The sequence below is a fragment of the Hyaena hyaena genome, unplaced genomic scaffold, assembly GCF_003009895.1.
Source record: "Hyaena hyaena isolate Hyena2069 unplaced genomic scaffold, ASM300989v1 scaffold_96, whole genome shotgun sequence".
In the NCBI taxonomy this organism is placed as follows: domain Eukaryota; kingdom Metazoa; phylum Chordata; class Mammalia; order Carnivora; family Hyaenidae; genus Hyaena; species Hyaena hyaena.
In genome coordinates, this window is record NW_024080729.1 from 3067503 (window position 1) to 3139322 (window position 71820).

Consider the following 71820-nt stretch of genomic DNA (forward strand, 5'->3'; position numbering starts at 1 on the left):
AAGCAGAAGGTGTGTGGGGCTGGGGGAGGTGTTGTCCTGAGTCCAATGCAGTACAATTCTTCCTTCCAGAGAAAGACCCTGCAGATTGGCCACTGGGCTCTCTGGTAACGGGGTTCAGCTCTACTGAGCCTCACACCCCTTCACGCTGGCCTGCAGCCCCTTACTCTGTTGAAACAGCAAGTCTCAGACATGACAGCATGCATCTGAATAGCAGGTGCACCTCAGATTCCTGAGCCCCTCCTCCCCCAGGACCTCGTTTGCCCACTGACGCCTCCAAGATGGAGACCCAGCCACATCTCCGCACTCCGTCCCACACCCTTTACACTCCATGTCTCTCCCCCAAATCACTCACCCCTCCTCAAGCACGTTCAAGCTTTTCCGCCTTCATTCTCCACACTTCTGATTTCAAGGATGTCGTTCCTCAAGAGAGGGCTCCTCCCTTTGCCTAAATGATGCCTGTCTTGATGGACCCAGCACAAATATCTCCTCCTCCAGGAAGGCCCTCTGATTTGGGGTTCATTCCCCTAACCCCAGGTAGTTGTAGACTCAGAATTTGCATCTAAAATAGCACTACTGTGGCTTCCTTGAATTAGAAGTCTCCTCGATTACAAGGAGAGATGAATCGCAAGGGCTTGAATGTGGGGTGCTTTGTAAACATGGGTCCCGCTCTGCCCTGAGCCCCAGAGACACGTTACTGTCCCCGTTTTATGAAGAAGTGAGCTTCAGGAACACAGGGGTTTGCTCAGGGTATCACAGGTGGGGGTGCCAGGCCCCCTCCCCCCCACCTTTGAGACTCTATACTCTCTGTTTCTTTTCCTCTCTGTCAGAGCCAGGCAAAGTCCAGCCCCTCGGGGAATACTAATTCTGAGACAGGGGTGGTCATAAGAAGAAGATGCTGGGGCAGGGACCATCCCAGAGAAATCGGTGTGGAGGTGGGGGTGGCAGTGTAGACCCAATAGAATGGTTCTGGGTTGATGGAGAGGGGAGGGCGGGGGAGGGGGGACAGTGAACATCATCATCTGAGGAAAAAGACAGTGTGATGACACAAAACAGGGCATATACGGCTCCCACCTTGGGGAACTCAGGGGATTAAGGGAATTTGCTGGAAATAGACAGGCACAAGGCACAGTGCCAGAGGTGAGCAAAAATGGCCTTCCATTTTCATCTAAATATTTCAGGACATTCTGGGTAAGAAACAGACTCTTCCATCGTTGCCGAATTATCTGGGAGATACTGGAGCCAACTCCATATCTATCAATGAGGAATTGGTCAAATCAGTCAGATTTTCATCCGATGGGTCACGCTCCAGCCCAAGAAAGGAGGAAGAAGTTCTCATTGCTCTGATATGGAACAATCACCAAAATATATTTTAAATAAAAAATGCAATGTGCATAATCAGGAAAATAAATTCTTTTTTAGTTTATTTATTTATCTTGAGAGAGAGAGAAAGAGAGAGGGGGAGGAGGAGGGGCAGAGAAAGGAGAGAGAATCCCAAGCAGGCTCCGTGCTGTCAGCGCAGAGCCCCACATGGGCGTCGATCTCACCAACCGTGAGATCATGACCTGAGCCAAAATTGAGAGTTGGATGCTTAACCAACTGAGCCACCTGGGCGCCCCAGGGAAATAAAATTTTAGAGCATGGTGAGTCATGATTTTACACATATCAGTCTGGAAATTTTTTTTAATTGTTAATTCCAAGTGCTGGCAAGGAAGTGGGGCAAAGGGAATTCTGAAGCATGCTGGCAAGAGCGTGAATTGATACAACCACTCTGGGAAACAGCTTGGCAGTATCTACTGAAGTTGACAACGTGCATTCCCTAGGATCCTGCAAATGCCCAAGAAAGATCTGTACCCATGTCCCCAACAACCTCCCCAAACATGCACCAGAAAAGAAACAATAAAGAACATTCACACCAGTACTGTTCATAGAAGCAAAAAATTGGAAGCGACCCACATGTCTTCAATAGTACAATGAAAAATTAATGGTGTTATCTGAATACAAGGGAATTCCACACTGAGTGAAAATGAACCGGCTTGCAGGCTGACTCAGTCGGTTAAGCGTCCGACTTCGGCTCAGGTCAAGATCTCATGGTTCATGGGTTTGAGCCCCACATCAGGCTCTGTGCTGACAACTTGGAGCCTGGAGCCTGCTTCAGGTTCTGTGTCTCCCCCTCTCTCTGCCCCTCCTCCACTCGTGCTGTGTTTCTCTCTCTCTCTCTCTCAAAAAATGAATAAACATTTAAAAAAATGTTAAAAAGATAAAGAAAATGAACAGCAGCCATGTGTATCAGCATAGCTGAATCTCAGGATCACAGGCATGGGTGGTATGAAAGCAAGTTGTGTAAGGCTGCATGCAATATACTTCCTTCTCTTCAAAATCAGAAAGGTGTGACACTACACAATACTTGTCGCCAGCTGGGGAGCCTGGGTGGCTTGGTCGGTTAAGTGTCCGACTCTTGATTTCAGCTTAGGTCATCAGGCTCCAAGTCAGGCTCCATGCTGAGCACGGAGCCTGCTTAAGATTCTCTCCGTCTCTCCCTTTCCCCTGCTCACTCTCTCTCTCTCAAGAAAAAACATTAAATGAATAAATAAATAAATGTATTGTGTGCTGATTTAAACTTACAGCAGGAATATAAAGAAAACAAAAGGGCATGATAAGTATGACATTCAGAATAGTATTTGGGGAGAAAGAAGCAGGGAGTGGGAAGGGCCACAGAGTTTTTAGAAATTCTGCTTCTTTGTCTGGGACAAGTGGCAGATACGGGGCGGGGTGGGGGGGGGCGGCGGTGCTAATCGTGTTGTGGATTTTTAAAATTATATATTATTGTATAACTGCTATTTTTGGATCTGCTCAATATTTAATAAAAACAAATTAAAAAAAACCAATAAGGCCCAGACCAGTGGGAACTGTATGCTACCGTTTGTATGACAAAGGGACACAGACGAGCACGTGCACACACCCGGGTATTAACGTGTCTCTGGAAAGGTACATGTGCAACTGGCAAAACTGATGGCCTCTGGCAGGGGAACTGGGAGACTGAGGACCAGAATGAAACCTCCCTGAGTTTTTAAAATTTTGAATCATGTAAACCAACTCAAATTAAAAGTGATAAAATTTGAGGGGCGCCTGGGTGGCTCAGTCAGTTGAGCATCTGGCTCCTGGTTTTGGCTCAGGTCGTGATCTCACGGTTCATGGGTTCGAGTCCCACATGGGATTCTCTCTCTCTCTCTCTCAAAATAAATAAATAAACTTAAAAAAAAATAAAATTTGAAGACAGAGAAATGGGGTAGGGGCTGAGGGAGGGAAAGGGAGGGTGTGAGGGAAGGAGGAGGAGGGAGGGGGCGGGAAGAGGACTGGCCGGATTCTGGGCACCAAAAACTTCCGGGTGTGTCCCGGGTCGCACGTGGAGCCAGAACCCCCTCGGACAGCCCAGGGGAGGCTGTGTCGTCATCCCGCAGCTCACGCCTAGAACCAGATGGCTGTTTTGCCCTTGAGGACAGAGCCGCCTTCCAACAGCTGCCCACGTCACTGCTGCCTCTCCAATCTTTTGTCTCCAAACAGGGCGCCCTCAGGTCTCTTTCCCTGACCCTGCCTTCTTAGCTCAGACATTTCCCACACCGGTGACTTGAGCAGCTCCTTTGAAGCCGCTTCAGGGTCTCTTCTGCGCCTTCATCCTCGATGACTCTGAAATGTGTGTCTGTGTCACCAAGGACAGTTAACAGCAAATAGGCTCTCTTCATCCCCTTTCTGATCCTCCCCTCAAGGACCTCATCAAAACCGGCTGGCACATCCTTCATCCCCACTGCGACACCAAGAAGTCGGAGGAAACCAGGGTCACGGGCGTGTCCCCGAGGACCGTGGCCTGAGAGGGTGGGTAAGGCACCCAACAATGGCATTAGGCAGTAGGCAAGGAAGGATTTGGACACAATTCGCAGGAGGTGCCTTCCGCCCTGCTTGAGGCCTGAAGTGCTGGAGGCTTGGGTGTGAGTAAGGGAAGGGGCCCTGAGGCCGGGCTCTCAGTCCCCCCAGCCCAGTAGCCAGGGATAAGGAGGAGAGGGCCAGGGAGGGTTGTGTTACTCTGAACTAAGAGGTGCCTTGTTTCACCAAGAGCCGGTGCAGGCATCTGTGAAGCACTGAGAAATGGGTTCCCTGATGGAAAAGGACCTAGCAAAGTAGTACTGCACAGCAGGGGAGAAGCCTGGCTGTATGGTGGAGCTCAGGGGAAGCTGGTCAACAAACCTGTCCAGGCCAAAGCTGGGGGATGCCGGTGCTCAGTGTTGGCGAGGGTGTGCAGCAGCTGGACACCCCCCCCACCACTGTGGGGGTGCAAAGTGTACAACAATGGAAAAGCGGTAGAAACTCTTAAAGCTTAACACATACACTTCAGGCTAGAGCTAAGTGTGTAACGCTAAACCCCGTGACCTAGCACTCCTGGGGCTATTCTGAAGAGAAACGGGCACCGTGTCTACAAAATGTCATGTACAAGAACGTTCACAGCAGTGTTATTCGTGAGAGGCCCAAACCGGAAACAACCCAATGCTGACCAGCAGGAGGGCAGACAAACACACTACAGTATTTGTACAATGGAATACGATTCAAAGCAAACCATAGCTACGTGCGAAACAGCGGTGGAGTTCAGAGACATAACATTGAATTAAAGAAGCCAGATTCAAGGGGTGCCTGGGTGGCTTAGTCGGTTGAGCGTCTGACTTTGTCTCGGGTCATGATCTCATGGTTCGTGAGTTCGAGCCCCCTCGCTGCCGTCGGCACAGAGCCTGCTTCGGATCTTCTGTCCCCCCCTCTCCCTGCCTCTCCTCCGCTGGCACTCTCTCTTCCAAAAATAAACATTAAAAAAAAGAAAAGCCAGACTCAAAAGAGCACATACTGTATGAGTCCATTATATGAAGTTCAAGTACAGGCAACACTAATCTATGGCCATAGAATTCTGGACAGTAGTTACCCTCTTTGGAGAAGGGGGATGTTGACTGGGAAGGAATATGAGGAACTTTCTAGGGCACTGGAAATGTTCTGGACTTTAATCTGGGTAGTGGTTTCATAGATGGCTAACACATGTAAAAATTCATGGACATTAAATTTAAGGTTTGTATTCCTTAATCGCCATATGTAAATTTATATCTAAAACAATAAAATTCAAGGTCTAAAGCTCCACTGCTCCTGGCCCCTGGCCTGACTTGCCCTGGCTGCTGGTCTTGCCCTCAAAACAGTGTTGTGTGTACCCTGGAGTGACCTTGTATGCCAGGTGCTGGCGGCTGTACCTGAGCAGAGTGAGAACTTCTCCAACTATGGGGCGGGGGAGGGGTCTCCTTATTCGCAGATGTTGGAACGCAGGGCAGAATTCAGTCTAGGACGTACTTCCATGGAAAGGCACACCGGAGAGCAAATTTCTTGGGATAAAGATCTAAAACTCCCATTCAATGTCCACTGCTGGAGACACCGCTATGTTAGCAACACGAAAGGGGGAAAAAAACCCAAAAACCAAAACAGGCAATAGTTGGCCTGGGCTGGTTCACGATATACAAACGAAGAAAAGGCAGGAGAGGAGATCATGTTCCCATCACGCCAAGAACTTCTGCACGGATGTTAGAACACATCCTCTCGGGGAGGCCCATTTCTCAGCTAACCAGTACAAGAAACTGAAATACATGCTCTACTTAGGAAAAAAAACAAAAAACAAAAACACAAGAGACTATAAGGAATTACATTAAAGTGGTTGGAAATGATTCGAATAATCTTTCTCCTTTACACTGAAAAAAAAAATCCCAAACACATTTTATAATCTTCCCTTGCCAGCCTAGATAAAATCCCTTGGGGATCTTTCTAGACTGTGAAGCCAGGGGAGAAGCAGCCCTCCCCCGGGACCCGGTGCATCTTGCGCCCTTGCCTCTCAGAAGCCAACAGTGTTGTATTGCCAGCATCGCCTCTTTGTCCCCCCAAGGAGCCTGTGCAAAGCTGGAAGGAAGAGGAAGGAATTCACACACTGCTGCCCAAGTAAGAGCAGTTAGACTGAAATCAGCCACTTCCAACCAGTCTTACAGGTGCCAGGCAAACGACACAATGTTCTCTGAGAGAACAACACAGCAGCCCTTCTGAAACTTGGGGACAATTAGATTTTTCTACTCCGTGCAGCCGGAGTCCTGGCCCTCTCAAAAATATTAAAATTGTTGAAGCGCCTGGGTGGGTGGGCCAATCGTTTGAGCATCTGACTTCGGCTCAGCTCACGATCTTGTGGTACATGAGTTCGAGCCTCACATCGGGCTGCCTGTTGTCAGCCTGTCGGCACAGAGCCCGCTTTGGGTCCTCTGTCTCCCCATCCCCGCCCCTCCCCTGCTGTGCACTCCCCAAAATAAATACTAAAAAAAAGGAATATTAAAATGGAAAACACACACATGTACACACACCCACAGCTTTTCTTCTTTCATCCCTAGTGCCCTCTGCTACCCTTGAAGGGAAAAGGCAAGCAGAAGGGCACCCCCAAGTGCCAGGGATAGTCAAGGTCCCCACCCTCTATCTCCCTTCAGCACCCCCCCACCCCCCACCGCCCCAGAGCCTGGAAGTTTTATCACTCACCTCTCTCCTCTCGAGTCAAAGCTCACAGCCTAGTAAGACCGGCAGAGTCCGTGTGGGTGGCAAATTCACATTCAAGTGTTAATGACAATTAATACATTAACGGAAGTGGCCAAGCTGACAGGGCTTGGCAAAAGCTTTTAATTATATTTTAGAACTCGTTAGGAAAAGGGAATTTTGTATTCCTACTCAGTTCTTCCACATGCTCCAGTATCATAATATTTTTAAATGTTTTTTTAAATGTTTTATTTATTTTTGAGAGATAGAGACAGCATGAGCAGGCAAGGGTCAGAGAGAGAGGGAGACACAGAATCTGAAGACAGGTCCAGGTTCTGAGCTGTCAGCACAAAGCCGGATGCAGGGCTCGAACCCACAAACTGTGAGATCATGACCTGAGCTGAAGTCGGACGCTTAACCAACTGAGCCACCCAGGCGCCCCTCCAGTATCATATTTTAGACTTGGGTCCATGAATTTTAATCACAGGATTGATCAGAGTCATTGACACTTTTGCTCACCTTGAAGGCTCTGAATACAAGGGCTGGTGGAGAGTAGAAAGTGCTAGTTTCCGGCTTCTTTCTGGTCCAGCACTGCCTTTTCCTGCTCTGCGATGCCAAGTGCATGTGACCTGCCTCTTTCTGTGAAAGGAGTGGGGCGGTGGGCCTAGACGATCCCTAGGGCTTGGCTTCCTCTGTGTGAGGCCCTCCCCAGGGACCAGACCCCTCTGAAGGCGCTCTTTCCATCTTTTCTTCCCCAATCCCAGCCTCCAAATATAAGGGGCTTTCCTCAGGTCTGTCCTTTCCCTCCTTGGCCATTGTCCTAACTGCCCTGGTGGGCTCCAGTGCCCCCCACATTTCTGTCATCTGCTCCTACCTTCCTCTTGAACTGCAGGCCCAGTCCCGTGGGCTTGCTGGGGGGTGGGGGGAGGTTTCTCAGATATCCTGGAGGCAACAGAAGCTCATCAAATCTAAGCTCTCCTCTCCTTCCTCTCCCTCAAAGCCACTGCCGATGCCTCCGGCCATGTGGCCACCTGGTCTTACACTCCTGCTTTTGGACTCTTGATGTCTCATTAGTTGCCAAGTTCTGGCCATGTCCCTTCTCTGATCAAACCCTTCAACGGATGCCGCCACTCATCATGCCTCGCCCTGGCCTCAGGGTCAGCCTCGGAGAGGCTCAGAGAGGTCAAGTACCATGCTCGAGGTCACAGAGCCGGTGAGTGACATGGCTTTTAGCCCCCACACACTGCCTTGCCACCTCAGTGGCTGCCGGTCAGAGGGGGCAGCAGTCAGTTACTGGAGCGGAGCATGCGCCCAGCCTCCCTGAGCCCTGCCTTTGGCTGTGTTGCTTCATCTATTTACGCTTTTCCTTTCCATCCTCCCCCTCCCGCTCTGGTCACTTTCCCTTTATGTACCAAATGGTTTACAGGGTGAGCCTTTTCACTTCTTTCTAAATATTGCCTTTGTAATTCAAACTATAAATTTATTTTTTTATTTTTTTTTAAAATTTTTTTTTCCAGTAATGTTTTATTTATTTCTAGGAGAGAGAGAGAGACAGCGTGAGCAGGGGAGGGTCAGAGAGAGAGGGAGTCACAGACTCTGAAACAGGCTCCAGGCTCTGAGCTGGCAGTCAGCACAGAGCCCGACGCGGGGCTCGAACCCACGAACCGCGAGATCATGACCTGAGCGAAAGTCGGACGCTTAACCGACTAAGCCACCCAGGCGCCCCTCAAACTATAAATTTATAAAGAGGCATTTTCAATCCCATTTTTCAAGGCTTGAATTAATTGCTTTATTCTCCTGAAAGCTTTTGTTATTCAAGCAAACATGAGCTCTCTCCCACACTCCTCCCCGGTGGGGGAGTTTCACATCTGCCTCATTCAGAGTTACCCGTGACGTGTCGCATGAGTCAGGTTGTGAGCGTCCTGTGGACCAGAGGTGTGTATCTTCACACCCGCAACACGTAATTCAAAGACTTTGGAAGTACTCTGTCAATGTTACACCAAACTGAACACTTTTACAGTCTAGTGACTTCAACGACAAGAATTTTGAAGGGGCCTGTGGAGGTGATCAGGAGACCCTTGTCCTTCAGTCACGCCACTGTGACGTAACTAGCAGCCAAACACAGGAGCCAGGCAGGAGCACAGAGGGGACAGGGGAGGAGATGGGGAAAAGCTATCCCGGGCCCAGAGACCAAGTATGTTGTCCCTGGGAACTCTCTCTGCTCTTCAAGATGTCTCTCCCCAGAAATGCTGGAGCCACAGCTGGTGAGAGAGGGGAGCCGGTACAGAACAGACCGGCACAGCCCTGAAATGCTGTGGAGCCCCCAGGGAAGCCCCGGGCCAGACTCTTGTGCCAGGATTCTGCCCTATTTCTGGGCCAGCTGTCCTTGGACAACTCTGCTAATCGTGCTGGTCTGTTTTCTCAACTGCAAAGTGAAGAGCGGGCAGGCGCCAGGATCCCTTCCGGCTCTAAAAGGACGGAGGCCCACGTTACGTCTGCCCATCCCGGGTGCCTGCCTACAGAAGGGGGACAGCAATGATGACAAAGGAGGCGTGGGCACCCTCGGGTCTCAAATCCAGCACAAGGGGCTACTTCTCCAAGTGCATGAGGAACAGATGCTCCCAAAGGCACAGGGCCACGGGACGGCTGAGGCGTGAGAAGGCAGGCGGGACCATCTACAGGACCCGGAGGGTGGTGCTGCCGGGGAGGGAAAAACGTCAGAGCCCACCCTCACACCCCTCCCAGGGGCCCGAGAGAGGGACGGAGCCCTTGCCGGCTGGCGGCCTGCCAGACCACCCCATTCTTAACGGCTCCAGCCTTCTGAGGTGGGGGTGGGCTGTGGGAATTCGGAAGAGAGGCGCGGGCCCCCCACGATGACACCAAGCACAGCACAGCCCCTGCTGCCCATTAGAACATTTATTTCTCAGAGAGAAAATAAGTTTCAGACAGTCATATTATAGTAGGTAAAATTAACTTCTGTATTCTTTACAAGCATAGATTTTTCTGTTTATTACCTCTCTTATACCATCTGTTATAAACAATTCTAGAAAGCAAATAAAGTCACTTTCTACAATAAATAGAGCATCGTGTGCTTCACAGCAGACGCGACTGAGACACATAGGCCCCACGCCACAACAGGATCTGAGCCGCTTCCCGTTCTAAAAGAGCAGTTTTAAAAATGAGACGCAGAGAGACTGAAAGAGTCAAGGAGATTGGAAAAAAAGAGAGAGACTAGAAAGAGAAAGTGTTGGGGGGAAGTGACACAGAGAGAGAGCCCCGAGATCTTACAACACAGGTTGAGACAAAGGTCACAGAGTCCACAGCTGACCGACTACCTGGGGAGAGGGGGACGCATTGGCTCCTTTAAATAAACCACACTGTGTGCATTTAAAATACTCAGCCACACAATGGAGGACTCCAGTAATGGAAACTATAGGCCTGAATAATTTAGAACAGTATTTTACAATTATATACACCATGTCCTTCCCTAGCCATATGCTGTATTGTATTTTTATTACTGTACAAAATCCAAAACCTCATCCTTTATGTTATAGAGAGTTTTGTTGGTTCCCTTTTAAACTCTGGCTCGTGTCCCAAATGTATAAGAAGTTGTGGTGGTTGGTTGGTTGTAGTTTTAAAAAGTCGAGTGTGTAAAAATGGCAGTGATCTCCCCAGTGACTTTGTTTTGTCCAAAACTCCCCTATGAAAAATTTAAAACAATTAAAAAGAACGTCAGGTTAAAAATCAACATGGCGATCAGTGGCCTGCAACCTGGCCCTGCGGCTTTGGTGCTTAAGAGGTGAAAAGAAACATCCAGAGAACAGACTCAAAGCCTCTGAAAGTTGTGTTGGTTTGTCAGTCAGCATTTCCCATTTCACAGTTTTTTTCCTTCCGTTTCTGAGAAGGTGAAGGTGGGGAGGGGGTTGAACAGACAAGAGGGAAGGGGACAGAGGGCATGAAATAAAAGCGTGGTGTCCCCCCGGCATTTGGGAGCGGGAGCAGCAGAGGCTGGGCAGGGCAGAGCGTAGGCAGGGAGGTGCCGGGCCGCAGGCCCACCATCTGAGGTGGTGGAGAGGGCGGCCCACAGAGAGAGGACAGCAGGGGTGAGGAGTGGACCCAGCTTCACTCCACACCCCCCGGCATCCAAGTGGAAAGACGGACACTCGCACCACCAGCCTGGTCTGACAGGAGCCCGCCAAGCCTCGGCCCGCCTCTCAGCAAGCAGGGAGGGGGCAAGCTTTCACAGCCAGGCCTCAAGCCGGGTGTCCGCAGCAGATGGGGAAGGGGGTGTGTGTGTGCTGGTGGAGGGGTCACCCGAGTGGTAGGCTGGCCTCTGTCCTGGGCCCTGAGGAGCCAGGCGGAGAGACCCACCTAGCATAGCAGCTGGCCTCAAAGGGAATGAGACACAAAAAGAAAAAGACCAGTTTGGTGATGGTTTCTGTTTGGCACAAAAGAAAGGCAAGGGACACGGGAAAGGAGAGATGGCACTGGTGCAGAAGATGGGACAGGGAAGAGGTATGAGAATGGGTGATGGAGGGGAGAGAGGGTGAGCTCCAGGAGCTTCCCCGCGGGACCCTCGTGTATCCACAGCACCTCTGGGGTCAATGTCAGAGCCTCGCTTGCCCTGAGGTGTAGTTAGCTGGGAGTGGGGAGGAGTGGGCCAGGCACACCTTTGAGAAAGAGCCTAGGGCCTCTTGCCTTCTGGGCTCAGGTCCATCTCCTCAGCTGGGCGCAAGCCTCACAGCTATTTCTACTTCTAACGGGTTCTTCGGTGGACTAGCCCCCGGGCAAGCTCAGGTGGGAGTTTTTGGCACACAGCAGGCCCACCAGGGGAACCACACAGTTGGTCAAAACTGGGACCTTGCCCGTGGGGAGGACACGGCCCCGGTCCCTGGCCTGCCATGGAAGGGGGGAAGCTGCCAGCCAGATGACCGGTTGGGGCAGGAAGAGGCCTCTGTGCCGCATGGGACAGAGGCAGGGCAGGCAGACGCAGGCCACGCCCCGCCCTTACAGGTAGCTGGAGGTGACAAAGGAGTGGGGCCCCCGGACCCGGCTCAAGTGGATCATTGCACGGTCATAGGCCACTTGCACTGACTTTCGGATGCTGGTCTTGCGGCCTTCCAGCATCTTGAGCTTGTCCACGGTGTCTTCCACACCCAGGGGCAGCACTTTGTCTCTTGGAAGCCACTGCCTAAAACACAAGCACAGTGAGAAGCCCGGGCTATGGTGGGTGGTATGAGGGGACTCCTCTGGGCCCATCTGCCCAGGACAAGCCAAGTTGGGGGAGGGGACAGGGCAAGAGGAGACAGACTGGGACACCGCAGACAGGAGGCCACCAAGGGACCTTTTTTGCAGCCAGGCCCTTCCCTGAGCCCCAGGGCACTCACTCTGCTTTAGAGGACTGTTAGGACCCAGAAGCCAAGAAAGGCCCACATTAGAGCGAGCCCTCACCTTGCTCTGGGGCGACAGGGAGCTATGGCCCGGCAGTGGGGCTGATGCCTGGAACCCATGATTCCTGGTGGGGCCTGCACCTGGTGTGCTGCTCTAAGGATGGCCAGGCAAATCTAACATGTGGATAAACACTAGCCTTTGGAGCCAGATCTCGGCCTGTGTCCCAGGTCTGGCAATGGGGTCTTTGCTTTCTGAGCCTTAGCTTCCTCATCTGCAAAATGGATTGGGAGGGGACTGATGAAGATTTAATGAGGATCGATAAGATTATGGATGTAAATCAATTTGTATCAGGGCACGGAGTAAACAATAAATGATAGCTATTACTTTTACTGGTTAGTCCTACCTCCTCATTCTATAAAAGCAGAAGTGAAAGAGCCCTCCTGTTGCTAAGAGAAACCCTAAAGGGCAAGCAAGCCCTTTGCAGTGGACCCCACACTGCCCCAAACCACCCTCCACCCCACCCCCTACCTGAGGTCTGAGACGTGCACTCCCATAGCCACTGGGAGTGCTGACTGCTGACTGGGTCCCAGCTGAGTCCTGTTCAGGAATCACCCTCTGTCAAAGGAGCTACCTGGCCCAAGGCGACCCCTCCCAGGGGCAGCCAGCATTCAGTGACTTGCTGACCTGGGAGCACACGGCCATGCACAGCCCCAATTCCGAACATCACTAACAGGCCTCCCAGCTCCGGAGCTACCCTTGGGATCAGCTGAGGCCTCCACAGCGAGTGTTCAACATGTTCCTCCGCCCAGCACTGCCCCCTTCATCCCCGCAGCTCTCCCCAGTAAGCCTCCTGATAGAAATCTCCATCTCAGATGGTTTCCCAGGAATCTGATCGGCGACACTCCTCGGTTGCCATTAATATGGCTGGGGCAGGCCAGCTGCTGGTAAATGCCTCACCGCACCTAGCTGGAGGCAAGTTAACTGAGCCCACAGCCCCTCCGCGTACTGCGTGTCAGCCCCCTCAGCCCTCACCCTGGTGCAACCTTCTGGCGGTAGCGCCCACTCACCAGGTGCGCTTGTTGTCAAAGAAGAGGACAAGGAAGAGCTTCTCTCCAGCCTCGGCCTGTTTCTGCTCTCCCAGCTTCAGCACATCCAGCGGGGGGACAGGGATGGGAACACCATTGTGCAGGAGGCCCTCCCGGGGCATCTTGGGATCGATGATCTGGAAGCAGGAAAGAAGATGGCACTCAGCTGGGAGTGGATGGAGTGAGCAGGAAACGCTGCTCCAGGACTACCTGCTGAACCACCCACCAAGTTACCAGGGCCTAGGCCAGGCCCACAACCGAGTGATGAAACGGGCTGACCTCTTCTGTGACCCTCAGGACCCCAAAATGGGAATCTCGACTGTTTTCCCAGTTCATTGGCCAAATCCTCCAGCCCTGCTCCATCAGTTCTTCCAATGAGGAAGCTTGTGCTGTGAACCCCTGGGGTCCGAGTGGACACAGAAAAAACGTGAATTCAGTACAGGAGAGACCAGAATTGAGGGGTATCTGTGATGTCCAGCCCAGACTGACAAAGTCTTCCTTCCTAACATTCCTTACGGGATGGGAATGGAGAGCAGGAGACCATTTTTTCCTGTCACTTTCCCTTTAAAACCTTTGCAATTCACTTCAAAGGCTTGGGGGCTTTCCTAGGCACCATGGCTATAAAGGAGGTTCTGCATCAGCAGCAGGGCCCCCATCTCTTTGGTTCTACGTAACAAGAGCCCATGGTTACCCACTACCTTCCTGCCTGCTTATAATCTTCCTGCTGTGTGGACTAGGTACATTTGTGGGCACTTCCACGTAAGATCAGAAAGAAGCCCTAAGACTGGACTTGAAAGGTTGCTGGAGGGGGAATGAATGGCGTGGCTGGAAGGGACCCACCAGAGGTTACTGCTCAAGGCTACAAACTCCACAGGGCAGAGGCTCAGCGAGAGGCCTGGTGGCGTCAACACAACAGTGATCTCTAGCTCTATGAAGCACTGACAGAGTGACCGAAGCTCCTAGTTATTCACACATCATCCATCATCTCATTTCACCTTCTTGCCCATGCTGAGAAGTCTGCTGACAGCTATCAGCTGACGGAGGAAAGCCCCGAGCACAGGAGGATGTAGCTGGCTGTGGCCACGGTGGCTCAAGCCCCCGCTGCCTACTGCCCTACACAGCCCTCATTTCCAAAGCAGTGAGTTGATAATCTCTGTGGGTTGAGGCCAGAGAGACTTGGAAACTTACTGAGGAAGCAGCTTTCTCCAGAGATGGAACAATCTTAATTTCTATACTCTGTCCCAGGGGGCCTGTTCTCATTATAAACTGTGCTCGTTGTTTACCTTTGGGTGTCTGCCAGCTTCGCTACTTCCCTCCCAAGATAAGCAGCTGAAAGCAGGTGCTCTGGTTAAGAGTTTTAAGGAAGAACCACCCTTACCCTGTCCCCAGCTGTGTAATTTTGTCAAAACTCTATCTCCCAGGCTGTATGTACCCCTAGGTTTGACGCTATGGGTCCTAATGAGAACGACCATACAAGCCCTCCTGAGCTTCCCTGACTATTGAACAAGATAGTGGGGCCACTCTGGTATGTTTCCTCTTGACAGACATGCAGGTTCCTGCCTTGGAACATGGGGCAGATTGTGAAAAATGTCCCCCCCCCAGGGCAGAAGCGAGGTAGGCAAGTTGCCATTTAAGGAGAGCTCTCCTCCCTTTCTGAAGAAAGACAAAGGCAAATATGTCTCAAAATAATAAATAATGGACCATTCACTCAAACGTTATATGGATGTAAAACAATGTGGCTTGTGAAAGACTTTAACACATTATATAATGAATGCATGTGTATAAATACTATTATTACAGCTGTAATACATGAATAAATAGAAGAAACGATACAAAACACTTATAGCTGACTTGCTAGAATGATAGAGTTTGTTGCTTTTCTCTATTTTTTCCAAAACTTCTATAATACACATTTTATGAGAAAAAAAATTTTTAAACAAGAGGCAGAAAAAAAGTTTTTAACTGTATATTCATTATGGACACGAGTCATACTTAACACAGGAGAACAACTGGGAGAGCTTAAACCAAAATAAAAACACAGCTTGCGTTCAGGTGGTGGGTTTTTTCAGGTGGCAGCTGAATTTATTTAATCATGAAAGAAAATGTAAAATTTATGTAATCATGAAAAGAAGGTAATTAAAAAGGAAAGAGACTACTTTTAGATTTTTTTTTTTTTTTTTTTTTGGCACTGTGAGACTTAAAAACACAAAACCAAACCTGTACAGCTTTAATCACTTCCTCAACAGCTCCACTGGGGGTCACACCGACAACCGGGCACACGGCCTTGTGAAGGCAGGCCCAAGACCCAACCTTCTCAGCCACCCGGTCACAGCGCGGATCCCCTGACCTGCCACTGCTGGAGAGAGAGTGAGGTAGGCAACAAGGTTCCAAGATGGCTCCCGCAAGTTGTATAACCTCTTACAGCTGTAGCTCCCTCACCAGTTCAAAAGGGTCAGAGTTCCTGCCCTCCTGACTTTAAGAGGCTGCTAAGAGACTTGAAAGACCTGTGGATGTGAAAGAGCTAGGAGAAGCACAGAACTCCTGTGTGCATGCAAGAGGGTGGTTCACAACCCTGGCTACGGATCATCTGCGAAGCTTTTTAAAACAATTCATACCTCAGTCTGGCGTCAGTCTAATTTGGTAGATCTGAGATGGGGCGGCCTCTGTTATCTGTAGTGTTTAAAAACTCCCCCCATGGTTCTGGCACAGCCTAAAGGGTTAGCATCACTAGCTACCAGTGCCAGATGGACATTACCTCCCCAATACAGAGAGAGCTCTAACAAATACCAACCAAGGTGGTAAAAATAGAATTTTTAGCTACTGCTGGTGGGAATATAAACTGGAACTAACTTTCTAAAGGGCAACTTGGCAATCTGTATCAGAATTTTGCAGAGACCTTGCCCCAAGAAGGCCCGCCTAAGAATTCACTATATAGAAATCATCATGATGTGCAGAGTAAAGCTACAGTGATGTTTATTGCCAGCTATTAATCATAGTGAAAATTTTAAAACGATCAAGTAGAGAATGGTTAAAATAAGGTACATGCATACAACTGAGGACAATGCAGTCATTAAAGTAATGTTGATGAAGAATGTTTAATGGCACAAGACATGCATGTTCATGGTATGCGGTTACGTGAAAGGGAGGTTACACAGATTACGGGCTCGTACTTCTGCATTAAAAAAAAAAAGAATGGATATATACACCAAGAGGTAATCTCTGAATAGATGAGACTATGGGTGATTTTGAACTTAGTGGCTCAGAACACAGGCTTTGACATCACACACTTTGAGCCTTGGGCTCTAATTCCAACCCTGCCATTTAATAGCTAGATGACCACAGGCAACAGAGAGATCCCCATTTTTCTTCCCCCAAAAATGAGAAAAACCATATTTTCCTCAGTATTTCAAGAATTTAGCATGACAAATGTTAAGTAAAACACTTAAGCATTATAAGCAGCTTTAAAAAGGTCTCTACAATGAGCATACTACTTTTACGCATAAGCAAATGAATAAATGCTGTTAAACCCCTATAAGCCCTATTCTCTGTCTTCACACTTTTATCCTATTTTAAGTGCTCCAAGCTGGGGACCTTGATGGTGTGATCCACCCAGGCTGGGCTAAAACCTCCCTCCCCTCTGCAACTAAAAGCACCCTGATTCCCACCATTCTGCTGGCTTGATCCAATCAGATAAGCTCCTGAGGCAAGACAGGGGCCAGAACAGCCCAGGAGAGGGAGGAGGGTGGTGTCTGGGGCAGACTCACCAAGGCGGGGTAGGAGGGATAGCCTCGGCACTTGGCCCACACCAGCTCCAGGGGCTCCAGGTCTCCGCGGTCTTCAAAGGGCATCAGGAGGCTTCTGCCTGGGGGTTGGGGAGGGGAGGAGACAGCACCCAAAGGGGACTTGGAATGATGCCCAGGAGGCCTGCCTGTGGCCTCCATTTGACTGGGGCAACCCAAGAATGAGTCAGCAACACCCCCTCCACCCTTCCCTGCCCTTTCCTCAGTTCTTAGACTAGATCAGGGGTCAGCAAACTTGTTCTGTAAAGGGCCAAACAGTAAATATTTTAGGTTTTGCAGTCGACATGGTGTCTGTTGCAACTACTCAATTCTATCGCTGCAGCATGAAAGTGGCCACAGATACTCTACAGAGGAATAAGTATGGCTGTGTCCCCGTAAAATTTTATTTTTAGATACTGTAATTTGAATTTCATGTAATTTTCATGTGTTACAAAATATCATTCTTTTGATTTTGTTTTCAATCATTTGAAACGTAGAAACCACTCTTAGCTTGCAAGCCCTACAAAAACAGGCTGACACGTTAGTTTGCCGACCCCTGGACTAGAACGCTAGAATGGGGCTCCCTGGACAACTAGGACTGCTTTTATCACCAGGATCCCAGGAAGGACAACAAGAACCCAGTTTGGCAAAGCCACAAACTGCTCTCTGGGCCTCTCTAAGTGCTGGGCCTCATGAGAGAGGCTTCATGGAAAAAGATGCCTGGGACAGACATCCCAGTAAAACCACTTGCTAAATGAGTTCTTTTTCTGACAGGGCCACACCTGGCCATCCAGGCCACCTGGGTGCATGGCACTCGGCAGAGCCATGCAGGTCTGCAGGCCCTTCACGTGCCTGCTTTACTCAGAACCTGACACTGGGTGTCCCGCCTGGAGCAGGCACCACATCCCTCCAGCTTACTTTGTTGTGCCCCCAATGCACTAGCACACATGGATGCTTCACAAATGCTCCTGAGCAGAAAGAGTAACCTCCCCTCCCCACACCTATAAACGGGGAGCCCGGGGTGACCACGCTCAACCAGGGAAAAGGGACCAAATCCTGCACAGTGGAAATTGTGTTCCTAAGGAAATATTACTACCCTCGTTTATAAAACAAAAATAACCAAAAAACAAAAGACCCAAACTACTACTAATAATGAGGTTATTATTTTTTTACCCATTGAGTCAATAGCAGTAACAACCAAAATATAAAATCCAATACTGAAGAGGCAGGCTGTGGGGAAACTGGTGCAATCATACACTGTTGAAGAAATTGCAGACCAGTCTAATCCTTAAGAATATAATTTGGTGGTATGTCTCAAGAGCCATTAAAAAAACAAAACAAAACATATGAATCATCTGCTTCAGTAAATCCCCTCCCTGGGAATTATTCTCAGAAAAATAACTTTAAAAACAAATAAAACAATTTTGAACAAAAATATGCATTTACTACATTATGTATAATATTAAAAGCTGGAAATCACCAAATGTCTAACAATAAAAAAGTTACGTAAATTATAATGCATCGACTGGAAGATACATTGTTCCAATAATACGAGTTAAATAAAGATTGTGTCAACATGAAAAAAGTATGAGATAACACTGAAAAATGTGGAAAACGAAAAAGCGTGTGTTCTGGATTAACATTTTGTTAAAAACGTGCCTGAAATAAACAGAAGGCAACACAGAGAAATGAAGACAACTGTTAAGGTGATGACAGAACAGCAGAAGGTCAAAATTTTTAAGTTTCCCTTGGCATCATTTTGTAAGTACGTGGTTTTTTAAATTAAGAATAAAAGGTCACTACCAGAATCCCAATGTATGTGCCAATCCACTGGCAGTTTTGAGCTAGATGCGGTACAAATTCATGTAGACAGGAGCCCTGCTTTCTGGGCGCTGACAGTCAGACAATAATGAAACACTCAGGCATGCATTCATCAACACACATGTGAGAAAGAAACTGATGCTAAGGGAAAACAAAGCAGCGGGAGAAAGGGAAGTGGGGAGAGAAGCCCTGATGCCTGAGTGTTAGACGGGAGCTTCAAAGACAGGCCATCCAGGGCACACAGCCCCCAGAGCAGAGCTGTGCTCGGAGAACAGCCCACCCTGTACCCACTCCACCTGTTCACCCACTGGCCCTCTCCTTTGGCCCCGCCTTGTCCTGTTCTTGAATCCCTTGGTCCAAAGAGACAAGACCCATGTACTTCCCTGTTTGGATCGGCTGGAATAGAATGCCTCATGAGGACAGGGCTGAAAGCACTGGAGCACATGCAATTACACGGCAACGTGTGAGATTCGGTGACAGAGGCTATCGCTGATTACTCCAGCGAGGGCGGACTGGCAAGACCCATGGAAATGACAAATGCATACTTCCTTCAAGTTTAACAACTTTGCTTCTCTACAGAAGTGTACACTCCCCAGGGCTACAAAATGATCTACGTACAACATTGCTCACTGCAACACTGATTATAACAAATACGTGAAAACAGTCTAAATGTTCATCGGTAATGGGCTGGCACTCCTGGATAATGGCACATTAGGCAGCCAATAAAAAGCACAGAAGTATCTCCAAGATATTATTAATTGAAAAAAGGCATGGTTTAGAGGAACATGTGTATATTAGGCTTCTCTACTTATGCTCTTAAATATACCCACAAAATTTGGCTTATAGGTATATAAATTATAGCTCGAGAGACACAAAAGAAACTGCTAACAGTGGCTATTCTAAGGAGGGGACCCCTGGCTTTTCACTATGTACCCTTTTGTGCCTTTTTGAGTTTTGTTATCATGTATCAATCGCATATATTACTATTCAAATTTAAGATGAACTTAAAACAAAAAAAGAGTATGAATGACCTGCGAAGGAGGGCCATCTCCCTGCCCTGTGCCTGAGAGTTTGGAGGAGTTAAGGGTCTGGTTGCAGCTCATTCACCTGTTCTTTGGAAGGCCTGGACCCCCCAGAGTCACCTGTGCACCACTCCTCACCTGAGCTGCTGTAGTCAGAATCTCCATTTACACCTTCCAGGAAGGGCACACGAGATAGGGCTGGCTTCCCACGGCTGCGTTTGGGGGGCGTCAGACCACTGCATATAGAGCAAGAAGGCAGAGGGGGTGAAATGAACCACTTCAATGACTAACATACCCACTCCTGCTCTCCTGTCTCTGAGACAAACAGAACCGCAAAAACCCTTCAACAAGAATGGTTTCCACTTTCCTCTAACAATTCACACTAACCCACGACACCCTTCTGACCACAAAGTTCCCATGAGGCGTTGAGGACCATTTCATGCATGTGGAGGGACTCTAGAAAGAGATGCCTGCCTCCCTACCCAGGGACTTTGGACTTCACCCAGATGAAAGGCCACTCCAGGCATCTGTCAATCCTTGCAGGGTCTAAGCAGCCTAGCCATAAGGAGGGCCCATCTCACATCTGTCAAGAATTCTTTATCCTGTGGTTTACACTGCTTCTGTAGAAACCAATTTATTTCTGAGGTACAAAAACTTGCTTCTTTCCCAAATTGTCTATAAAGGACACATCTTACTCCTTAATTAGAAGAGATACTCTTTAATTTAAAAAAAAATCCACTTCCCACTTCCACTTCATGTGTGAAGTTTTTCTTAGAGATGGATTTTTTTTTAACGAACAAGCAAACCAAGGTTTTTCCATGTGATTACTGCAAAGAGGTAAAAAAATATATATACAGATATATTTGACAAAGATTGGAAGGTAATAAAGCAAAAATGATGGTAATACCAGAGTAATGGTGTAACTGGAACCCACCCAAACATCTGTAGCTTTAAACAGCTCCCGAAGCACTTCTAATGTACAACCATAGTTGGGAGCCTCTGGGCAAGAATGAAGTGGCTAGGGCTTTTTCCCTTCCAAACTTTAAAAAACATCACCGCTATATAGTTTTTTCCACTAAAAAAAAAAAAAAAAAAAGCGTAAAAGCTGGGGCAACAATCTGCAGACGAGTAGAATGCTTAAGAAACCCCCGGTGGGCTAAGAAGAGGCTGGCAATAGGGCTGGCTGGAGGGTAGTACTCCTGTTCTCCTGGATCATAACTGACTTTATCAGAAGCTTATTCAAAAGAACGTGCACAACCAGAGCACAATGAATCGTAATCCTTCAGTAACTGGCAGGTTGGTACTTTTCTTTCCTACTAGTCAAAATTAGGACCTGTTTTGGTGGGGGTGGGGAGGATTAACATCCAGTTTACATTTGTGATTCAGTTACCACTCATCCTATAAAAATCTGTCACTGGGCTTTAGACACTCTGAGGCCTCTCCACATTCGTTATCCTGCAGCTGGAGAGACATCTTCAAATATGGCAGAAGAGGGCACAACAAAGTAGTTAAAAGAGAAACTCTGGAGCCAGACTACCTGGGTTCAGAACCTAGCTTATTTATTATTTATGTTAATGTTTATGTATTTATTTTGAAAAAGAGAGACATATGCACACAGAGCAAGCAGGGGAGGGGAAGACGGAGAGAGGGAGAGAGAGAATCTCAAGTATACTCTGTGCTTCAGTGCAGAGCCCAAGGTGGGGCTTGATCTCATGAAACGTGAGATCATGACCTGAGCCAAAATCAAGTCAGACGCCTAACCTACTGAGCCGCCCTGGCACCCCTGGAACTTTTCTCTTCTCTCAGGAGTTTCATGATGTTGAGCAAGTTACCTACCCTCTCTGAGGTTGCTTATAATTAATAAGTTAATACACAGAAAACACTCAGTACAGCACATCCCAACTACTCAATAAATGGCAGATGGTAGTTAAGTAACAAATACTATATTAAGGGCAGTAAATTTTAATGCCTCAACTTATTATAAACTACTAATGTTGTACTATCAAACGATGAACTCTGAGATGGATGAGCTTAGTAAAATATGATGCAACACCAAAATTAGGTCCGTGTATTCCTGTTTCATAGAAAATGCACAAGTGACTCAATATGGCCTATATTTCAGTCCTCTTTCCATGTTACAGGGCTAAGCAGACAACCCAACCTATAATTATTCTGTTTACTGGTTTAACACTCATCTCCCCCTTCTAGAAGATAAGCTCCATGAGAACACATACCTTATCAGTACTTAGAAACAATGTCTGGCTTGAAGTAGGTGTTCAATTATTAATAACTAAAAGAGTGACCCACAGAAAGAGGGAGCAGCTCCAATTTCTTCAGAAAGTCATCAGGAAAGGTAAACCCAGGGACAGGTCAGGAGAGGGATGGGATTAGTGACCACAGGTTCCTTCAAGGTTCTTTCTGGGAGTAAAGGATTCTAGTCTAATCAGTAAGTAAAATCTTCCTTTATGTACTTACCACCTGTTGCGGGGGGGGGGGGGGGGGGAGGGGGGGAAGAAAGGAAAAACAAAAATCCTGCAGTTACAGTCCTGAATCTCCTGTTTTAAACCCTGAAATTCCACTGAGATCTACAGAGTTAAAAAGGAAATGCCTTCCAAGGGCATTGTTTCCACACTGAGGAGGGCTCCAGACAAATGGGCGGCACAGACGGGAGTTCTGCAGAAAGGCAAACACACAGCCGGACCCACAGGCTGACCAGAGCCTAGCGTGGATTCCTTCTTATGCTTCATGGCTGGGAAGACTGCCCTTCGTGGCATGAAAAACCCAACACCTTCAGTCAAGGGCTAGGAGGGGACAGTTTGATAACCCTACTCCTTCCCCAGCCCAATGAACTATTCCTTTGAAGGGATTTAGGAATTCTCACCTAGGAGCGGGGTGAAACTATTTCGTAGGATTGCAAAAGCTCTGCCTCCTCTATGCCTAGTAACTGTTTTTTCCCACTCATTCCCTCCTGTATCTCTAGAGACTGAGGAGGAAGAAAGCTAGGGCAATTCTGAGGCTTGATGGGAGGAAAATATCAAAGGAACCATGAAAAGCTGGGCTATGCCACAGCAAGGGGCCTCCCATACCCACCACCCCAGGAGCCCAGGAGCCAGGATAGAGTAAGTACCTAAGAGAACATAGGCTCAACCTACCTTAGAAGCACTTCAAACACAGGCACAGGGTCTTTTGGTACTGCCCTGGGACCTTTCCTCCCTACTCTGAACCGAGGATCCATTCAGTAGCCGGGACTTAGCCTTCAGGACAACTTGTTTCTCCTCTGTGGCACTGAGGGTATGTCTCCAGTTCCAAGAGTCCCGCACCCCCTGGTGTCGTGCAGAGCCCACTTAACACCGAGTAGGGATTCAATAAACTCTTAGACTTGGAAGATACTAACATTTTGGTCTCAGAAATCCTCCCTTCGGGTAAAAGAACAGGAAAAGAAACCCATCCTCTGCCAGCGCAAGGATGGTAGAAGGGCTAGCTAAGGGCCTTTGAATAAAAGGCCATTCCGAACTATCTGCCCATGTCTTACTCCCACACCGCACCTCTACAGGGGCCTTTGCTATGATGCCCCGAAGGCAAAGAGCAAAACTATGTCTGTAATTGGGTTATCAGAGTGGGCCAGGGGGGTGGGTGGGGCAGTGGCTCAAATGTTAACTAACTTTGCTGGGTGGTAGAGATTTGGCTGTCCCTGCCCTCTGGAGCCAAATTCAGCTCCACAAACCCTATAAAGCATCAGCGCCACTCCCCTTCCTAGTCAGATCAGGCCTGCGAGTCAAGGGTCACACGTTTCCTAGGAGCTGCCAGAGTTACAGAGCAGAGGCCTCAGGAAATAGCAGGGGTGGGGGAAGAAAAGCCTTAGATAAGCAGGAGGAGGTCCCATCTGTAGCTGAACGAAGAATGGAGAGGCGGCGGAGCTGCCAACAAAGCTTTGGGAGCAACTGTTCTTACCTGCAAGCTTCAAATGCCAGTCCACCACTGAGACCCAAACTACAGTCTGAGTCAGACCCGCTTTCGGTGTGTTTTCCAAATCCGTTGGTCACGCCTGCCAAGGACACATAGTGTAAGCCTGGGTGCAGAAACCCCCCTTCCCCTGACACATGCTGCAGTGTGAGGCGGATGCCTTGGGAGGGCTCACTGAGGAGGGGTGGAGAGCATGGCTGCTGCTTCCTGCATGGGAAATGGGTGTCTCGGTGGTGGAAAGAACCTGATAAAGGTTTGGGGGCAGTGCTGGCTCGGGGCAATGAGCAGACACTCCATCTTCCTGCTCATCCTTCTGGTTTAACTTAATGGAAAACACAGCACACGGCTCACACTAGTTATGGTCATTTGGCTACAAAATGAAATACCAAGACTTCCCCACTCTGGCTGGCTCACAAGTCCCTAATTCTGCTTCTAATTTCAAGCTTCAATTATCAGGGAGTCTCCTCTGCCTCTTGGGGAGCCCACCCGCCTCGCCTCTTCAGATAAACACTCACACGCCCTACCCATCACACAGCCTCAACGGCAAGCTTCATTCTTTTGGGATGGTGTCAGCAGAGGCTGGGGCAGGAGACGGGCTGTATCAGCCACACCCTGAGATCTCCAGCAGAGCTGGTCAGAGCTGGGGGGACTTCAAGAGATCTAACACAGACTGGACATTCCTGGGATGGGAAGTCAGAATTCCCTGGGTTCTAAACAAGGCTCTGAAATACAGGTCCTTTTTCCTCTTAAAGCTCTGCTTCTCCTTTTGTGAAGGTAAAACCTCCTTGTTTACAGAAGACTGTACTGAGTATGAATGAGAGATGTGTTTATAGAAGGCGGCCCTACGGGGACAAATGAAGGCTGGTCATCCCAGGGACATGAGGCTCATCAGCTACAGAGGCTTCAACTCACCTATTATCTGGTTCCTAACCACAATCCACACCGAGGCCTACAAGTCTGGCAGCTGGGCCAAGAGCTCTAAGTCAGATACCTTGGCCAAAAACCTGTGAGGCAACTTACACCTGTAAGAGCAGGTGCCTGAGCCAAGACATCTGGACTCTAACTTGGCTCTGCCTCTAACATTACAGTTACTGTTTAAATCACGAAGCCAGCTGTGCCTCAGCTGCCAAGATCAATACCTGTTTTTGTGAGACTCCACTACGGTCACACAGAAATATTCCCGGGTGCCAGCCCACTGCGATGGTAGGGGATGAACAGATTCTAGCAGGTCCCCAAGCAGTGGGCCCTCTTCAGGCTGGATGAGCCTGACATCCAGACCTATTTCCCATTAAGGGGATTTTTCATTTTTAGTGCACACCGTTCTCAGTGTTGTTTGGCTACTCCTGATGCAGCGCAGACAAATGACAACAGTAACTGCTACCATCAACTGCTGTATGCCAAGTACTTTATACAGACTATTTCCAATTCTTGGAGCCTAGCAAGGTAGGTATCACTAGCCCCGTATTAGAAATAAGGAACAAGCTTGAAAGGTTAATTAATCTGCCCCAGGATAACAGGTGGTCAGAAGATGGGACATGAACCCAGGTCTGCCTAACTCCAAGCCTCACACACGACTCTATATACTAATCTACTCCCCTAATACCAGCAAGCTTGGGACACACGGGAAAGCGAGGGATCACTGGAAACAAAGTGTTAGGAAGGAAGATAGAAAAGTATGTGCTGGCCAAATAGCCCAAAACCACCACATAAAAAGACAAGAGAGGGACATGAAGAGCAAAAGCCAAGAGTAGGCCCCTCCCCACCAAGCAAGCTCACCTCCCATATCCCACTAAGACTAAACCACACTGTCAGGAAAAGAAGCCCTGCATATGCAGGCCCACCTCCCCCACCCAACCTTGGCTCCCTTTGCTTCAGGAAGTCCCTCTCCAAACTGCCCCTCACAGGGACCCTGTCCTTGCTCCCACACACCCAGGCCAGAGCCTTGGCTCATCTACTCCTTTCTTTCTTGCCCTCTTCCTGAAGGGCCAGCTCAGGTACCGCCTCCTCGTGGAACCTTCCTGCCTCCTTGAGCTCCTAGCCACTGAACACCTCCAGCAGTACTGTCACCTAACACATAATCACATATGGTCTGGCACCGTAACCTCTCTGCACCTCCGCTCCTCACCAGACTCTGAACCCCTGCAGAGCCGGAACTCAGTCTGACTCATTGTATGACCCCGTGGCCAGCTTGTGCTGGGCGTGTAGTAAGGACCCCTTAGTATGGGAGCCCCCGTCACCTACCTCTGGAACCTCACCTCTAACCATGCCCTGGCTAACTCTGCTGCAGCCACACTGCCTTCCCCGCTGTTCCTAGGCATGTGGGCATGTTTCCACCGCCAGGGCCTATGCACCTGCTAGCCTGTCTTTTTGAAGTGTTCTCTCCCAGAAACCCAAATAGCTCACTCCTTCAACTCCTTCACGTCTTGACTCAGATGTCCAAACCGCCCCTGGCCATCTTCTCTAATACCACCCCAGTATCCCCTACTCCCCCTCCTTGCTAGATTTTTCTCCATAGGTTCTAATACAAGATACAATTCACTCATTTGTTTTTAGCCTTTCTCCCTACAAGGGAAATTTTTGTCTTTTGTTCATGGACTTTTTTTTTCCCCCAGTGCCTAAATAGCTGATGAATGAATGAACTAAAGTCAAGGCAGGAACCACTTTATCACATACGTAGCATTGCATTCCCTTTGGGGCCAAAGAAAGCCCCAGACACAATCTGGCCCTCTCAAATTCTTTCTCAAAGCCTCTGCTCCAGGCCACTACTCGTGTGCCAGGCCCAACTCTAAGCTATGGGTCCCTCAATGCTTCTACTGGCATCCATAGTGACCATTAGGCAGGCAGCCAACTAGGGGAGGTGCTGGCTGGCAAGGCAAGGCAGGAAAGCCGATGAGAAGTTGAGAAGTCACAGGCGTGGTCACCTGTCTCCTCCTCCTGCCGGGGGGACCTCTCCCCTTCGCTCTCACTACAGCTCCTGCTCCTTGGCCGCTTCCGGGAGTGTCGTTCATCCTCGATGCTGGCCGGAGAGGCAGGAGAGCCCACTGCACCATGGTCCTCACCATTCTCTGCGGCCCTATCTGGGCTTCTCTGTAGCTTAACCCCATTCTTGGCCTTCTTGAAGAGGACGGATGTGCGGCGGCCCACGCCACTGAGTGGGGCACCAGCAGGGGTCTCAGGGGCCATGAGAGACACTCTGTTGATGCCATTGTCACTGAGCAGGCGTTGTAGGGGCTCACTCCCTATCTGCAGAGGTGATTTTTCCAAGAGCTCATCTTCTTCCACCTTTCTGGGCTTTAGGAATCTGCTTGGAGGCTTGCTATCATTAATGGGTTTCAGAGTAGGGGGGTCCGGAGGGGAGTCTTGCTCAGACAGGGAAGGTGCAGGCCCAGTGGGCTCGAGGGTTGGTGGGGGAGGCAGTATGGAGTCATCTGTTAGAGAAAAAGAGAACCTGCTTGAACATTTTAGAAAAGATCTGTCCCTACCAGCCAGATAATGACACTGGTAAGCAAGAACCAAAGGCATTGGTTCTTGACATATATCCCAGGTCTCCCATCTAAGGCAAAGAAAATGTAGGGTTAAGTTTTCTCTATAATAGTAATTCTAAACCTTATGTGTTAGAATCATCTAGGAGGTTTCTTAAAAATTACAGTGTCAAGGTCCTATCCCAGACCAACTGAAACTAAATCTCTAACGATGGGGTATTTTTTTTAAAAAGCTTTACCAGGTAAATCTGATGAAGTGAGAATTACAAACCATTACTCCACACCTGAGAAAGCCGAAAGCCACCTGGCTTCATCAATAATCAGCTGAGTCTCAGGTTCACAGATTAGAGATGTACAGCTCTCATTAGACTCAAGTGGTCTCCCTTCTGTCAATGTGTTTTGTTTCCTACCACCCAAGTAAAGCAAGCAGGACAAGCAGAAAGAGTTAAGTTTACAAATGTGAAAAAATGAGAGCAAGTAAGAGAAATCAGTGGTTCCCAAACATGTCTGTTCATTTACCATCTTGAAACTTTTAAAAATTTCTAAGCCAATAGCCCAGACTTCCTTCATCTAAATCTCTGGGATGTGAGGCCTGGGAATTTTGTTTTGAAACCCTCTGGGAGAACCTGCTGCAGCCGGTCAGTGGGCAGGACTCTGCAGTGCCACAGCCCAGGAGTGGGATACAAGTGGCATGCTGACCGCCACACGGGGAATCAGGAAGAGTCACTGCCACTGCCAAATGTGACCTCCCAGCCACGTCCTTATTCTCAGCCAACCTAAAATAAAATGGGCCGTTCCTTGCAATTTGGCCCCTGGAGAGAACTACCCTCTGGAGATAACTCCGAACCCTTCCAAACTGTGTGGATGACAGACCCTCCCCAAGCTATGGGCTCAGCTCTGAGGACCTGCATAATGGAGACAATTCTATCCCCAGTGAAGTGGGCAGGATGGAAAGCAGCTCAGTTTTAAGGCTGGGTCTCTGAGAGTCACTTCCCCAGAAATTTTTTGCAGTCTGACCTTTCTGCTCAGGATGGGCCTGTAGACTTGGCCAGCTGGGGTCAAAGCCATGAGGTAGTTCAAAAAGCCAGACCATCTTTAGGGTCTTTCTTCCTTTTCTGTCCTCCCATACCACAACCTAATCTGTTCAATAAAAAAAAAAAAAGCCTATCTACAAGATGGTAGAAGGTGAGCTAATATTTAACTAGTGCATGCAATACGGCCATTATCAGATACAAAATACCGTAATGCTTCTTCATGGATTAGAAAAGAGCTGCTGGGCTCCAGCCTCTAAAACTTCCCAACCTGTCCACAATCTGCAACTAAATATCCCCATCAGTTGTCCCCAGAGCCGACTCCAATACAACTGCCACCATCTACTCTGATGAACTGTGGTCTCTACTGATTATTAAATATTTTGAATATCATCCCTGGATATACATCAAAGTGTGACCCCTCCGAAGGTTTTTACTTGCCCACAAGGGTCCAACCTAAACTCAGGGAAAGATGCTTGCACCATGAGATTTTAGCTTAACCCTTACTCCCTTAGTGTGGCCTCCAACCCCACCCCACCCCCCCAAATGCCCCTGTCTCACCTCTGTCCCCATCCTCTTCCGGCTCTTCCTGTGGGGCCTGCTCCAGCACAGCCGCATCTCCCTGGGGACCTGCTGGCAGCTCCCCATTGGACACAGTCTTGTTCAGTGATGGTGGCTGTGGTGGTGGTGGCTGCGCCAGCTTCTGCCGAAGGGCATTGATCTCCCTGCGCAGCAGGCGGACGCGACGGGTCCGGGCCCCACTGGACCTCATGGCGCTCACCAGGTCCAATTTCTCCAGCAGCTCCTTCAGCTGCACCTCCGGGGACAAATGGGCCCGGTTCTCTGGGATGAGGATGTTGTCCACTGCCAGGGAGAAGGGAGGACAGAGGGGCTGAAGGATCTGCCCAGCCCAGGGCAAGGGGAAGGGGCCGAATCCTTTGGATGCAAAATAGTCTCCTGGAATGCCCGGACCAGTGGCTTCCAGCAGCGTCTCTGTGGGGCTGTGGCCCTGGTAACAACGCTGCCTGGAGGGCAGCCACAGGGACAAGGTCAGAATCTGGGAAACATCTGCAGGAAGCAGTTCACAGTCATAATTACAGGCTCTGTGGAGCAGGCACGAGGCAGCTGGCAATCCCCCGGGCCTGAGTGACTGGCTCCTGCCACTGAAAAGCAGAGAGCAGGGGCAGGCAGAGTGCGGGGCTCAGAGGCAATTCCATTTTTCTGGTCCTCTACTGGCACTCTTCTGAATGAGCAAGACATACACTAGCATTGCATTCTCCCTGCCCCATGCTCTGGACGCTGTAGAGAGGGCGTCCAGAAGAGGAAGACCCCTCCTAAGGATTTAACGTTTCAAACAGACAGCTAGTACCTGATTCCTTTTCCTACCATTCAAAAAATAGTGAATTAGTTAAACTTCAACTCCTGGAAGCACTGCAGCCACAAGCAGGAATATCCCCGCCTGGGCCTACCCTCAGCTCTCCTCGTGTCTACCCTATATAACTCCAAGGCCCACCCCTGTCTCTGGCTCTCTGGGCTCCATCCCTGCGCCTCCTCTTCGTCCCTCTCCTCCCCACCCATCCAGGCTTCTCACCGTCTTCCCAGGAGAAGCGGTAAAAGTCCTCCAATTTGGGTGATTCAGGCAAGTGGGTGCCCCTCTCGGGGTCATAGCCGATGTTCTCTGCCTGCCGCCGGGCATGCCGCAGGATGGCCCCTCCCAGGTCCCGCAGGCGGACAGCTGCTCGGTGGAAAATTGTGTCTTTAGCATTATACTTCATGCAGTTGGTAACTATAAGGTTAAAGTCCTCCTCAAACTCCTCCAAGGTGCGGTACAGATGGGACTCCAGCTTCCGCCTCATGGTAGAAAAATCCATTGGCTTGGATATGAATTCCAGGTAATCTGGAACCTAAACATATAAAACCTGTACAATTACAACAACCATTTACTAGCCAAACAGGTGCACCCTTCACCGGCACTCTTGGCTCCCCGTTTTCTGGTTTGGCACACTGCTCAGTCAGAGCCCCAGGGCCCTGGCCCACCCTGGCCTGCTGACTCCTCACCAAGAGCAAGTCTACTAGCTTTGCCAGAAACCCCTAGGTGTTGTACACCCTGTGGCCGGACCCCTTCCTGGCCTACTCAGACCCTGTTTCTAGTCCAGGAGGGTCTCACTGCTCAGGGCCTCACTCCTCCCCAAGTGGGGGAACTTGCCTCACTCAGGTTGACAGGTTCAGCAAAGATGTGTGCCGGATCCTTCTCCTGCAGCAAGTCCAGCGTGGTTCTCAACAGGACGTTGAAGGGCATCAGCTCCAGCTCCATCGCGGCCTGCTGGACCTTGACCTGTGGAGAAGGTGGAAAGAGATCAGGACACCCCCTGCAAAGAGGGACCAAACTTTTTCTTGATTACTTTCACCAATCATGTACAACAAATTTTCACAGGATATTAAGTGGACCAGTATATGAGGAGAAATCACCGAATTTTCAGCCTGGAAATAATGACCAACAGCTATCGTTCTGTGAATGTTTCCCACGCATCAAGCACTGTACCAAAACTGACAATAACAGTTAACACTTTCATAGTCCTTCCTAAATGCCAAGTAACATTCTAATCATTTTATGTAATATTAACAAATATATGAGGTAGGTACAGATAAGGTATTTTACACAGAGGAAACTGAGGCACAGAAAGACTGGCCCAAGGCCACAGAGCCAGTAATGAGGAGGGATTTAGTCCTCAACAGCCTGATTCCACCGTGTGTGCTCTTGACTACTATGCCACACTGCCTCTCTACTTACGTTACCTTGGTTAATCATCACAATAATCCTGAGGGAGAATTTATTATTATCCCCATTTTACAAATCTGGAATCTGAGGTGTGGAAGTATAATGAGGAGTCACTAACCCAATGAGATAGGACTTGAACCTAGCTTTAACTTAGTCCAAAGAACACACTGATGATTTAAAATGTGATTTGGTCCAGAATTCCCACTTAGTATGCTTAGATGTTGATCCCATTGGCCCTTGAGGCCATCTTGGGATAACTGAGGACTCCAGGCTCACCTCCACAGGCAGCAAGAAGCCTCATGTATTTACAATGACAGTACTTATGTTGCACAAGTGTTATTTTCTACGTACGCCCTGGTGCTAAAAGGTTGGGAAGCCACAGATTAGACTATGAAATGTTCCTTCTTCTTAGTGACATCAAAATAGGCCTGTTTCCTTTCCCCTTTTCTCTCTCTGAACCAGAGACAAGAAGAAAAGCTCCGCTGCAGGACCAAGCCTGGGATGGCACAGACAGTCTGAATCCACAGAGAAGGTCCTGAGATGTCCTCCATGCCACCTATGCAAGCTATGTATGGCAAGAGCTGCTCCGTCTCAGAGATGGAAACTCAGGCTACAGGCCTATGAGAGAAGGGCTCATGAGGGGGCTGAACGGTGAAGTAAGATTTGAAGAAAGAGAGAAAGGAACATCCTTAACCCAGGCCTCTGAAGCATGCAAGGAACAGCTGCTATTCCTAGACTGGAGAGAATGGTTTTGGCTTGTCATTGATTCAAATAATAGTACTTACTCTCTGCCATGTGCAGAGCGCTGCAGTAGACACTTCAGGGAGGTGGACTCTTAATAATGGTGAGGATGACAGCAGCTGACACTTCTATAGCCCCTACTACGTGTCAGGCACTGTTCTAAGCTCTTCATATACTGTAAGTCATCTAATCTTTACATCCTTCTGATGTAGGTTCTATTGTTACGTCCCATTTTACAAACAAGGAAACTGAGGTATAACGAGATTAAGCAATTTACCCAATGTCACACAAGCACTAAATGACAGAAACAGGATATAAACCCAGGTAGTCTGGTGCCACAGTTCATATTCCTAACCCCTACGTTATACTACTACCTCAACATTCCTTATGCTTAGAAGCTTAGAATCTCAAGTAGAGGTTGGAAATTTTTTTAATTTTTTAAACATGTTTATTTTTGAGAGGGGGTTGGAGGGGAGGGGCAGAAAGAGATGGAGACAAAGAATCCAAAGCAGGCTCCAGGCTCTGAATTGTCAGCACAGGGCCCTACACGGGGCTCAAACCCACAAACCATGAGATCATGACCTGGGTCGAAGTCAGACACTCAACCAACTGAGCCATACCCAGGAGCCCCTAGGTTGAAATATTTGAATTATCCAAGACCATAAGTGTTTTAAGGGCCAAGTGAAAAGTCTCAGAAGCTCTTAGGCCAGCAGCAATGCCCATCAGAACGGGTTGAGAAGCTTTTCAAAATATTCAAGGCCAGACTCCTGAGATTTTTTTAAGGCAGAAACTCCAGGCATGTGATAATAAGCTCATGCTTGAGGCCACCAGAGGCTGAACCCCCGTAGTTAGAAGCCATGTGCAGCACCATACCCAATACGGAGTAGGCAGGCCTTGTGGCCCATTGCGCTGGGCAGGAAGACAAGAAAGCTGACACCAGGCAGAGGTTACTGGCTCTCCTGATGCCACACTGAGCATGGGAGAAAAAGATTTTGAACAAGAACCCTGAAACTGGGGCTCTTCCTCACCTGTTCTCGCTTGAGCTTCTCTCTTTTCCGAATCAGCTCAATCAGCAGCCGCGCCCGCTCCAAGTCATGGCGGAGCTTCTGCCAGTATTTCAGCTCTTCCTTCACTGCACTCGTCTTCTCATCCTGCTCTCTCTGCAAGAAGGAAGGGAAAGGAAGGAGGAGCTGTGGGCCTCCCTTCTACCCAGAATGCCCTCCCTGTTCAAGCTTCACAGGGCCTCAGCAGGTGACAGCCCCCGACCCTTGCTGACCCATACTCCTGAGAGCCCTTCCACCCCCTCTCCACCCCATGCCTTCTTCCTCCGCTCCCCCAGCCTCACAGCAATGTTTCTTTCATCGCCCCACAATAACCTTCACTGCTGGATATGAGATCTGTGACTGCTTTCTCTACCCCTGAGGACACCAGGGGGCAGCTCTGTCCCTCAGGGCTGGAAAGAATTTCAGAAGGAAAATGAATAGACACCTCAAAGTGGAAAGAATTTCACCCTAGAGCTTTGACTTGGCTAGAAAACACAGTGAAGTTCTTCCTACGAGCTTGTACTAGCTGACTTGACCATACTTTAAAATACCACCAGCACTTGGCGGAAGGCAGAGGCCCAGGGTCTGACACATAAGGGCACAGTAGCATAAAGACAATAAAAACTCAACAGATAAACTGAATATAAAATGCTAAGATGATGTAAAATAGAAAAGAGTTGAGTGGGTTGGGGTTAGGTCTGGGAAGGCTTCCTACAGAAGCACTCTTACTAGGGGTTCACGTGTAGTGATGGACACGGATGAACAGAGCAGTAAGGAATGCTTCTGGAATCAAAGGGACCACAGAGAAGTGTTAGAAGAAGCAGAATTAGTGATTCTTTGCCTGGTGAAAAAAATGGCCTGGCCAGAGCAGAAAAGCTGGAAAACCATAAAAATCAAGCAAGATCCAGGATTCAGGTGATAAGAAGCCTCAAACTCCACACAAAGGATCCTGGATGTGGCCTGCCTGGAGAAGAAGAATATATTCTGGAAATGGAAGTGACAAGATGGAAAATGGTATGTGAATGACATAGTATCAGTTGTAGAGCAAATAAAGAATCAGAGGTGGGAGACCAACGAGAAAGCTACTACTGACATTAAGGGGGCATGGGTGAGCAGGTAGCTATAGAACAGAGACAAAGGATCATATACTGATAAACTCCCCCAAAGTAGTGTAAGGGATGATTAACTGTGGCTTGTTACAGAGGGAAGAATCAACAGTAACTCCAAGGTGGGGAAATGTTTGAGGCCAGGAGAGAGAAGGTTCCATGTCAATAATGGGGAAATATGTTTACTGAGAGGAAGGAAGATAATGAATTGAGTTTCCAATATCTGAATTCTAGGAAACAACATCTACATGAACATCTATAGTTCCTTTGCCCCAGAAGGACCAAGGGCAGAAAAGAGGGACGAGGACAACCCAAGAAACCTGGGGTTACGGCCACACTTACTTACAACCAAGAGTGAACAAGCTCTCCAAGCAAATGGGCAGGCAGCAGAGCCCCTGGGAAGGTTACTGCTAAAGCCAGCAGGGTGGAGGAGGAGCAAAAGGGTACGACAGAGAAGCTCTAAGACAAGGTGATCCATGGTGTCAAATGTAGCCCGATGGCCAATACAGTGAGAGTCTGAGGTAAGGCTTGCTAGGCTGGGAGGAAGTGGCTGATGTGCTAGGGGAGGCGACAGGGGAGCAGGTGGACCATTTCAAGGAAGGACCAGATACAGACTTGTACTTCAGGATTTTAGTTACAAAAGGCAAAAGTGAAATCAGAGAGAACTCGGAGGGGCACCAGAGTCACGTAAAAGATTGCTTCATCTCTGGGGTAGTGGTGTGGAAATATTTAAAGACATAGGTGAAGAGGGGAAAAAAACTGAAGGTAGTTAAAAAAAAAAAAAAAAGGAGTCTCACGAGGCCTCCATCATCTCAGAAAACATGCAACAATTCAATGGCTAAAATGCCACAGTTGGCCAGGCTGTGTGCTACAACTTAGATGGCACATTTGTGTGTTTTCTATGAAACCTTTTTGGCAGATGTCAGTATAGTATCTTAAGGAAAGTGCTCCTTGTCCTAATTCATGCAACATGGCCACCTGGCCCTCATTCAGCCCACTCCTTCCTTTCTGCCACCTCAATGAGGTTTTCCCCACATAATGGAAAGTTGGGCTTGCTCTCCACTCTCCCCTAGAATATGCTTCAAAGTCAAGCCTCTCCTATCCAGAAGGAGCTGCTGTCTGATCCCAAAGGCTCTATAGTGTTGGAGGCTGGGCTATGCCTCCTGGGCTATTGCCCCCATGCTATTCTTGGGCTATGCCTCCTGGAGGTAAAGGCTCTGCAGAGGGCTTAGGGAGGGGTTACCCCAACCCTCACTTCTTCTCCTTCACTCTCCACCTCCTCCACCACATTCAATCACTTCACCTACCTGCTCGGCGTTTCTTTGGGACTGCAGGTGGGAATGCAGGCGCCGGATGAGGGGGACACCATTCCGTGCCTGCCGCTTCAATAGCCAGTAGTTGTGAAGCCGCTGTATGAACTGGTTTTTCCTCTGAAAGGAGAGACCACTACAGATCTTGTTCAACCTTGAGTAGAGGCACAGGAAAGTGAAAGACAAGGTCAGTGGGCAGCCCTGATTATAGCCTCCTATTCAGACCCCAGTTCATTTCTGAACCTTATATATAAAAAGAGACATAATAAAGTGGCCAAATGCCTTGCCTCAGAGAAAGGCTTAAAAAAGACAGCAAAGTTAAGCAGCTCAGATTCAGCGTGAGATACATCGTTTTATTTTTCACTTCCTACCTTGCAGTCCTGATTCTCCGAAAGAACCCTCTCCCAGGATCCCTGTTTCCTGCAATCCTGGACTCCTGAGAACAGGCCTGTGCCCCATACCCCTACACTTCTCTTGGTAAAAGCAGCAAAAGAAGACAGGAACTTGAGTAAGCTATGGGCAATGTGACCACTATTTCCAGCCACCCTGTGGCTGAGGGTCTCCCCAGACCAGGGATAGTCCATAGCCAAGCTGGAAGGAAAACTAGCAGAACTACACCAAGCTACTGCTTTCTGAGCTCAAATGCAACACCTTGGGGTTGTCTGACCCCTGGTTTTTACTTAAAGCTCTCAGCAGCATAAAAATGTCTAATTTTGAACCAAATGGGAAAAAAAACTGGATAAGAGGATGGAGACTCTGAAAACTTAGCTGGCTAAACTAACCCAATAGAGAAGTCTTAAAGTCAGGACTTAAGCCAGTAATACATGGGGGGATGGGAGGATAAATGAAAGGGGAAGAATTAATGAGCCTATAATCTTTATCTTAATAGCCCTGTTGCAAGGTGGGTAACATTATTCTCACGAGAACAAAAGATGGAAAGGCAGCTTCGGAAGAGAGGCTGAATAAACTCTCAAAGTCACTAATTCAGCTAAAAATATGGTGGCGTGGGGCGCCCAGGTGGCTTTGGCAGTCAAGTGTCCGACGCTGGCTCAGGTCTTGACCTTGCAGTTTGTGGGCTCAAGCCTCGTGTCGGGCTCTATGCTGACAGCTCAGAACATGGAGCCTGTTTTGGATTCTGTCTCCTCTTTCTGCCCCTCCCCTGAACAATCTCTGTCTCTCAAAAATAAATAAACATTAAAAATAAATAAAAAATTAAAAAACGGTGGCCCTGGATGGGATTCGAATGTATGATCTCTCTGCTGTACCATCCTGTGTCCGAAGATTGGTTATTCAGAGAGTAAGCAAGGCCTCAGTGCTCCTGTGTTCCCTCTGCTTCCTCATCTCACTGCACTTTCCTTACACAAAGTGGCTAAATAAGAAAACAGAACCTAAGAAGCGTGGGCATGTTGGGCTGGACATTAATCACCTAGGCCCTGTGCCTATCCACAGTCAGACATTCCTGCCCCAAAGCCAAGCTTAAAAAACCAAGACCTAGGCCTTTCCCCAAAGAACAGATTCCCCACCAATGCCCATGCCAAGCACACCTGCCCAGATGCAGGCAGCCCCCTCCCTCTACAACCTCTTGGCTATGGAGGGTCCCAACAGCATTTGTGCAGGTAGAGAAAAGAATAATAAAATAGCAGCAGCAGCAGTAGCCACCATTTATTGAGCGCTTACTATTTACCAGGCACTGTGCTAAGTGCTTTAGTTATGTTATCTCATTTATTTCTCACAACAACCCTATGAAGTTCATTAACAAATAAGTAAGACTTAAAGAAATAACTTGCCAAAGTTCACATAGGTAGTTAGTGACAGGAGCAAGATTCAAAAGCAGGTCTGTCTGGTTTCTTAGCCAGCATGCTATGCTGGCCCCTGCAAGACACATCCGTGAGAGCAGATACAGCAACCAAAAAGTCTAGTCTCAGGGCACAGCCACCCTACAGATGTTACTAAGCATGGACCCCAGTCAACATCAGGGAACAGGGTAGCCTACAACAGCTCTGTGACTAGAAGGCATTTCCAGTTGACTGAATTCTAACTCCAGGCATGGCTCACAAAAGTCTCGCCCTCCTGCTCTGCTCCGCTCTTATTTCTCCTTCCCAGACTGACAAGTCTGTTTGCCTGTTCCTTACACAACTCATTCCCCACTACCCTCCAGTGCTCTTTTCTCCCTATCCTTTTCAACAAGAGAGACAGAAAGCAGGAACAGAGCCTGGAGGCATCATGAGTTCCAGCTCATGGTCAGGTTCTGTTGCTTTCTACTGGGTTCCAGCCCTTTGAACAGGACGTGGCATATAGTAAGTGCTCAATAAATATCTCGTTGAATGAATAAAGGCGTGAACTTTACCTCCTGTCGCCGCAGTTTCTTCATCTGGGGGTGTGGGAGAAGGTGCAAGGACTACATTAGATAATCGTCTTCAAGATTCCTTCCTATTCTAACACTGCATACTCTCCAAAGAATATCACCCTTGAGACAAGCTTCCAATGAAAAATCTTTCCCGTCTCTTTCTTTTCTGCCCTCCATGAGCTACTTCTCCAATGGTTTACAATAGATACAATGATATTTCTACAGACTCAGTAGGGACCAAGGTGGCTTAGACTTACAGCTGAGTGATCCTCTTCCTGTACATCTTAAAGCTTCTCAAGAAGAGAAATAGCATATCCCCCCCACATCACCACCCCCGCACACAAAGTCTCCATCATTCCCAGAACAGAGCTTTCTAGACAGCAGACACCCATACTGACCCCTTAAAACAGTGGTTCTCAGTTCTATCCCCCCAGAGGTTTCTGGAAACATACGTGGAGAGTGTTTGAGATTGTCACAAAGACCAAGCAATGCAGGAGCAGATGCAAATGGCACTTACAGACCAAGGATGCTAAACATCAAGAAATGTATGGGACAGTCCTAATGATAATTATCCCATCCAAAATGTCACTTGTGCACCTGTTGAAAAATGCTACCTTAGACATCCTTCACCTGGGTTTCTAAGCAACTTAATTTTGTCTCACCTTGAAGCCAAGGAAATGCATTGCTCTCAAGGCACAATCAAAACCACAAACCAGACCAGGGACCAAAGGAGAAGTCTAAGTTTGAGGGCACAGAAGACAACGAATGCTCACCAACCACGCTTGGGGAAGGAGGTCCTGGCTCAGGGCCAGTACCAACCCAACCAGAAACCATCAGTCCATGTGGAGCTCTCCTGAGCAGGCTTACCTGTAAGAGGGGATCTGTGGGACAGTGACCATGGGAACAGTGGAGGGTGTATCTCGGCCCACTTCCTCTGGCTCCTTCTTGATTTTCTGTTTCAAAGTCATCTTGTTCTTCTTGGGCACTCCTTTGAGGGGGCCACCTACCCCACCTTGGCCTTCATCTTCCTCCTCCTCTTCTACCTCTTCCTTCTCTTCCTCTTCTCCACAGCCCTCCTTCAGCCCTTCCTCATCCCCAGCCTCACTGAGGCTTCCGGGGGAGTCACCCTTCCTCCTACCAGTGGCAGCACCTGGTGGTGAGTGGGCCTCGCAGTAGGCAGTCTTGCGTACTGTGAAGATGGTGCCATTGAGGCTGGTCTCACGCATGGGCTCAATCTTCATGAAGAGCCCCGCCCGCTGTGCACATGTCACATGGAAGGCCGTGTAACAGTTCACCTTATGGCACTGGATGGCTGCGCCCAGCCCCTTCTGCTTGCAGATATAACAGGTCAGTTTCCAGCGGGCAGGTGGGATGTTGTCAATGCCCTCAATGGGCTCCAGGAACACGGTGTTAGCGAAGCAGACTTCAGGGATCCAGATGGCACACACCACATGGGCCCAGTGCCCATCACTGGTCTGTTTGAAGGCGCCGCCCTTATTGGGGCAGAGGACGCAATCCACAGGTCGGGAGGGAGACTGCAGGCAGCAGCGGCATAGCCACTGGCCCTCGGGGATGTAGGGGACACCATAGCACTCCTGGTGTACAGCCAGGTTGCAGATGTCACAGAAGAGAATGACATTGCTGTTGTGGCATTCGTCATCCAGGCACACACAGCAAAAGGCGTCTTCATCAATGACTGACTGCTGGGCCCCACTGCTGCGACTCTCCAAGTATGACTCCTTCTCAAGCCGGTCTACCAGCAGCTCAAAAGTGTCTGCTGACACCAAACTGTGCCCATCTACTCGCCGCTTCTCATTCACCATGTCCAGCCAGGCAAGATCCTCCTCGTCCATGTCATATTCTACCTCTGCATCCAAGTCTTCAGGTGGCTTCTCGATGTAGCGGTAGTAGGCAGCAGGCAGTGGGGGTGCTTCTGGCTGGCTGCCTGAGTCCACCATGCGAAAGCTGGGTTGCGGGAGGTGGAAGGAAGTGCCGGATGCATGCTTGGAACAGGACTCCTTCTTCTTGCCCTTGGAGGAGGGTTTTTTGGACTTGCCAGGGAACTGAGGCTGCTCGCTGTTTTCCTTGTTACTATTGCATTCGGTGATATCCTGGGCGGTCAGCTCATCCTCTGTGATGATCTTGAGTGGATCATAGATGCTGATTCGATGCAGGCGTCCATCGATGTCCACCTCGACAATCCTTTGGGCCTGAGCATATGTCAGCGTCTCCCGAGTAGGTGAGCACTTCAGACTGTAGGGGGATGGGGAGCGCCGGCCCTCGGCATTCTGCCGTGACTTCCGGCGCGGCTTCCTCATGGCACCTAGGAACCAAGGGGACAGGCCTAAGGAGAAACCAGGAAACCGAGTTGAATATTTAGGCATGCCCTCATTTACCCTTCCACCCAATGGAATGGCCACCAAGAAGACTGTTCCCTCTGCCTGAACATCCTGCCCCTCAGACATCGTTCACACAGCCTGCTCCATCGCTTCAACTTTTTTACAAACACTGCTTCCCAATGAGACCCTCTTTGACCATTCTATCTTAAACTTCAAATCTCTTTCCCCCATCAGCAGTCTTACATTTAATAAATGTAAGACCTGCATTTATTATGCTATGTAATTTGCCTATTTATCATAAACATTTGCTTCCTTCTGTTAGAGTGTAAGCTCCATGAGGGGAAGGATTTTTGTCTATTTTGTTCACTGCTGTATTCTCAGAACCTGGAATGATACCTGGCTCCTAAGTAAGCACTCAATAAATATTAGTTGAATGAAAGGAGAAATCAAACATGCACAATCCCTGCCTCTAGGTGTTCCGTCTAATGGAAAGGACAGAAAACAGATCATCACAAAACAACACAGGGAGCGACCTAAAGCTCTAATGATGCCCCACATAAGGCTGTGAGATAGCTGCCTAGGGAAAAGAATGGGGTGGTTAAGGGTTCAGGAAAGAAGAAAACAAGAAGAGCATCCATTTTTAAGCCCTGTACACGAACGGTGGCCCCATTAGAGGATCAAAACCTCACAGGTCTAAAGCCGTCTCCCAACCAACCTTACAATGATCAGCAACCATATCCCCTAACCACGCCCAGGAGCAAACAGGTGAAGGCGCCTGAAATGTCTACTATGTGCAGTCTAAAACAGTCGAACAATAGTGTGAAGGGCTTTCTCTGGAAAAGGCGGCTTTTAAGATGCACCGGCTAGTACATTTCTAAGCAGAAACACTGGAAGCTCTTGGGAGTGGTCCACAAGTGGCACTGAAGTGTTTAGTGGCCTATCCAAGACCCTCACTGGGCCCAAGGCCAAGGTGAATGGGGCAATATCTGAGGTAAACTCTCAATGCATTCTCTCACCTCAGAAGTCCCTCTCTCACCAAACACTTCTATTTAGATTACCCATGTGCAACAAGGAGAAAGCCCTAAAGTTTCCCATATCATTCTCTGGATAAAGGGGATCATAACAAGCTCGTAACGAACTATGGTAGCAGTTACTGAGGCCATCACTACCAGGAAACACATTTGGACATATGGGGCCCCAAGTGTGGGCAGAGACTTGGAAAGGTACCAACAGTGAGAGGATTTCAAAGAGAAAAAGAGTCTGTCATCTTGGTTGCAGAATCTATCACCTTTATCTATAACGCAGAGATGATGATGATAATTTAGCACACTTTGGCAAACTACATATCCTTTTAGGTTTTTTTTTAAAATTTTAAAGGAATCTCTACCCCCAACATGAGGCTTGAACTTCCAATTCTGCGATCAAGAGTCACATGCTCCCCCAACTGAGCCAGCCAGGCACCCCAATCTCTTTTACTTTTAATTATTTCCCTCAACTAGTTTGGGAGGTAGGATAGATATTATCATTTCCATTTTACAGATCAAGAAACAGAAGCTCAAAGAGAGGTCACTCAACCCAAAGGGAGTGAGTGATAATTCAACAATTCAAACCCAGACCTCCTGATGTGTTGAATCCATCTCCCTGGGAAGTGAGACCACCACGGAGATGCCACAGCCTGGTACAAAAATAGGCTCTGGGGCAAATCTAGGTTTTAACCTTTGCCCTGTGTGACCTGGAGAAAGCCACTTGGTCTCTCTGTGCCTCCATCCTCCACTAGTTAAACGAAAAACCCTACCTCTTAAGGGCTGCTATTGGTGAACTGGGAATTATTAACATCCTTGTTTAAAAGGTTTTCCGATCCCGAAGTGTGACTGTGACAAACACACCATAAACACTTGGTGGAGGAACCGTGCCAGGCAGGCACACGACCCATTGGGAACAAAAGGCAACAGAATCATCACAGCAATTCTGTCCAGGTTCCAGAGGCCCTTGGCCACCACATGCCTGACTGATGCCAAGTCCCTGGGGGTGGCCCCGGCCAACAGACCTGCCTCATCGCCCCCAGGCCTTCGTGGGCAGGGAGAACCTTGCAGAGGGGGGAAAACTTACCCCAGGACTAACCCGAAATCCTGAAAGAGTTTAGAAGGGGTAGACCCTCCTTTGTTAGAGCGCTGTCTAGTCTTCCTCCCCACCAGCTACCACCAACTTAGGTGAGTCCTCACCCAAGCAGCGAGTATCTAAGGAAAACTCCTTGGGTCCTACCCAAGCCTCGAGGCACTGGGAGCTCAAATACTGGAAAGAGAAGGGCAGCTGCTGAGGAAAATGAGTTTCGCCCGCAGTGAGCTTACAATCCAGTTTTCTGGCGGGAGTTTCTCTTCCCACACAGCCCCTCCCACACACACACAAACACACACACACACACGTCCAAGTATCGGCCAACACCCCAGGGGTCCCCTCAGCACCCCCAAAGCCCCACTTGCCCACCCCACCCAAGTCCCCGACAAACGAGGAGTTTCTGCAATTACGACTCTCTACCCCCTGTACCCCACGAGATACTCATGAGACAAGGGAGAACCCCAGCCAAGGCTCCTGCCCCTTGAAAGGGGCACCTCTTCCAGAAGAATCTTGACCCTTCGGAGGAGAAAGGAGGGAAATAACATCTCCTCCCCGGAGGGGAGGGGGCGAGCGCGCCAGAGACAGACTGACGCGCCGTCCGACCCTCAGACAGAGAAAGCTAGCGCCAGCGAACCAGAGAGGCAGAGAGGCGAGCGCCCATTGGTCGCCTCACCTGCCCGTCAGGAGAAACCAGGGGGCCGAGGGACGCACAGGGGGCGGAACCTACTTCTGGTCTGACCAATTGGAGAGCATGGCGGGGGCGGGGCTCGGCGGCTCGCCAGCCAGGGCCGGGGGGGAGGGAAACAAGATGGCGGCTGCGGGAGGGGGTCCTCGCTTTTCAGCTCCCCCCCTCACCCGCCTTCTCCTTCCCCGCCGCCGCCCTCGCACCAGGAGAGCGCTTCCGCGCCGCCCCCGCCCCACTCGGGAAGCCCCCTGCTTCCCTTTCCCTGCGCCCCCCCCCCCCGCGCAGTCCCTGGTCCCCGTAGGCCCCGCTGCCCCCGCCCCCGCTCTGTTCGGCCCCGCTGCCACCCCCATTACCTCAGCCGCCGGCCCGGCCCCACCGTTCGGGGCCCCTGGGCCCGGGCGGGCCGGCCGTCAAGCTGGTCGGCGCGGCCCTGGGAGCGGAGCGCGGTCTCCTCCCGCGCTGGCCTCCGAGGCCACCGCCGTGCCCCCTCCCGGCCCGCGCAGGGGCCCCGGCCCGGCCGCCGCCGCCGCTCCCGGGGGAGGAGGGGGAATGAAGCCGCTGCCGCCGCCGCTGCCGCCACGGAGCCCGGCCGAGGGGAGGGAGGGATCAGCCCCCAGGCAGGATCCGCCCCTCCGGCCTCCCCCCCGCCACCTCCACCCCTTCCCTCGCTCCCTCCCTGGCTCCGCGGGCTCTCCCGCTGAACAGGAGCGAGAGCGCGAAAGGGGGGAACGGGAAGAAAATCCCCCCGCCCGTGCCCGGCGCTGCGGCTGCCCGGGCGGCGCGGAGAGGAGCGCGGAGGCGCCGCCGCCACGGGGCACCGTCACCGGCTCGGCCTCACGGTGGCGGTGCGGACGCGGCAGGGGCGCGGAGCAGAGACCGGCTCTGCGCCCGCCGCGGCCGTGGCTCGCCCCGGCGTACCCCGCCGCCGGGCGAGCCCCGCAAGAGAGCCGGGAACGTTCGGGTCTGGTTGGGAAAGACCGGAATCCCTAACTCTTTAGAGGGGTCAGTCGTCTCCTCCCCCTGCTCCTGCGAGAGGTGGCTACGGTTTGGGGCAACAACCCCCCTCCCTGAGCTAGAGGGCCACGCGAGCGGTTAAGCCAGGGGAGTCCTTAGAGTCAAAACCCGTCTTGTAGTTTCTTGGGGTGCAGGTGCCTGTACTCCTCCCAGAAAGCCGCCCTCCCTCCCCGGCCGTGCTCTGGTCCGGAGGACAAAGGTCTAGCGATGTCCATCCCCTCCCCCAGTGAGGACAGCGGAAAAAGACCCTCTCTGGTGTCCAGGTGAGCGTCTTGTTCCCCGTAGGACAGCCTTCTTAAGAAACAGACCTGATTTCGTTTTGTGCCATTCTCTCCCTTACGTGTTTAAAAAACAGGAGACAGAAAAGTTTGACAGTCTACTTAAGGACGTCTGGTAACTCGTTTGTCACTGTAGACAAGGGTAACTCTCCTTAAACCTGATTTGGCTAAGAATTGGTTAATTTAATGCAATCAGCGGCTTTCTAAAAGACTCTTGACAAATGGTGACTTCAGACTTCAAGATATAATCAGGCTGGCTTTTGTTTTGATAAGTAAATTTAAGAAGAGAGGACTCTTTTGCCACCCCCTTTTGCCTATAAATTAAAAAGCTTGCCTCATACGACTGAAGTCTTAAGTAGCAATATTTAATGATGTGTATAAAAGATGTGTATAAAAGAGTGCCTTTAAATGTGAAGATGAATGACATATTTTGAAAGCATTTCCTCTGCCCGCGCCGGTGGTATAGCTTGATGAGACTTTCACAATTTCTTGCTTGGTTCTAATGATCAAGGACACCGATTCTAGGCTCGGAGGATGAAAGATAGTCTTAGCATCCAAGTCTTCCACATGCTTAAGGAAAACGTATTGCTACTTTTGAAGTATAGATGTTCATTATCCTAAGGAGTTTAAATATATTTTGAATTTGAAGTTTTGGGGCACCTGGGTGGCTCAGTCGGTCAAGCGCCCAACTTTGGCTCAGGTCATGATCTCAAGGTTCATGGGTTCAAGCCCGGCGTCGGGTTCTGTGCTGACAGCCAGCTCAGAGCCTGGAGCCTGTTTTGGATTGTGTGTCTCCCTCTCTCTCTGACCCTCCCCTGCTCACGCTGTCTCTCTCTCTCTCTCTCTCTCTCAGAGAAATAAATAAAACATTTTAAAAAAAGTTTGATAAAAGTTAGGAAGCTAATTTGTATTACAAAGATGTTTTTCAGATTACACAGTAGCACCTTTTCAAACTGAAAAGGTTTTTTTTTTTTTTTTTGAAAGAGAAGGGAATGTCTTGTGGAGCTAAGCAAGGCCAGAGCCATGTTTTGAAAACTGTGAAGATGAAGTAGTGTGAATTAATGTCAAGTGTTCTAAGACTATGGGGAATAATCATTTGGAGGGAAGGTGTAGAAAAAACATGATAAATTGTGGAAGGGAAAGCCCTAGAGGCAAAAGAATATTACAGTTACTTTTAGTTAAGGGGGGGGAAAACCTGAAGACTAGTAGAAACAAGAATACTGAATTTCTTTTCTTGTTCTTTTCAAATGTGCACCATATCCATTTATACATAGGACTAGTAACTTCTGTTTCTTCATAAATCTTCACAAAATTTATTTAGCACATTTCCCGTTCATGTGATTGGGCGCTATTTTTTTCCACTAAAATTAATGAATTGGTTAATTTGAGAAAATGCGATGGTTTCCACGTGTAACAGCAAATATAATGACTTAAATGCCATTAAAAAAGCATGAAGTTAACCTAATACATTTGATTTCCAGGTTTTTCAATTTGAAGTTTCATAGTTTCTCTTCTATTTTCAATTTCCACTTTCTTAATGGTAACATTACAGCTGCCCTCAACTTTTATTTCTTGACATTTATTTTTGACATTTATTTATTTATTTATTTTTGACATTTGGTATTGCTTTCTGTTAGTGTAACTGCACACATAATCAGTTCACAGTGATGTAAATGTAACATGGGACAATTATGTCATTAAAAACAAATTTGGAACATGTATCAAAAATCCCAGAGAACTAAATTTAATTAACTCTAATCTGTAGCTATTTTAGAGAGTTTAAACTCACTAGCCCTCAGTCCTTCCATTAAACCCTACAGCAATTAAGTTCAACAAACACAGGCACAGACCTTTGTTTCCAAATAGTTTTTCAAAATTCTGCATTTTTAAATAGAAATTCACTTATTTGGAGTAGGAGGATGTTTTATCTTTTAGAACGAAAAAAGGAAATGCGAATACAAAAATTTCCCCCCTCGATATTTGTTTTCAGCATCTCAGGATATCTTTGTCGATGCTTTATTGTTATCATTAGTTTATCAAGGCAAGAAACCTCTCAAGGGTCAGATGCAATATCACTGGATTAATAAAATATGTATGGTGAGAGAAAATAGGCTTTGATTGTTAAGTTATTTTTATAGAATACTCCTCCCTTAGACCTTGGTTAAAAGAAGTATGAAACCATAAATGGGAAGAATGTTTGAGGTTAGAATCATTATATTTTCGTGCCATAATGACAATGGTATAAGAATATAATGTTTACTTGGAAAAAGGAAAAAGTTTAGGCTAGCAACAGGCTTTACATTGACTACCACACCTTCTAAATTTAATTCCATTCATTTATGCCTATAGCAGACATTTATTGAACACCTACTGTGTTGCTTTGGAAATAATGGCAAAATCTCAACCTAGAAAGCGGCCAGCGATCATATTTTTCCTTGCCTTGAGTAGTGTACAATTAAGAAGCAAGCTAGAAATAACTAGAAAACACACGCAGGAGAAATTAGATAAGGCAGGCAACAGTGTGGAGCCACCATTATTCAAATGGAAGATGGGAGGCTTTCTTTAGTCAGCTTCTAAATCATGATGGATGTGGATTGGTGAAAAGAGTGTAGAATGACATTATTAGGATGGTGACAGGTAGCCCAAGCAAAGGAACAATATGCAGGGAATAATAAGGAAATTATTCTAGCTGGTCTACATTGACAGAGGCTAAGAAAAGAAAAGATTGAATTGGATATGAGGTATAGCAAGGGTATAAGGATAATAAAAATAATACCTAACATTTCTGTGTAGGGTAGTATTCCTTGTGCTTTACATATTGTATCAGAAAATCTTTGTTGCACTTAGGAAACAAACTCAATTTAACAAAGGAAATCTATTGACTCATAACCAGAAAGTCCAGGAGTGCATCTGGCTTTAGGCAAAGCCAAGTCAAAAGATTCAAATTATGTCATTGGGACACTGTCTCTAGCAGTCTCTCAGCCAACCCAAGCAGATAGCTATGACCAGGAAGACCTAATGCTCTGATGAGGTCTAGCCATTGTCCACTACAAGAACCACAGGATAGGGGCAGGAGGTGATTTTCCAAAGGTACAGTGGGCACACATACAAAATAAGTCCAGTATTCATGCCATTTCTCATTTACCAATTTATTCATTATTGTTCTTATGGTCCCCATTGTGTATAGGATAGACTAGAGCTGGAACAGTATTAGGTAAACCAGGAAGGATTTACTCTAGGTAGTTAGGTGTTATGACAATTAAAGGGCATTAACCAGAATGATGGAGGGGATGGTAGAGAAAGGAGCGAAAGGAAGGTTCAAATCCAAATCGGAAGATCAGTAATTTGATGGCTGATTGAACATAGGAACAAGGGGAAGATTATCTTGAGTTCAAACTTAGAAGGTATTTACAGTGTTGGTATAATTATTGCAAATTAACAGGTGGCAAAGGGTTACATAGGAGCTCCTAAGGGGTCTGAGGGCCCAAGGATTGAGGAAGTGATAAGTCAGCTCAAGTTTCCCGGAGTCTCCTTTGTTACACTAAAATGCATATTCATTCAATAATTATTTGTGAGCCGCAGGTAAGTTTCTATTTTATGCTTGTAAAGACCATAGAGGCAAAAAGGCTATGCTCAGCCCCGAAGGCACATCAAGTCTAATCACAGGAATAAAGTGTATTAACAAACATATAATAAGCCACTCAAGAGAGATACGAGCAAAGTGGCATGAGGGTTTGAGAGAAGAGGGAAGGTCCTGCGAAGAAGGTGTCATTTGAGCTCCACCTTAAAACTTGGGCTGAGTGTCAACTGGGAAGATGGTACTTGGCTGCCAGGCTGAGTGGCAGCATGACCAGAGGTGAAAGAAACACTGAACGGTGGGTTACCCCATTTGACCCGGAAATGAAAGACGTGAGAGAAAGACTGGAAAGGTAAAAATAAAGTCAGGAGTGTGGAGAGGGAACTGGAGGTGAAGGGACAGTAGTCCCCGATGATTTTTAGAACAGGTGAGTGACTTGAATAGTTCTATGCTTTAAGATCTAGTCAGGCGAGAAGGGTGTGGTATAGTATGGCTTGAATTATCCATTTAGCATGGATTGCATTATTCTCTTTGGGCTTGAATTCTACCTAGAACATTTTACCATATACTCAGTGGAACGCTCAACCACAAGCCTGCAAGTAAATAGTTTGTGGTAAGTGTAAATTGTTCAAACAGATTTAATGTTTTCTCATTTCGGCCTTTAGTTAGCATTCTCATTAAATCCTAAACCTTAATCAGAGTAAAGTCGGGACACCATAAAATGTGATTTCCATACTTTATTTATTTGTTTAATGTTTATTTTCGAGAGAGAGTGTGCCACACACACATAAGCAGGAGAGGGGCAAAGAGAGTGGGGGACAGAGATCTGAAATGGGCTCTGCACTATCAGCAGAGAGCCCAATGCGGGGCTTGAACTCACGACCCGTGAGACCATGACCTGAACTGAAGTTAAGACACTCAACTGACTGAGCCACCTAGGCACCCCAATTTCCATCTTTTAGCAAAAGAGCCAACCTTGCAAGTAGCCATCTATTTGGTATAATTTTACAAAGAGAGGGAAGATACACAAAAACATGGCACCTAGTAAGCCAGGACCTGTATTTTACAAGATCCTGACCTGGGTGATACATATACATGATGGTTAAGTTTAAGTGTCAACTTGACTGGGCTAGCCAAAGAGCAGGTAAAATGTCATTTCTGGGCGTGTTTGTGAGGGCATTTCCAGAAGATTAGCATTTGAATCAGTAGGCTGAGTAAAGATCATCTTCACCAATGTGAATAGGCATCATCTGATCTGTTGAGGAGCAGAATCAGGGGAAAAGGTAGAAGAAGGTCGAATTTACTCTCTGCTTGAGCTGGGACATCATCTTCTGTTCTCAGACATTGGTGCTCCTGGTTACCAGGCCCTTGGACTTGGACTAAATTACACCACTGGTATCCCTGGTTCTCCAGCTTGCAGGTGACAGGTTATGGGACTTCTTGGCCTCCATAATTGCTTGAACCAATTCCTATGATATCTCCTCTCTGTGTATACATATGTATGTATACACACATATATATACACATACTATTTCTCTGGAGAACCCTGTCTAATACAATATTCAAGTCAAAGTTAAGAAGCAATAAATTAGAGCATATTAGAGAATTCAGGATTTAAGTGTTTTTAAGGTCCTTGAATTGTCTGGGAAAAGAGAAGAGTTCAAGGATTTAATATTACAGGCTTTGATTAGTTAAGAATACTTGTAACATAACATAAGATTGGAGAGTGCAAAATCTATAGTCACAGAAAGATTGGTAGCTGCCAAGAGGTGAAAGAGATACAGGGGCATGAGGGAACTTCTGGAAGTAATGGAAACAATCTGTAAGTTGATTGTGGTGAGGGAGAAACATTTGTCAAAAGTCTTCAAACTCCTGAATAGCTGTAGCTTATAGAAATTGTACCACAATTAAGTTGATTTAAAAAAATACCTGTGGCAATTTTTACACTAATCATTAAGAGAATGGAAAAAAAAAAAAAAAAAGGATGTAACTCACAAACTAGAGGAGAGGGAAAAAAGGAATAATAAAAGACTCAACAAACCAAAAAGAAAACAAGGAAAAGGATCACAGTAAAGGTGAAACAAGCAATGAAATAAAGGCAGACTTAAACTCAATCTGCCTTCTACACTGTAGTACTCTATCATGCAAGGGATACATTTCTGGGAAAGTTTAATGATGGGTGGTTAGAATGTGTGCATTAAGCACATATATTTATCCCTAAAATGTCACTAATATGTTAGTAAAAGATTAAAAAAAAATAAAGTCCACAAGAACAAAGAGAATGAGGAACTAGCAGAAGAGAATTATCAAAAGTTTGAAGAACGAAAGTAGATGGATATCAGAGAAAGCTAAAGCAAGTCTGCAAAAAGAGCCAGTAAAAACCTGATTTAATATTAGCCTTTGATTAAGAATACTTGTAACATAATGTATGATTCCATCTACATGAAATTCTTGAAAGCGCAAAATCTGTAGTCGCGGAAAGATTGGTAGCTGCCCATAGGTGAAAGAGATGACTGACTAAAGGGACATGAGGAAACCACATGTATTTGTGGTCACACCCAGTGGTCCCACAAGGGGACCACTAGAAAGGCTTAAAAGTAGGAGACTGTAGATACTTCTGAAGGAGAGATGGGTGGAGGTGGTAACTGGGAGAATAGACCTGAAGGTAGAATTGGCTGAAAAGTCTGTTAAAGGGGCAGTTAGATGTTCCCAGATCTCCATACTACTTTTTAAAAATGTACTATCCCAGTACCATCTCAAGAAATTGAACTAAAGAGATCTGGACTTGGGGTACCAGTTACCAATGATGGCAGGGATGAAATGCCATTTTGAAAATGAGAATTCAAATGAAACTCTACCTACTGAATGGTGAGGCAACCCACTCCCCACTCTCATTTCTCTTCTTGGAGCTGAAAAAGAGGAAGGGGGAAGCTGGTACAAAATGCTGGGACTGGTGATCCAGAAGGGGGCTGAGAAAAAAAATCCCATGAAAAATTTTTAACAGCCTGTTTTTTTCAGTGGGGAATTGAAAAAAAAATGTTTTCATGAGATCAAAATCCTCAGTGGCCCTGTCCCTTTCTCCCCTCATATTTCAGAACACTGGAAGCCAAGTTTATATTAGAGCCATGCTACTCAGATGGTTATCCAAGAACCAGTAGTATGGACATCCCCTGGAGGTGGTCAGAAATACAGACTCTCAGGCCCCACTCCAGACCTAACAAACCAAAATCTGCATTTTAACAAGATTCCTCCTAGGTGATTTGTATGCATATTAAAGTTTGAAAAGCCATGGATTAGAGGATATTAGAGAATTTCAGGATTCCTCTCTGAAAGTAGAGAAAAGACTCATTTATGAATAGGGATAGAGGAACATCTCTAATAAAAAAAAAAATCCAGCTTGCCACTTTGGTCTTATATTGAAGCCCACCAGATATCAAGTGCTGCCTCACCCTAGCACAACACACACAATTTTAAACAGCCTTTTTTGTTTAAACCTCTTAAAATTGAATAGAAAGTTGAGAACCAAAAGATGAGAAAAAATCTCTTGAAAGAGCCCAAAACAAAGGAACAGAGGGAAACAGTCAATGTGTAGAGAACCAAGAAATCTTGACAAACAAATCTCTTAGCCTCAAAGAGTAACATCTGTGAAATGGGAATATGGTATTGTTAGGGAGAGAGACAAAAAAGAAAATAAAAGGAAAGTCTTATATTTAAAAATATGAAAGATTTTTGAAGATATAAAGGGAGATTTGGAAGGTGAAGTTGAGGAAGTCTCCCAGAGAGAAGAAAGAAATAGAAATGTAAACAGAAAAGAGAATTTGAGGATGAATTCAGGAAGCCCAACATCCTATTTATAGTAATTCTAGAAAGAGAAATGAGAATTTTTCCCAGAAAGGAAGGTAGTAAGTTTTCAGAACGAAGACTCCCCGGTTCTCTCGTACAATGAATGCAAAAATACCTAAACCATGCAAAAATACACCAGTGCTACAAAAAGGGAGGATCCTAAAAGCTTCTGGAGAGAAAAGACAGGTCACATAGAAAGGACTAGGAATCAGAATGATATCAAGCTAGAAGCCAACAGAATAACCCTTTCCAATGCTGAGAGAACATTGTTTTCCATATAGAAGTCTATGCCTAGCTAAAATATCAAGTGTGGAAATAGTGTAAAGACGTCTTCATACATGCAAGTTCTCAATTATTCTTTCTCAGGAAGCAACTAGAAGACACTTTCTTAAAAAAAATTTTTTTTTAAATATTTATTGTTGACAAAGAGATAGAGGGGTGGGGAGGAGCAAGAGAGAGAGAGAAGGAGACACAGAATCTGAGTCAGGCTCCACGCTCTGAGCTGTCAGCGCAGATCCCAACGTGGGGGCCCACAAGCCCAGCTGTGAGATCATGACCTGAGCAGAAGTCAGATGCTCAATCAGGCGCCCCTGGAAGACACTTTCCAGAAAATTGGTGGAGAGAATAATCAAGAAAAAACAAAGCCACAGGATCTATAAAATGGAATCCAATACAAGAAACAAAGGGCAACCCCAGGATTATAGTGAAGGGAAATCCTGGGAAGAATTGTGCGCCGCGCCTAGAATACAGCCACTGGAATTGTAGGACAGACGAAGGACTCGAAAACAATTGGAATGGATAGATTACCAGAAGCATGTGACAATATGACAGGAAATTTTTCAGTACTGATGGAGAGTTTAGAGATGAATTTAATAATACGTAATACAAAATGAAAATTTTAAAACAGGCACTTACTGGGTCACCTAGTGGCTCAGTCGGTTGACCATCTGACTCTTTAATTTCAGCTCAGGTTATGATCCCAAGGTCTCAGGATTGAGCCCTGCATCAGGCTCCGCACTGAGTATGGAGCCTGCTTAAGAATATCTCTCTCTGTTCCTCTGCCCCACTCCCTGCTTGCATGCGAGTGTGCACACACGCTCTCTCTCTCTCTAATTAATTTTAAAAATAAACAAATAAATAAACAGGCATTTACTAAATCCAGGAAAGACAACCCACATGAAAAAGAAATATAATTTCAGTTGAGCCAATGTGGCTCACTTGCAAACATTTATATAATTACAATAATGAAAAACAGAAGAGATCTAGCTAAAATTTGTATAAAATAGTTTTGGGAATATGAGGTAAGTGGTAGGAGATATAATGGGGTTATTTAAATCCTCACTGTCTACAGTTGAAAATAATGTATAAAATTGAAAGAGCCAAAACTAAGAGTAAATGCATGCTATTTAGAAATGAAAAATAAGTACTGGAAGAAACTACTGGAGATAGTTTGAAATAGCTGCTTTTGAATTGGGAAAGCAGGAGTTGGGATGAAGCAGGAATCTCTGGTTTTATTTTTAAGCCTTGTAGTGTTACTTGAGTTTTTATAACTATGTAATTTCAGGGGTGCCTGGGTGGCTGAGGTGGTTAAGTGTCTGACTCTTGATTCTGGCTCAGGTTATGATCCCAGGTCTGTGGGTTCAAGCCCCACATCGGGCTCCATGCTGATCTTAAGACTCTCTCCTCTCTCTCTGCCCCTCCCCTACTTGTGCACATGTGCTCCGTCTCTCTCAAAAAATAAAAATTAAAAAAAAACTATGTAATTTCATAGATGTTCATATGAAATATATTTAAAGATAAATGATATTATTCCAGAACTAAGTAAATGAATTGGCAAGAGGATATCATAAATTAGCTTTCCAATTCAATATGACAGAAAGAATGTACATTGTGCAGAAAAGGGCTAGCATTGTAGGCCTGAGAGCCATCCTTTGAAAGACCCACACGCATACAAGGTTGGCCCATGGCTGACATCTGGGATTTCAAGACGATTCTTACCATCCTAGCTGATAAGAGTGGCTGACTGTGCTAAACTATGTGTGCAAACAATACAGTTGATGCTAAACACATGCTTCCTTCTGGAAGTCTGGAATTTGAGTACATTCCAGAAGGCAGAAGGTGCCTATGTCACGAGGCCCCCAAAAACCCTGGACAGAGTTTCTAAGGCGCTTTGCTTGTAAACAACACTTGCTTGACATGTTGTCACAACTCTGCGCAGAGGGAAGTAGTGTGTCCTGTGTTGCTCCACAGGGAGAGGACTCACGGAAGCTTTCCTCCAGACTTAACCCTATGTGTCTTTCCTCTTTGCTGATTTGCTCTGTATCGCTTTTCTGTAATAAATCATAGCCATAAATACAGCTGCATGGTGCATCCCCTGGCCCCTCCTAGCCAATCATTTAATTTGGGGGTGGTCTTGAGGACCCCTGACACCTATTTTATTCCAAATGCCAATTAATATAATTACATAATTACAGGATATGTGCAAAAAACAAAACCCCAAATCTAGCTGTTTTCAGGCAAGGAGAAAATCTCCTGGAAAGGTTTAAGGAGGGCTCACAATGGACAAGATGACTGGAGGACAAGATAGAAATCAAATACGATCTAGCCAGGTCATTGCCACCACTGCCTGTATTGTAAACAGGATCTTAAAAATTTTTCTGTTAGTTGCCAGTATTGGAAAGATGATGTATTTTTGCATATTCATCTTATATTTAGCCACCTTGCTAACCTTTCTTTATAGTTTCTAATCACTGGTATGTTCTTAAGGATTTTTTCTTTAGGTAATTATATTATCTAAGTAATAGTTTTATTCTCCCCTTTTCAAATACTAGACTCTGTCTGTCTGTCCGTCCGTTTGTCTAACTGACCTTCAGCGCAATGTTGGCTAGAAGCAGTGATCATAGCATCCTGGTCTTTTTACTCAGTTTAAAGGAAATGTTTCTGAAGCTTCCCCATTAAGAATGGTGTTTGCTTTAGGTCTATGTTAAATACCCTTTAATAGATTAAGAAAGATCATTTCTATTGATACTTTGCTTAATGTTGTTTTCTCATGAGTGTTGAGTTTTATCAAATGCTTCTTCTGCATCTATTAAGATGATAATTGGTTTTCTCCTTTACTGTTAATGTGAAGAATTGGTTCTCTAATAATAAACCATTCTTGTATTCCTGGAATTAGCCTGACTTTGCCATTATTTATTACCTCTTTTATATATCACTGATTTGATTTGCTTATACTTTAATATATTTGCATCTAGGTTCACTAGTGAGATTGTCTGTAATATGATTGCTTTGGGAATTAAGCTTTATTAATCTGATACGATGAATTGGGACTTTTTCTCTTTTTTTGTTTTCTGGAAGAGTTTACATAAGATTGAAATGAATTGTTTCTTGAGAAGTTGGTATAATTCACCTAATAAACTATTTAATCCTGATGATTTCTTTGTAAGAAATTTTAACTATTCTCAGTTTCTTTAATGGGCATAGGATTATATGAGATTTTCATTTCTTGAGTGGTATTTTTCTAGGATTTTCTTTATCTAAGTTTTGCAAAGTATTATCTTCAGATCTCCGTTGCATCTGTAATTATGTCCCCCTTTGCATTACTACTATATTTTCTTCTCTCTCACCCCCCACCCCTTGTCAATTTTGTTAGTTTTTTCCCCCTAGATTATCAGTTATCAGCTTTTGGCTTTGTTGATTCTCTGTATTCTTTTTTTTTTTTTGATGCTCTTCATTTTTATTTGCTTCTTTACATTTTCTTTGGGTTTATTGTTATTTTTCTAAATAAGTTAGGTGTCTAGCTCTTTAATTTTCCAACTTTCTTCATTTCTAATATAAATGTTCAAAGCCATAAATTTACCTTGAATCATCACTATTACTTGTTTGTTTCTCAAGCCTTGATAGTATTTTTGTTATTGCTCAGTTCTAAATATTTTTTACACTTCTATTATCATTTCATCTTGGACCCAAAGGCTGTTTTTCAAGTGTTGTGTGGGTTTAATTATTTTTTTTATTTTGAGATAATTGCAGATTTGTATGTAATTATAAGAAATAATATAAAGAGATTTCATGGACATGTTATGCAGTTTTCTCCAATCATAGCGTCTTGCAAAACTGTAGAGAATATCACAACCAGGATATTGATCTTGATGAGAATTCAGCTATTAATTTTACTGAGGCTTCCTCTCTTGCTACTTTCAAGATTCTTTCTGTCCTTGGTTTTCAACAGTTTAATTTTTTTTAATGTTTTATTTATTTCTGAGAGAGATAGAGAGAGACAACGTGAGCAGGGGAGGGTCAGAGAGAGAGGGAGATACAGAATCTGAAACAGGCTCCAGGCTCTGAGCTGGCAGTCAGCACAGAGCCCAACGTGGGGCTCGAACCCACAAACTGTGAGATCATGACCTGAGCCAAAGTCGGACGCTTAACCGACTGAGCCACCCAGGCACCCCTCAACAGTTTAAATTTTGATGTGTCTAGGTGTGGATCTCTGAGTTTACTTAACTTAGAATGAGCTGAGCTCCTTGGATGTGTGGATTAATGGTTTTCACCTAGTCTGGAAAGCTTTTGGCCATAACTTCTTCAAATATTTCTTTCTCTAACTCCTGTCTTTCGGGGACCTCTATTTTGGAGTGTGTGTGTGTGTGTGTGTGTGTATGTGTGTGTGTGCACACTTCATGTTATTTCATAGGTCTCTGACACTCTGTTCTTTTTCTTTATTCATTGTTCTTTATATTCTTCAGACTAGAGAATCAACTGACCGGTCTTCAAGTTTGTTGATTCCTCTTTCTGCCAGCTTGAATCTGTAGTTGTGCCCCTCTAATAAATTTTTTATTTCAGTTTTTGTACTTTCCAATTCCAGAATTTCTATTTGGTTCTTTTGTAATTCTCTCTTCACTGATGTTCTCTATTTGGTGAGACATTCTGATACTTTCCTTTAGTTTTTTAGACATGATCTCCTTTAGTTCTTTGAACATGTTCATAATAATTGATGTAAAGTCTTCGTCTAGCAAAGTCTATCCATCTGGGCTTCCTGAGAAACAATCTCTATTAACTGCTTCCTCTCTCTCTCCCTTCATATATGTCATATTTTCCTGCACCTTGTCATGTCTCATAAGTTTTTGTTGAAAACTAGACATTTTAAATAATATAATGTGGCAACTCTGGAAATCAGATTCGCTTCACTTCCCAGGGTGTTGGTGTTGCTGTTTATTGTTGTTGCTGCTGCTACTCTTTGTTCAGTAATTTTCCTGAACTTATTCTGTAAGGTCTATTCTTTGTCCTATGTGGCCACTATACCTCTGCTTGGTTAGTTTAGTGATCAAGGAATGAATGGACAGACACTTCCTTACGTGCCGCCCATTAATAAGTTTCCCAGCCTTTGCCAAAGGTGTGTGTGTGTTGTGTGTGTGTGTGTGTGTGTTTTAAGGTATATCTTCAAGACTTCAGCACACTGTGGACAACTCTTTAGTCTTTCCTTCCTGTTTGTGCAAAGCCTCAAGGTCTGCCAACGGTGAGAGAAATTACAGTCTTCTCAAGCCTTTCCTAGGCATGCACACAGTCCTGAACTTGCATGTGCTCTTCTAGATTTCCAGGAATATGTTGGAACTTTTCAAAGATAACCATATATATCTTACCCTCAAATTTTTCCTTTTAGGTTTTGTCTACTTCTTTGCCCCACCCAATTGTTATCACTTAAAGCACCAACGGTGTTAAACAATTGCCACTGGTTGTTTTCCATAAATGTTCCAGGGTAAAGGGCAGTCACACTGAAAAAAGTATGAGTCAGTTCACATAAACACAAGTCCTGAGACTGGTGCTTTACCTGGAACTGCCAGACAGGTCAAATAATTTTTCTCCATGAGGATGGGACCTTTGAGAAGCTCCAAAACCTATTTTGTCCCCTCTAGTGATTACCAGTCTCCTGGTTTTCATGGATCCCATGATTGCAGGGCTGTTGGTTTCCAATACCACTGTGAAACCGAGGAGAGAGGAATAGGAATAGAGCAAATTAAAATGCCACAAAGTTCTCTTGTTTCCTGAGATTCAACCATTTTTCATGAATCCTCAGATTGTTCTGAGCCTTTGGTTAATTTCCAGAGTTGTGGAAATGTTGACTTTGATCACTTTTGCCTGTGCTTTCATTGCTTTTATGAAGAAGCAAAGTTCTGATGGTCCTTACTCCACCGTTTTGAAAGTGGCTCCTATCATATTGACTTTGATACACTCAAGATAATGAACTATTCATGACCACAAGGACCCCTTATGTTGTCCTTTAATAGCCACACCTATTTCCTTCCCAAGTAGCCCTCTGAAATCCTGGCAACTACTTATCTGTTCTTTATTTCTGTAATTTTTTATCTGTAGAATGTTCTGTAAATGGAATCCTACAGTATATAATATTTCAGGATTGGCTTTTTTTACTAAGTATAATTCTCTGGAGATTCATCCAGATTGTTGCCTTTATCAATAATTTGTTCCATATCATTGCCAAGTAATAATCCATGATATGGATATACCACAGTTTGCTTAACCATTCACCCATTGAAGGACATTTGAATTGTTGCCAGTTTGGGGCCTTTGCAGATAAAGTGCTATGAACATTTGTGTGCAGGATATTATGTGATATGTCTTTTTTTCTCTGGGATAGATGCCGAAGAGTGCCAATTGCTGAGTCACGGGGTAATTGCATGTCTCATGTTTTTAATAAACTGCCAATCTAGAAGACATAAAAAAAAATCGATATTCCATGTTCATGGATGAAAAGAATTAATATTATTAAAATGTCCATACTATCCAAAGCAATTTACAGATTTAATTTAATCATTATCAAAATTCCAATAGCATTTTTCACAGAAAATAGAACAATCCTAAAATCAGTATGGAACCACAAAAAGACCCTGAATAGCCAAAGCAATCTTGAGAAAGAACAAAGCTGGAGGCATCACACTCTTTTATTTCAAACCATATTACAAACTATAATCAAACAGTATAGTATGGTGTGGTACAGTATGGTATTGGCATAAAACAGACACATAGGTCAGTGGAACAAAAGAAAGAGCCCAGAATAAACACACACATGTATGGTCAACTGATTTATGACACATGAGGCAAGAATATACAATTGGGAAAGGCAATATCTTCAATAAATAGGGCTGGGAAAACAGGACAGCCACATCCAAAAGAATGAAACTGGACCACTATCTTACACTATCCACAAAAGTTAACTCAAAACATATTAAAGACTTGAACATAAGACCCTGAAACCATAAAACTCCCAGAAAAAAACATAGGCAGTAATGTCCTCGACATTGGCCTTGGCAATGAGTTTTTGGAACTGACTCTGAGAGCAAAACTAAATAAGTGGGACTACATCAAACTAAAAAGCTTTAGCACAGCAATGGAAACCAATAAAATGAAATAAAAATCTGCTGAATGGAAGAAAATATTTGCAAATCATATATCTGATAAGGGGATGATATCCAAAATACATAAAGAACTCCTACAATTCAATAACAAAATTAAAAATGGGTAGAAGATCCAAAGAAGACATATAGATGGCCAAAAGACATATGAAAAGGTGTTCAACACCACTAATCATCAAGGAAATGCAATTCAAAACCACAAAGAGATAAGAATTCATACCTGTTAGAATGGCTGGTATCAAAAAGTCAAGAAATAACAAGTGTTGGCAAGTATATGGAGAAAAGAGAATCCCTATGCCCTGTTGGTGCAGCCACAATGGGAAACAAAATGGAAATTCCTCAAAAAATTAAAAATAGAACTACCAAACATTCAAAAAAAATGGGGCGCCTGGGTGGCTCTGTTGGTTAAGTGTCCAACTTCGGGTCAGGTCATGATCTCATGGTTCATGAGTTTGAGTTCCACATTGGGCTCTCTGCTGTCAGTGCAGAGCCTTCTTCAGGTCCTCTGTTTCCCTCTCTTTCTGCCCATCTCCTGCTTTTGTGCTCTCTCTTTCCCTCTCTCTCAAAAATAAAATAAACATTTAAAAAAATAAATTTGGAGGCACCTGGGTGGCTCAGTGGGTTGAGCACCCAACTTTAGCTAAGCTCATGACCTCATGGTTTGTGAGTTCAAGCCCCGTATCGGGAATAAATAAATAAATAATAAATTCTAAAAATTAAAAAAATAAAACATCTAAAAATAGAACTACCATGTGATCCATTTCTGGGTATGTCATCAAAGGGAATGAAAAAAATAACTTGAAAAGATATCTGCACCCACATGTTCATTACAGCATTGTTTACAATAGTTAAGGCATGAAAACAACCTAAGTGTCCATCAGTGGATGAATGGATAAAGAAAACACAATGGAGGGACACCTGGGTGGCTCAGTCAGTTGGACATCCAACTGATGAGATCATCAGGCCATGATCTCATGGTTTGTGAGTTCATGCCCTGGGTCAGGCTCTGTGCTGACAGCTCAGACCCTGGAGCCTGCTGTGGATTCTTTGTCTCCCTCTCTCTCTGCCCCTCCCCTACTCATGCTCTGTCTCTGTCTCTCTCTCTGTCTCTCTGTCTCTCTCTCAAAAATAAACATTGAAAATTTAAAAAAAACACACAATGGAATATTAATCAGCAATAAAAAAAATGAAATCTTAATATTTGCAACAACATGGATGGACCATGAGAGCATTATGCTAAGTGAAATAAGTCAGACAAAGAAAGACAAATACTGTATGATATCATTTATATGTGAAATCTACCAACTCATAGATACAGAGAGTAGATAGGTGGTTGCCAGGGGTGGAGGTTGGGGTGGGGGGCATGGGTGAAGGAGCTCAGAAGGTACAAACTTCCAGATAAAAAATAAATAAGTCCTGAGGATGTAATATACAGCATGGTGACTCTAGTTAATAATACTGTATTTTGTATTTGAAAGTTGCCAAGAGAGTAGATCTTAAAAGTTCTTATCACAAGAAAAAAATGTTTATAACTATGTATGTATGGTGATAGATGTTAACTAAACTTATTGTGGTGATCATTATGAAATGATTACATTGTACACCTGAAACTGATATAATGTTTTATTTCAATTGTATCTCAGATTAAAACAAAAAGAGATTTCCCCAGTGACTTATTTTTCACCCTGCAGAGCAGATACTAGATCAGGAGAGAGTTGCTATCACAATATGAGATTTATTCAAACTTGGTAAGGATGTAGGAAAAATGTATCTGTTATATACTTTTAAGTCAAATTATGTTGTCTTCCTGAACAAAAACTTTTCTAACTATTTGAGTAGGGATGCATTATTTATTTTCATTCTTGTTCACTGAGAGAAGTATTTGAGGCTATGAATTTTCCTTTCAGCTTTAGCTATATCCCTCAGGTTCTAATATATAGTTTTCTAGAAATTCTGTAATATCAGTTTTGAGTTTCTCTTTGACTGAAAGATTGCCTAAGGGAGTGTTTTTAAGCTGCCAGGAAGAAGAAGCTTTTGTTTTCTGATTTTATTGTTAATTCCTACATTTGAATTCAGAGAATGCAGTTTGTGTTATCTTTACTTCTGAGAATTCAGTGAGGTTTGGTGTGTGCCTGTGTTTTGATAAGTATCCATGGTCCCTTAAAAAGAAAGTATATTCTCAACATGAGAGTATAAATTATGTATGTGCACGCACTAGCTGTGAGTGTGTGTGTGTGTGTGTGTGTGTGTGTGTGTGTGTGTGAGCCTTGTTCTTATCCATGGATATCTTACAAGTACTGAGAAGAATGATCATCCTGCTAGTATATTTCTTCCTATATCTCCTGACAGGTCTGCCTTATCAATTTGATTATTGTTTTATTACATAGATATTCTTACATAGATATTACATAGATATAAAGAAGTGTACCTTTACTGTGCCTTTTAGAATTATGGAACAGGGGCACCTGGGTGGCTCAGTCGGTTAAGCATCTGACTTCAGCTCAGGTCGTGATCTCCCAGTTTGTGAGTTTGAGCCCCGTGTTGGGCTCTGTGCTGATAGCTTAGAGCCTGGAGTCTGCTTCAGATTCTGTGTCTCTCTCTTTATCTACTCTTTATCTCCCCTGCTCTTTATCTCTTTATCTCCCCTGCTCACACTCTGTCTCTCTGTCTCTGTCTCTCTCTCTTTCTGTCTCTCTCCAAAATAAATAAACTTAAAATTTTTAAATTTAAAAACAGAATTATGGAGCAATCTTCTTTACCTCGTTTAATTCTTTTAGTGCCTAAATTCCACCTTTCTGACATTAAGAGCAAGACCCCACTTTTCAAAAATTTATATATACCTATTTTTAAAATGTGCCTATTGTATATTTTACTTTTCTGAATTATTGTTTCAATAAATGTTCTTTTCATCAATGATCTAAGCTCATTTATATTTGTTGATATGATGGGTATATTTTGCTTGAATTGTCATGTATTCTATATTATATTTTTCTACTTAAGTCTTTCAGTATGTTCACTGTGCTTTGCTTTTTGTTGTATGGCTCTTCTGATATTTAAAGAGGTTTTCATTTTTGTTCCATTGTTCCTTTTTATGATTATAATTTGATATAACATCCTTAATTCTCTATTTCTTTAGATAGTATGAATTTCCTACTAGGACATATTAAGATCAGTATGTTTTGTCTTCTTTCCCATTGCCCTTCGTTCCTTCTACAGTCCAATGTTAGTTATAAAAAATACCTTTCTTCGTGTTTACTTTTGAAGTGTGAAATATGGCTCTACTTCTGTTACTTGATTTGCCCCCCCCCAGCTGTTACAGATGAGGCAGTTATCCAATTTAATATATTTTCCATCTTCTTTTTCCCTTCCCTTCCCTTCCCATTTTTTGTTCGTCCTATCATTTATGTGTATCAGACCATATTACATTCCATACTGATTTACCATCCTGATCTCAACATCTATTTTAATCTTATCCCAATGATTATATCTTAGGTTAAATGTTCATCACCACACTATAGCCATAGTCTTTGCAATCATCTTTTAGTTGGCTAAAGTTTATCCTTTAGATGTTTTCTCAAGGACAGCTCAGGTGAACAGTATCCCCTGAGTTTTTGTGTATCTGTAGTCTTTATACCTGAAAGACAGCCCGGCTGGTTGGTAAATCCCTGGCTCACATTTTAAGTACCTTTCAGGTATTGCCCCACATTCTGCTGGCACCGAGTACTGCTGTGAAGAAATCTGAAGGCAGTCTGAACTTTTTCTTCTATAAGTGACTTTATTTGGCAAGGGAGGGAGGCGGAGGGGTGGGGGGAGATACCTGGCTGCCCAAACATTTCTTTGTTTTTACGATCCAGTGATTTTACTAAGATGTATTTGAATCTGTTTTCCCTGGGGCATGGTGAGTATTTTGATTTGAAAAGAACATCCAGAGGGACCCGGTGGCTCAGCTGGTTAAGCGTAGGACTCTTGGTTTCTGCTCAGGTCATGATTTCACGGTTCTTGGGTTCCAGCCATGCATGGAGCCCTACATTGGGCTCTGTGCTGGCAGCACAGAGCCTGCTTGGGATTTTCTCTCCCCCTCTCTCTGTTCCTCCCTGACTTGTGATTGCATTCTCTCTTTTTCTCTCTTTCTCTCTCAAAATAAATTTTAAAATGTTTTTTAAAAAAAGAACATCAGGGGGCGCCTTGGGTGGCTCAGTCAGTTAAGCATCCCACTTCAGCTCAGGTCATGATCTCACGGTTTGTGGGATCGAGCCCCACATCGGGCTCTGTGCTGACAGCCAGCTCAGAGCCTGGTGCCTGTTTCAGATTCTGCATCTCCCTCTTTCTCTGACCCTCCCCTGCTCACACTGTGTCATTCTCTCTCTCTCTGAGAAATAAATAAAAACATTAAAAAAATTAAAAAAAAAACAACATCAGGGGTGCCTGGGTGGCTCAGTAGGTTGAGTGTCTGACTTCAGCTTAGGTCATGATCTCATGTTCATGGGTTTGATCCCCTCCCGGAGCTCTGTGCTGACAACTCAGAGCCTGGAGCCTGTCTTCAGGTTCTGTGTCTCCCTCTCTCTCTGACCCTCCCCTGCTCATGCACGTTCTCTCTCTCACTCTCTTTCTCTCTCAAAAATAAATTAAAACATTAAAAATTTTTAAAAGAACATCGAAGTCTTCTATATTATTTCAGGAAAGATGTTTATTTACATTTATATCTTGAAATAGTTCTTGAACTATATCATAAATACTTAAATGTCCATTGGTTTGGTTTCCTACTTCAGGGAGTCCAGTTCCATGTGGGGTCCCATCTCCTTTACCTATCTTCTGCTCCATCATTTTCTCTCTCATCTTACACTGCCCAGCATAGTAGCCACTAGCCACATGTGGTCACTTAATTAATTAGAATGAAATCAAGAATTTGGTTCCTTGGCCTCACTGCTCACATCTCCCGTGCCCTGTAGCCACATGTAGCTAGAGGCTATCACAATGAACAGCTTTATTTCCATTTCATTTTGTTTGCTTCTTTCCCCTTTTGTCTTCTAGGTCCCTTACTGTATTTTGTATCACGTCTATTCTCCCTTGGGCCCTTACTAACTACATACTGAATTCAAAGATGGTTTATTTTTCCTCTTCTACTCTTTCTTAAGTTTGGCCAATGTATATTCCATCTCCCGTTTTCTTGCCGTCTCTTCCTTGATTTCTTGCATTTCTGCTGTGAAGCGTTTCTTCATTGAGGCTGTTACTTATTTTGTTTTGTTTTGGTTATAATTAACTTTTGATCTGAATTTTAATCTGTTCCTTGTTGGTTTTCATCTCTTTTGCTATCCCTTCCCACCTTTTTTCTTACAGTATTTTTGTAATGAGGATGTGCCAGTTCCCTTTTTGTTATGCTTTATGGAATGAGTTGGATTTTTTTTTGGCCCAGCCATTGGCAAGAGGCTCCTTCAGTGGATGTGTCCTGTGGGCATTTTCTGAGCTCTGCCACCTCTGGGTCATTTCTCTGTTCTCCCTTCATCTTTATTGTGCTTCCAACCACACGGCTTCTGACCAGTTGCTCTCTGCCTGCTGGTTTCCAGCTGGCTCAGTTCTTGTGGTGTGTGAAGGATGTACGTTGCTCACTTCAAGGTGAGTGTTCTTTACCCACAGGAAACGTAGTATTACTAATGTTTTCTGAGATCTGTCACCTCTGGCCTCTTTCTGTTCACTTAATCTCCTGTAGTATCTATTGCACTTGATCTCCATGTAGCTTCTGTGATGCTTTTGGCAGCATCTATGCCTTTTTGAGCATATGTATGATATCTGTCCCTCACCTCAGTCTTGCTGAAAATGGAGAATGGAGTTACTGGTTTTGAATCCCCCATATATCTTGTAGTTAATGCAAGGCATCTTTTATTAATATTTATTTATTTTTGAGAGAGAAAGAGACAGAGTGCGAGCAGGGGAGGGGCAGAGAGAGGGAGACATGGAAGCTGAAGCACAGAGCCTGATGCAGAGCTCGAACCCACAAACCACGAGGTCGTGACCTGAGCCAAAGTCTGATGCTTAACTGGCTGAGCCACCCAGGCACGCAGTTCAAGACATCTTGAAGAAGAGAAATTGCTCTCATCAATCCCTTCTTACCACAAGTCTTGACCTTCTATTAACCATACGTATTAGACATATTCTGTTTTTCAAAATTTTATTTATTTATTTTGAGAGAGACAGAGATAGCACGAGTGGGGGAGGGGCAGAGAGAATGAGAGAGAGAAACCCAAGCAGGCTGTGCGGCGCCGGCATAGAGCCCAGTGTGGGCCTCATACCCATGAAGCAGAGAGATCATGACCTGAGCCAAAACCAAGTCAGTCACTTAACTGACTGAGCTACCCAAGCACCGCTGTATTAGACATTTTCATTATTGTCAGTTTACAAGTGTTCATTCAGATTGGCCTACACATTTACAATTCTTTTCAGCCTTCAATTATTTCTTCCTTCTCAGAACTTCTTTCTGGGATTATTTTCCCTCCTCCTGAACTATACCCCCTGTCTAATGTATAATTTTAGGTTGATAGATGTTTTCTCTCAGCTCTTTGGACACTATTGCATTATTTTAGAATTTGCTGTTGCTATTGAGAAGTCTGCTCTTAGTCAATTTGTTTTACTTTGTAGGTGATCTGCCTTTTCTCCTTATCTGCCTTGAATGCCTTCCCTTTGTCTTTGATGTTCTGAGTTTTACTATACTGTGTTTAGATGTTCTTTTTAAAAAAAATTACCATGCATAGTACATTCTGCATCCTAGATCTAAAGACTCATGTCTTTCATCTGGTCTGTAAAATTCTCAGTGATTACTTTTCCAAACATTGCTTCTGTTCAGTCCCTTTGTTCTCTTCTTCTGTAGCTTAGTGGATTATATTAGACCTTCTCATTCTTTCCCCCATATCCCTTAAACTGTTTTTCTGAGTTTTTCCAACTTCTTAGCTCTGCGTGTTCCATTTTGGGTTCTTTTGTTGTTCACTCACAGTGTGATTGCATTTTTATTTCTTTAAGCATTTCATGCATTTAAAATATTCTGTGCCAGGTGAAAGATGCCAGAGGCAAAGGGGAGGAGAGTGCACAAGTCCCTAGATGACATTCTATAAAAGACAAAAGTTTAGGTTCAAAGGTCAGATTAGTGGTTACCAAGGGCTAGGTGTTGCAGGAGAAAATTGATTCTGAGGGGCATTTTAGAATTTTAGAGGTAAAAAAAATTAGAGGTAAAAAATATATGATATCCTGATTGTGGTAGTGGTTATATGACCGTACACTTGTCAAAATTCATCAATCAATATACCTAAAAAGGGATGAATTTTACTGTACTAAATTATCCCTCAATAAGCCTGATATTTAAATATTATATAGTTAACCACTACTTACATGCCAAATATAAATAGTGGAAGTGGAGGAGAGGAACACAAAAATTTATTGAAATGTATAAACATTTATGCAACAAGGAAGGAAATAGGACTAGAGGCGACAGTCTTTATTCTGTAATGACTTATGAGGATGTAATTGGTATGGGTGACTTTCCCCTGTGATAATTTGCACTATGCTCCCTTTGCCTTCACGCAGGCACTCAGTGAGTTGGGGTTTCTTACCAGAATTCACAAGGGATCTGAGCCCTTGATAATTCTGTCCTTATGGGGACATGGTAGTCTTCCATTAATATTTCCACTGGGTGTGGTAGTATAAGATCTGCTCCAGAACAACCTGTCTGAGTTCTGTTAAGATTCTTCCATGCCCACTTTGGAGCTGAAGTATTTTTCCCCCTGGATAGTCAAGGTCACTCAGGATCAGTCACCCCAGTTAACATTATGGCCTCCTTTTTTGCCTAGTCACTTGTGGTATAAAAGCCCAAAATGACCAGCAACAGAAACATTGTTTTTTTTCCCTCATGGAAGCAGTAATCTCTTGTATGCCCAAAGACCAAGGCAACAGATCCCCAAGTCATGGAGAAGAGAGTCATTGTTTGACTTAATCACAAAAGGCTTTATCTCACTTTCACTTCATAGTTTCCAAACTAGCGTATCCTAATTATAGGAGAAGCAGTGCTATAGATAAGTTGGTTCATGATTTTGAACGTATAATACTTCCTGCAGGCCAGCATCCCAACTTCATGAGATGTGGTCCATTTGGAAGCTTAACTGGATCTTCAATAGGCCGCTCTGCTGTCCTGTAAAGCAAGTGGCTGGTCCAGGCATGGAGGAGTATGAGTGACAGACTCCTACAACTTTATTTGTCTTCAGAAATGGCTGGAGCCTAATCCTGTATATCCCACTTCTTCTAGCTAATGACAAAGTGTTGTTTAGAATGTCCAACTTTGTAGCTAGGTGGCTCAGATAACTAACAGTGGGCAGCTTCAATATGTACACCAACATCTGGGTTCCCCAAGTACCCAGGAGCACAGCTAGAGCAGTTTCTCAAAATGAAGAATTACCTGACAGGTCATGGTTTGCTCCATGACTCTAGGGGCTTCTGCTCTGATTCCTACTGAGGCTTGCCACAAACTCCACATGCCTTTCTCATCTGTCACCCATTCATGGAACACTGTTGGATCCATTGGCATAAAGTCTAAGTGAAAAAATTCTCTGCCTCTTCACTAGGGTTTTTCAATATATACATCAAATAGGACTTGCATATATTGCCCAGCTTCTTCCATCCCAGCGCTCATCAGAATGTTTTTAACTACAAGAAAAGACTACAAGAAAAACTGTCTTAAATGGTAAGAAAAGCTATGATCTTACATAAATTGGAAGTCTATAGAAGTAGGGTGAGTTGTGAATCATGGGGTGTGAGTCAGTGGGGTGCCTTATGATCAGCACACAGTACTGTCATCACAGACATTTTTTTCTGTTGCTCTACTTTCCATCCCTCTGTGTGGTGGCCTCACTCAGGCTGGCTTCCCTCAAATTCACAAAATAGTTACAGGAATTTGTGTGTCACATCCACACAAAGTCCACAGGAAGAAGAAGTGTTCCCTCCTTGCCCCTTCCCGTATTAGGGTAGGTGTCTTACTTTACAGCCAAGGAGACATTTTCCAAAACCCTCCAGAATTCCCTTTATATCTCCTTGTCCAGAATTGACATGTCCTAAACCGGTCACTGGCAAAGGGAATAAGAGCCCCATAATTGACTTGGAGATTTGGGGTGGAATAGATGTTGAAAAATCAAACACCATGACAAATATAGACTAAAAATAAACACTTTTAAGCTCTCCACTGCCTATTTGGGTAACAATACCCACTTTGCCTCTGATGGTTAAGTGCCACTGTATGACCTCTGCCACCCTGGAAGTTCCCAACACCATTAAAATTAGCTATTCCATCTCATTTCCGTGTTCCAGCAACAACAGTGCCTTCCAGAGAAGAGATGTTAAAGTGCTTTTCAAAAATGGTGGCACTCCTTCACCAATGTCTTAAGGCTTTGATGAAGAGAATACTTTCTGGGCTCTCTCAGGGCCCATAATTATATGTACATGGTGATAATGGTATTTACAAAAATTGTTCTAAGCTTTCTGTCTCCCTAAGTCTTGAAGTTTCTTTTAATGCACTGTTTCAAGAAACTTCTGGCACCTCAGTTTGGTGTGGTCCATATTGTTAAATGGAGGCCATTGTGGATCTGGGTTTTGGTTAATCAGCTGAGAAAATTATTATAACTATACTCAGCTGCCAGCACAATGAATTTAAAATCTTCAGTAAGGACACTGACATCAATAAATGCAGTCCCAATCTAAAATTACATTCCTCCTAACATGGTGGGCAGACACAGAATCCAGTCCTGCTATCAATCAGCAAAACCTCTATAAGTATTTTTTGTGTATAAACCGCCTTCTCCAAGATTTGACTTGAATTTTTCCCTCCCAGAGCATGCCCAGATCTGATTCTAGTTATAGAGGACTGTCCTTCTCTTGCAAGGGAAGGTAGTAGATGTGTTTTCAAGCAAGGGAGAGACAGCTTCATCAGATAAGGGACAGGAGATTGTTGGAATGCGTATAAGAGTAGAAGTGAATATTGAGGCTAAACATAGGAAGGTAATTGACAATGCCTTCCACCAAATCCTAGCACAAAGAGCACAGACTAATTCTGTAAAAAGAACTGAACACGAAGGCAGGAGGAATCTAGGGTAGCTAGTGTGATTTTGGCACTCCAGGTAAAGCCCTCCTCATTCTGAAATTTGAGAACTTCATTCAAAACAAGATCCCAACATTTTACCCAAAAGAATGCAGGCCTCCCATGTATATGGCCCTCACTGAGATGTTCTCTTTTGTATTTTTATAATATGAACAGAAAATCAAAGATCACCCAACATTGAGGAAGGCCTACAGCATGATCACGGAAAACCAAGATTTACCAAAAAAATAGCAAAAACCATCTGTTGACAGGGGTGTCTGGGTGGTTCAGTTGGTTAAGCATCCAACCCTTGATCTCAGCTCAGATCTTGATCTTGGGATTGTGAGTTCAAGCCCTACAGTGGAGCCTACTTTAAAAATCAAAATAAAACAAAAGAGAAAAAGACCGACATCTGACAATAGAGACAGTTCAAAAAACAGAATAGAAACAATAATAGCAACAAGTAATTAGTAGTCCCAAAGATACAGATTTGTTTTTTCTTTTACAAAAACAAGCCCTAATGCTATGAAAAAAAAAAAAAAAGGAACAAGTAAAGAATCTTGAAAATCAAAAATATGGTTGCTGAATTTAGGAATATGATAGATAGCATCATAGTATTTTTTTTTTCATTTATTTTTTCAATGTTTATTTTTGAGAGAGAGAGAAAGCATGAGCAAGGGAGGGGCAGAGAGAGAGGGGGACAGAGGATCCAAAGTAGGCTCTGCACTGACGGCAGTGAGCCTAATGTGGGGCTCAAACTCACAAACCATGCAATCCTGACCTAAGCCAAAGATGGATGCTCAACTGACTGAGCCACCCAGGTGCCCCGGTACTTTTTTAAAACTAAAGCTTTATTGTGGTGTAATTGATATAAACTGTACATTTGTAAAGTAGAAATTATAAATTTTGACTTATGTATATACCCATGAAACCATCACCACAATCGAAATAATGAACATATCCATCACCTCCAATAGTTAGATGAGACCAATTTGTAATTCCTTTCTGTTATGTCCCCTCCCTTTGGTATATAAATGAAATGGTACAGTATGCACTCCTTTATGTCTGGTTTCCTTCATTTAGCATAACTATTTTAAGATTTATCTATCTTGTAGCATGTATCAATAGCCATTTCTTTTGATTGCTGAATAGTATATCAGTATGTGGATATACCACAGTTTGTTTACCATTCACTTGTGGATGGATTGGATTATTTTAACTTTTTCAAATGTTTATTTATTTATTATTTTGAGAGAGAGAGAGAGAGAGCACACGAGGGAGAGGCAGAGAGAGAGGGAGACAGAAGATCCAAAACAGGCTCTTCTCGCTGTCAGTACAGAGCCCAATGCAGGGCTCGAACTAACAAATAATGAGATCATGGCCTATGCCAGAGTAAAATGCTTTACTGACTGAGCCACGCAGGTGCCCTGGATTGTTTTAATTTTTTAAACATTACAAATAAAGTTGTTATGAACACCTGAGAACAAGTTTTTATGGGCATGTATGTCCTTTCTCTTGGATAAACTCCTAGGAGTGAAATGGCTGGATCATATAGCAGATTTATGTTTAACTTTTATTTTAATGTTTATTTATTGTTTGAAGGAGAGAGAGAGAGACAGAGCACAAGTGGGGGAGGGATAGAGAGAGAGGGAGACACAGAATCTGAAGCAGGCTCCAGGCTCTGAGCTGTGAGCACAGCACCCAACGTGGGACTCGAACTTGTGAACTACAAGACCAAGAAGTGAGCCGAAGTCAGATGCATAACTGACTGAGCCACCCAGGAATCCCAGGTTTATGTTTAACTTTTTAAGAAACTGTCAAATAGTTTTCAAAAGTGTTTTTTGCAATCCACCAGCAGTATGCTAGAGTTCCAGTGATTCTACATCTTCACCAATTCTTAATATAGCAAGTCTTTTTAAAGCAGCTTTAATTTTTTTAATGTTCATTTATTTATTTTGAGAGAGAGAGCACACGTGTGCACACAAGCAAGCAGGGGAGGGCAGAAGGAGAGGGAGAGAGAGAATCTCAAACAGGCTCCATGGGGTCAGCACAGGGACCAGTGCAGGGCTTGATCCCATGAAGCATGAGATCATGACTTGAACCAAAATCAAGAGTCAGACGCTTAACCGAATGAACCACCCAGGTGCCCCTAAAGCAGCTTTATTGAGATATAACTTACATACCATGAAATCCACCCACCTAAAGTATATAATTTAATGATTTTTAGAATATTCAGAGTTGTGAAACCATCACCACTATTTAATTTTAGAATATTTTCATCACCCCCCACCCAAAAGCCTCATACTAATCTACTTTCTGTGTCTAGGTCTGTCTGTTCTGGGCATTTCATATGAATTGAATCATATGACATGTGGCGTTTTGTGCCTGGCTTCCTTTACTTAACGTCATGTTTTCAAGGTGTATCCACCATATAGCACGCTTCAATACTTCCTTCCTCTTTTTAACATTTGTGAACTCTGAAATAATTATAGATTCACAGGAATTTGCACAGGTGCTACAGAGAGACAGGTGTCTTGTACTCTTCGCCCAGGTACTCCCAATGGTCACATCTTACCTAACTATCGTACAATATCAACACCAGAAACTTGACATGGGTTTTTTGTGTGCATTACCTTTTTTTTTTTTAAGTTTATTTATTGATTTGAGAGAGACAGAGACAGCATGAGTGGGAGAGGGGCAGAGAGAGAGGGAGAGAGAGAGAATCCAAGGCAAGCTCTGCACTGGCAGGGCAGAGCCCAATGCAGGGCTCCACGTAGGACTTAAACTCATGAAAACCTGAGATCTTGATGGGGGCGGAAACCAAGAGTCACATGCTTAACTGACTGAGCCACCCGGGCGCCCCGATGTGTTATCTTATCCTATGTGGAGATTCATATAACTGCCACTGCACTCAAAGTACAGAACTACTTCATCACCACAAAGATCTTCCTTGTC

The 71820-nt window shown here is 45.3% G+C and overlaps 1 protein-coding gene across 4 annotated transcripts; it reads right to left on the minus strand.

Annotated features, from left to right (window-relative positions):
• Nucleotides 1–9483: 9483 nt before the first annotated feature.
• On the minus strand, nucleotides 9484–43220 carry BRPF3 (bromodomain and PHD finger containing 3). Of its 4 annotated transcripts, none has more exons than XM_039235265.1 (13): nucleotides 42975–43220; nucleotides 38350–39805; nucleotides 35133–35289; nucleotides 32705–32836; nucleotides 30363–30491; nucleotides 29748–30060; nucleotides 28718–29020; nucleotides 26565–27071; nucleotides 23632–23725; nucleotides 19819–19916; nucleotides 16823–16920; nucleotides 13041–13195; nucleotides 9484–11773 (listed from the first exon to the last, which is right to left on the minus strand). In XM_039235265.1, the coding sequence occupies exons 2-13, from the start codon at nucleotides 39798–39800 to the stop codon at nucleotides 11590–11592; spliced, it is 3621 nt and encodes a 1206-aa protein (XP_039091196.1). In that variant the 5' UTR covers nucleotides 39801–39805; nucleotides 42975–43220; the 3' UTR covers nucleotides 9484–11589. The 4 variants fall into 4 exon arrangements, with proteins under 4 accessions (XP_039091196.1, XP_039091195.1, XP_039091194.1 ...); XM_039235264.1 differs by having other exon boundaries at nucleotides 38350–39826; XM_039235263.1 differs by lacking the exon at nucleotides 42975–43220 and having other exon boundaries at nucleotides 38350–41093.
• Between the last annotated feature and the right edge of the window lie 28600 nt (nucleotides 43221–71820).

What these genes read in the sequence shown, in the direction of transcription:
- BRPF3 (XM_039235263.1), bottom strand. Translation starts at nt 39,947, where the DNA reads ATGTCTGAGGGGCAGGATGTTCAGGCAGAGGGAACAGTCTTCTTGGTG. An exon ending in CCCAAAGAAACGCCGAGCAG is followed by an intron (nt 32,837 to 35,132) that starts GTAGGTGAAGTG and finishes TCCTTCTTGCAG; the next exon opens with AGAGAGCAGGATGAGAAGAC. An exon ending in ATCCCTCCTACCCCGCCTTG is followed by an intron (nt 13,196 to 16,822) that starts GTGAGTCTGCCC and finishes TCCTGCTTCCAG; the next exon opens with ATCATCGATCCCAAGATGCC.